Raw genomic sequence first — 70,370 nt, forward strand, 5'->3', positions numbered from 1 at the left:
ATAATAGTATTTATACATATCTTTTGACTACTTACATAAAGTGAGCATGAAAACAAAAGATCAAACGTTTTAATCTTTTTCATTTTGTTTAAGTAAAGTGTTGGACGTCTGCCGTGGCTCTTGTTGAGGTGTGATTCTCTTGACATTTCTCTCTCTGTGTCCATGATGTGTGGAAACTATGTTTTATAGAGCATAGAGAACACAAATGAAGAATACAGGCATTGAAGGTTAAATATGTGTTTCTGATCCAAAGCCTGTTTTTTCACTCTGAATGCTGTTTCTGATCTGATCTTCTTCATCTGAATGTTTGGTCGGCTGTTAAAAGTCCAGGCTTTTGAAGTCGTCCGTGCATCTATACTTGCTTTCACTATACCTGCTGCACATCAAGTGGGGGAGACAAGGGCAGGTGTGATGATGCCTTTTCCCTAGATAGGGCACCTGGAAAAGGGAAAAGGAGAGGGAGGGATAAGCTCACAATTAAAATCCTTCATCGGCTGACAAGAAGAGTTGATAATCTTAAAAATCTCGATTTTAAAAGTTTAAGAGTGAATTGACAGACTGTTGTGTTCTCCAGATGATCAGAGTGATGTGTGGCTCTGATTGGCCGGTTCACTCTGGAATAGATCAATAGCTTCTGCAGTTATCAGCAGCTTTTCTAAAGCTTCAGCCAACCTGCCAGCAGCTTGACATAATCTCAATTTCAACTAGGAGTGTGTGTGTGTGTGTGTGTGTGTGTGTGTGTGTGTGTGTGTGTGTGTGTGCACATGTGTGAGTGTGAATGAGAGAGAGAGAGAGAGAGAGAGAGAGAGAGAGAGAGAGAGAGAGAGAGAGAGAGAGAGAGAGAGAGAGAGAGAGAGAGAGAGTGTAATACAGAAAGATTAGTGACATTTCTCCCCACCTTGTGGCTAAATGGGTGGCATTCGTCCCCTTCGATGCCTCTTGGAACGCACATCCTCAGGCCCCTCAGCCACAGACTGACGGCGCAGCAAAGACCAAAACCACACTGCAGGTCCCTCTCACAGGCCTGCAGCACAGAGGGAGAGACGGGCGGTATGGACGACAGGGGACAATAAAAGAGACAGACATGCAGAGTACTTTTAAGGCCATGGGACTCAGTTTTATTTATGTTAATGGTGATACTCTTTTAATGTTTGAATGTATTTCATTTTTACTTATTGGAATAATAATGTATAATAATATCTGTACAGTCAACGGCACTTTATCCATTGCCTGTCATCTCTCTAATCCATTTACAAATGAATATCAATCAGAGAATTGAGATGATTATCTCTGTTCTTTTCCATTGGACTTGGAGCGGAGGAGGATGTGGTCTCCTGTCAGTCATCGCTAATCACATTTTACAAAATTATCTGGAAAACTGAATCGTGCCAGTTATCTGGCACGATTCTGTAGGTATTTTTTGTGTGCAGTATTTTCAGTTTGAATCCAAGAAAATCAAACCAAAAATCAGAAGTAAGGAGTATCAAATACAATATAATTTAAAACAAACTCTGTATTTGGATTTGAGAGCAGCACACTTCCAAAGCATTGACAGAATTAGCTCAGAAACAATTTGTCAATGAATCACAGTCATTTATCTACCAAAACTGTCAAATATGTCCGAGTCTACTAGTTAATCAAATATAAAATATAACCATTTGCTGCTTTCGCTCTTTATATTGTTCTAATTTCTGTGTTTTTAGGGTTTGTAGTGTTAATCGGACAAATAGATGATCACTTCAGGCTCAGGAAACGTGTGATCAGCATGTTGTTTTTGCATGTTACAGACTAAATGAATAATTAAGTATAAACAAAGAAATACAAATACAAATTAAGCTGTAATGAAGATAAGTGTTAGTTGATACTCTAGTAAGTAGTAACACTTGAATTTAAAATCAGTGTCTCAATACACTTTAAAAAAAAAATCACAGAGAAGATGATTAAAAAAAAGAAAAATGCCTTCTTTAACCAGACACGACTGAAAAGAGAAGCTTGAGTAATGAGTGACAGCGGAGACAGAAACCTCTCACTCACCCCTGTGATGATGGCTCCTCTGGAGCAGCTCAGGGACACCAGCAGGACGGACAGCAGCAGCGCCCTGAAGACCATGACAGCAACAAGAGATCTGGACTCTCTCGACACTGGACAGCAGTTTTTCGCGCTTCGTCCGTCACCTCGCAATGGATCCCCGGAGGTCTGCTCAGTCATGAAGGTTCCCAGAACTCCTCAGAGGGGGAGCCACGCTTTCTCCCTCTCTTTATCTGCCTCAGACCCCCGCCCGGCCCTCCCTCCCCCCCTCACCACGTCTGAGAGCTCCCCACGCCCTCCCAGCCTGTCTCCTCTGGAGCTTCGTCATCTTACTCCTTCGGACAATAGCGATGATGGAGGCGTAAGGAGGTCCTCTCTGCTTGTCCATCTTTGCCCGTCGGTGTCTGACCGAGCAGCTGCGCAAACAGAGGGTGACAGATTTTCCATGACTCGAGTGGTTCAAGCGAACATGGAGAATATGCTCAACAAGTGATGACATTCATATGAAATGAATTGAATTTGACGCCTCTTGGTGAGAAAAAGGGCACAGGTGTCGTGACATTCAGAGTTATTTCTCAGTCTGAAGCAGCCGGGACAAGACAAATCAGCATCAAAGCCATGGAACGAGTTTACTGAAATTACCACAAGATGACTCATAAATGAGCTTGACGTGTGGATTGAAATTCATATTCCTTGTTTTATTATGTGTCACAATGCCCTCTATTTTTACAGCGTTCATACTGAAATAATTATGCATATCATGTTAAAAACATGTCATCTTTATTAGATAAGCTCCACTGCAATCAGTGGTGTTTGCAGTATCGTGACGATTCTTTGTTTGGTATTATTTTAAATGTCTATTTTGAGGTGAATTAACATTTCTATATCTTTTTCTAAGATTATTCCTTTCCAGGTCTGATACGGTCTTTAATTACTTCACTATTTGCAATTGCTTGATTTGAAAACACGTGACACACATTTCTAAAATTTTGAGCAAATTTGGAGAGACTCCGTTGTACCTCAATGACAACGCTTATTAACTCTGGTAGCACTTGGTGAATAATGTGTGCCAAATTACTTCTGGTTCTGGTTTAATTAGAACCCTCACTAGAGCAGGCAAATATCAAATAATCTAGTCTTGTATTGACGGGATACGCGATGCATTAGTATGTGTGATGCACTACCATGGATGTGTATATGTGACAAGGAAAACATACATCACATATATGAGACCGTGTGGAATATTTTGCATGCATAATCGTGGCCTACGTGTGTTCTCCGACAGTGACGAGTTGTCAGCGGAGGCGTGTGGGCTCGGATTTAAGCAGTGAGGAGAGAAATGTGAGGGAGCCACGGGGAAGGGAAACATGGAGGAGTCACGGGAGAGGAGAGAAAGGATACTCCCTGGGTTAGTCAGCAGCGCATTAACCTGCTGCTGCACAGGTGATGGATACCCCCGATGCAGCAGCCACATAATTACATTCATCCATTTCTGCCTTGTCAGCAAGAGCACTGAAGCCTCAACGCCCCGGGACAGGCAGCAGAAAACATGCAGGGAGGCGAGTTCAGGTGGTGGCTCCCAGATAACTGTGGAAATAAATACCAAATCAATCAATGAAATGCTGTGAGAAGCATTGGCCCCGTTACAGCATTAATGCTATGTGTTGTGTTGAATAAAGTGTATGTAAAAGGAATGTTTAACATGCGGAGTATTGTTTGCACCAATGTGATGTTGGTTCATTTTTTAAAGATGGTATCAGTTCCCAGTAATTTGATCTGTGTCAAACGAGGACTTCTAGAAAAGAGCGGTTTAATGACTAATGATCATGACTGTGATTGACGCGAATGACGCGACCTCTGCCAGGGGTGCGGGTGGAAGGCAGGACTCAAATGCAGACTTGCAGGAAAACAAAAGACTTTAATAGTCAAGGGGCAAAAACGCACACAGGAACCGTGGCAAAAATACAGGCAGGGACCAAGAAACATCCAGGAAGATTGACAAGAAACATCCACGACGAAAGACAATGACGCGACAAGTGACACAAGAGACACACGGCTTAAATACACAAGGGAGGTGCAGGTGATTGGACACAGGTGGAAACTATTAGACGATCACAGGGGATGACGGGACAAGGCAGGAAGTGAAGTTACCCGGGGACACGAGTGGCAGAAAACTACAAAATACAACAGGAAGTGAACCACACCGTGACATATTAATATATTTTCACTGTGGCTGATGTGAGAAACGCGTAAATGATGACAGTGAATGAGGAACTAATGCACTCATAAAATACAGGAATGATATTTGCATATATTTACAATATATTAAGCTTCTTTTAAGGTATTTGTTAATTTGCTATCCATCTAAGAAATGCATCAATATGGCACCAGGATAAGAAAGCATTGAGAAAATTAGACAGTTAAACAAATTATTTATTTGATAAATGTCATACGGGTTGATAATAATTCATTTGAGAATTGTATTATTCATTACTTTATTTTTTGATTTACTACGAAGTGGACCTAATGACGTCACTGTCATGGTCAAAGGGGCGGGATCCCCTCGGTGCCGCTGGCTGCAGGAGGGACGCCGAGTGCGAAAAGTGGTCGATGGTAGGGTCCTTTTTCAGAACGACACAAGTCGACTCCTCCCCGTGCAAAGTCCATGTAAATGAGCCTCTTCATCACCATGGGTGTGCCGTAAATGTTATTTTCTAACTTTTTACAGCGACCTGCAAGTAGCATTATCGATCACGACCGGAAGCTGTCGTTGTGAAAAAGGAGCGTCCCACTCCTCGCTCCAATAAGTGGGGACTTCTTATTGTCTGGCAACTGTCTCTAGCGGACCGTGGAAGCTAAAGTTAAGAGTGGTGCCGAGACGTAAATAAACTCAAAATAATCCCCTCTTCATCATTGCATTTTTATCTACTTGTTGGATGTAAACTAACTCCAATCAGGTGTCCCAATTGATGACCCTGTCAGAGCTCCTACTTCTCCCACACCAGCCACCAAGAGGAGAAAGGGAGAAGACATGAAGTCCAGCGTTTGTGGGTGTAATCTTGGGCTTCTGGAAACACTGATCAACGTCTTTAACAATATCCTTACATTTTATTAACCAAACAACTCATTGAAGAAATATAACAACAAATAATCATCAATTGGTATTAGGTGACCCCTATATTATATTAACGAATATTTTTCTCGAAGAGCCGGACTTTCCTTCTCCATTAGAACCAGGAGAGAATAACAAACCCAATGACGCAAACAGAAGAGGAACCGACAGGGGACTTGAGCGGTGATTTATCCGCGTGGTCCTAACGCTAGCCGGTGCATCTTACATTTGTTTAACGTTAGTTCTTCAAATATGACTTGCGTATTTTAAAAGCAAAGGTTGAGTGGGCCTTCATGTAGCCCGTGCGACCTGCATGTTACCTCCGCGTCTACAAGTTGTCTGTTTCTACTCTCACGTCCTCGGTCCGTCTGGTATCGCGCTTCGCCTCGTTTGGTCCTCGCAGCGACCCGTAGTGCACCCAAAGATCAGCTGACCACCATTCGTGAGTTTTGAGGAAGTGAGCTACAAAAATAAACCGTATTTAATACACGATACGTGACTTTTGCAGTTATTCGGGATTGATGATAATGGAGTCGACCCTCGAGCAGCATCTGGATGACACGTAAGTTGAAACCTGACGGTGATATTTGGACCGTTCGGATGCTGAAGATGGCTAAAAGCTCCTTGTTTGTGTTGTTGGCAGCATGAAGAACCCGGCGGTGGTCGGAGTGCTCTGCACGGATCAACAAGGACACAACCTGGGCAGTAAGAAAACACAGCTTGTTCTATCCTATCCTTTATATTCATATAAAAATGTTTGTTGAATGAATATTTAGAACATATAGTTTTATTAAGGCCAATTACGTTTGCCGGCGTAGAATGCAACAAAAATAATCCAATCGCTGTATAAATTAGTAGTAAACTTGATATTTTAGCCTCCTGGAACCAAAAAGGCAGTTTCGAGGCGTCATGTTTTGCTCTGTGAAGTTGTTATGAGCCTTTTCCTGCTGTAAACTGACATTCTTTTGACCCTTTTATCCACCTGGTTGCCAAAACAAAGTTGTGGTCCCTGTATGCTAAACAAGAACATTCCACGTATAAACATACGTTTAATGAGATAAATGGTCATTCAAAATGCTAAGAAACAGTGCTGCTAATAAATAATGATGTGTGGTTATTTGTGACTAACAATACAGAGCAAAGTCAGGTATAGAATATGATTTTCTCTTTGCCAACTGAACTGTAGACACAATATCATTGATTTAAATGAAGTATCAGTTTAGGAAGCCTTCCATCTGGGATTTTTGTTTCTGGCCGATGTAATCATAATAAAAACGAGAAACCCGTGATATATTCAGAAGTTTAACCTTGCAATTAAACTCTGTCTTTTTTAAATCCCATAACGCGCAGGCCGTGGCTCCCTGTCTGATGAACACGGCGGTGTCGTGTCAGTTTTGGCCAAACAAGCTGCAGCGCTCATCAAAGACCCGACCGATAGTCCAACAGTGTGCTTGGAGTCCGAGTCGGGGTGAGCGTCTACACAACATCTCCTCCTCCTTTATCTCCCTATCAGTGAATTTAAGGGCGCTGACTACAGTGGTTTTCATTAACACACATGGAGATCAATAAAGCCCGGGGACGCAAACTGTTGAAAGAGGTCCAAACTCAAAGACTGAGGGACCATTGTTTGTCATTCAGGCCGAGCAACAAGTCTTGGCAAAGGAATTGAGCTTTCATTTGCGCGACTTTACTGCCACCTTCTGGACTTTGCACAACATCTTCTGGTTTAAGGGCCTTGACCAGTGACTAATACCAATATTTACCTTCTAAATGTTACCCTTCTTTTTATAAAATCACCAACAATATTAATACACGCTTGGGTAATTGGTATAAAGGTTGGAGTACTGAACGGTCCTACAATAAATGGCCAAACTGCGTTGTATTCATAATGCTGGAGTTGAATTACAGACGTGATAATTAATAAGTCAAAACTACACTGAATAGTATAAACAATAATTATTCTTCACCGGGTGATTGTTCTTCTCAGTAAATTGAATTTGTTTACTTGTTTTGTAGAAACATTCTGGTGAGGAGTCATGGCAACATCACCGTAGCAGTTCACAAGATCGCGTCTTGAAGACAACGAGACGGACTGTGGAGTTTTCTATGTAATGGAATGTACATGCATGGCACACAGGTGTAGTCACGCATCTTGTTCGAACTGCATTAAATGTCTGAACCAACATGCGTGCCAGTTTCCTGACACTTGCTGTGAAATAACCTTACTTTGACTTTGTACATATTTATAAATATATTCCAATCTGTCAGTAGTGCTTTAATAAAAATGCCTCAGCGGTGTTCCTGCTTTGTGTCTTTTTGTTACCTTTCTTGTCCTATAATCCACGCCGCTGATGCATAAAGAAAACCCCTTTTAATAAACCTCAACTCGACCTTCTCTGTGTTAAGTATTCATTCTTGTTCTGCTGGTTTATTGTAGTCAACTGATCCATGTTCTGTGGCAGCTGCACAACGTTAATCCCAGAACCAGGATTTGTTCTTCACCAGAACAAATCTGTGAAGAATGATTTTTAGGCAAATGCAAAGTAGGAGCATGTCGGTGACCCAGCAGGTGACTCCTCTCCGGGTGAAGGTACGCTTTGACAATCGGAGGAATTCTGGGATCGATCAGAACCCCGCGAGATGTTAACGTTACTTCTGAGTGGTGCAGACTGGGTGAGAGCAGGCGTCTCTCTCACTCCCCCTCCCTCTTCCTCTCTCTCCCCCCTCTGCTGATGTCCCCTGCTACGTCTCGGTCACGTGGCTCTGCTCGGTGAATACTTGGCTCGCGTTGCTCCTCGGCGGAGGGAGCGACGTTCAGGCTGCGATGTGAGGAGCAACTCCGAGAGACTCGCTGGTAAAAAAACAAAACAAAAAAAAAGGCAAAGTTATGGCCCGTTCATCCCCGGAGGAAAAGGCCCCGCAGCAATCTGTCTCTGCCAGAAAGTCCCTCACCGGTGATGCGCACATCCTTCTGGGACTCACAAACCCGCGGCGAGAAGACTCCAAATTACGCGTCAAATTGAACTAATTGAATATTGGTGCAGCAGCGCGTCGAGGACTGCAGGATATTTCAGGTATGGATTTATTGCACTCACAAGACAACGTTATTAACACAATTTAAGACTATAGTGTGTTTTTTTAACACCTGACCCCCCCCCCCCCCCTTGACAAAATAAAGCACAAGTTACCATCCAAACTTTTCTCCTCAGTTTGGAGAGTTGAGCTGGGCGAGGGCCACCATGCAACAGGCCTGTGAAGCGAAGATAACCAGCTCACAGCCACACACAGTAGGACCGATACCTGTTTTCTTTCTGCAATCATACGGGTTTGTGTGCGTGTGTGTGCCTGCGTGGACTAAGCCTAAAGCTTTCAGCTGAACACCCGCCGCTTACTTTGTAATCTCACAAGTCTTGAGTTCCTCACAAGTCCATGCAGAAACTGAAGGCTACAAGGCTTTGAGTCGGATAGTTAGAGGCTGCAGGGTGTGAAACTGTATCTTGATTGATGAAATAGGCAGGCAGACAACGTGGGATATAGGAAATAGGAGAGAGTTATGAGGACTAAATTTAACAGCTGGACTTATGCAAACCAACTATTTTTAGACTGCAATGCAGAGCAGTGAAGAAACTCCTGCACCTGGAGGGAAGCTTAGAGATTGGTGACAGGACGCTGAGGAGGAATATGTATTATTTTACCAGGTGTGGCTCTGTGATTCAGATTTTATACTTTTTTTTTGACAAACATATATTTTGTTCTTCCACATTACAGAAAAAAAAACCCAAACGGGGCAGAAAGTGCAGATGAAAGTACATAAAGGCCACCATTTCAAATGGAAATATCAGAGGCATGATTTGTTGTTGGGTGTTACCGACAGTCAGAAGAGACGAAAATAAAAATAGCAGTAGAGCGAGACTCATATGTACATGCACAGATAGATACTTATTATGCCTACAAATAGAATGCTTCCTTAACCGTAGGCTACTGGGTTACAACACAATCTTCTCCCTCGAGGAACTCCTTAACGGAGCTCCAAGCCTTTGTAGATATTATATTTCCCTTTATCTACATACGTACGTTTCTCTAAGGAGAGGTAGCGTCTCTATCCAATGTTGTTTGCTTGGCAAGCCGTTGCAGTTTAGGTTCAAGAAGACAAAATGCGACCACCTTCTTTTTGCTATTGTTAAAAGTAAAGTTGTAGTTTGATACAGACAGATTGTAATAATCTCTGTCCAGAAATCTTGAATGAGGGTTCATTGGCAGAAGCAGTGAGCCCAGCTACCTGTTTACCACATTTACCACATGTGTGTTGGGGTACATGTGATGCAATGTATGTTCTCATCACCCATTTATGCTGGCGAAGTTTCACCCTTGAGTTTATTGTTTTGACTTGACACAGTAGACACACGTCCCGCCACGTTTCTGCAGTGATTTCCTCATTAAGGGCTGAACACCATACTCGCCTTTTGTCATCTGGATTCTTTTGCTGCAGCTGTGAAAGTCTGATGAAACACTGAGATCCATAATGGCTTAGAGCTATCTTTTCTAAAGAATTTAGAGAGGTGAGATTTACAGATTTCCGTGTCTTCTTATCTGGAGATGCCTGTAAAATGCTATGCTAAACGTTTGCTTAATTTAAAACATTATTTGGGGTTTCATAATCATACAAATCTGAAATCTTTCCGATACTTCTGTCTGCCCAAAACCTAAAACCAGGGTCGTACCTGAAGTAAAGTGTCCCCCAAATATGTGAGTATTGGGATTGAGCAGTTTTTCCCCCAAGATAACTAACACATCTTGCCATATTGTCATAACGTGTTTTTAACAAAGGGGTTTGCAGTGTGTTTCTTCAAAGTAGTAAAGTTTGCTGAGTAGAGGTCGACATATAGGGGAATTTTGGAGGTTGTGGTTTTTTCCATCCTCATCCAGTGCAGCGAGTATTGAGTGTTCAACCCAGTATGAGGCAGCTCGTCGTAGTTTTAACCCACCTCTGTCATATGCTTTATAACAAGGTCATGCGCATCTTGACAGTCTATTGTTACAAATTGGATTGGAAGAAATTAGGAGGAGGAGCGCTTGGAAAGGATTGAAAAAGGTAAAGGAATTTAGGAAGAATATTTTACAGAATATTAATACGCCCAATTACGGATATTGGCAAAGATTTTCCTCTAGTAATAGATTCACCTACTGACTCAGTCACAGGGTTATGGTTAGTGAGTACTATGGATTCTATAGGCGCTATTTTAACAGAGAGGTATGTAAAGCTGTCCACAATATTCCTAAATGGTGTATTTAGTGGTGGAGTTAATCCCTCAGATTTTTCAAAAAATAGCTTTGTAGACTTTGATGCATTAACCTTATAACCCAATAAGTTACAATATGTTGAGTTACTGAATAAAGAAGTCTGTCAGAAAGAGCACTATATCATCAGCAAATACTCTTATTTTATTCATAGTATCATTCATTGTGATACCAGTTATCTCACTATTGCCTCTAGATTCCATTGCTAGAGGTTCAATGGCCAGGACAAAAATAAGAGGAGACGAGGGACATCTGGTGCCTCTACAAAGGGAAAGCTGTCTTCATAAGTTGGTCATTACTGAAGCACCTGAGTCATGATATAGAAGTGTGATAGGTATTCATTTGTATCATTGAGGTTAATTCTTTGTTCTTTGATATTTTTCTGGCTCCATCAATTTTAGGTAATGTTTATTATATATGCTGCTTGCATAGCAGATATTACCTGTATTCACTGGAGAGCAAAGTTTCTTGAATAAAAGTCATCTGTGTTATTAGCTGCTTTAGTCTCAACATTACTTGCACTTGTCCATACGGACACTAATACTCGCCATCAATTCAAGCGTAATACAACAGACTTTCGGAATTCACCATTGAGCAGGCCACCTCACCATTCAGCCAAAGTTCAGTAGTATATTTCCGACCCCCTGTTTTGTATTTGTGCAAAACCTTGTTGACTGTCATAATCATTTCCCCGATTAAAACCAAACCAAAGAGCATAACAACCTGATTACTGTGATCAAATCAAATTCTTCTGGCGCAAAATTGATTAGATTTGGCTGATAAAGGTGTCACCTCATATCTCTGTACCGCCCCTCCTCTCATCTGTAGGAGGCACGGCTGACTCCTGCTCGCTACGCTGTCAAATAGTTCTCTTTGACAAATAGCTTTTCTTCACAGCACGTCTTATCAGCATTGAGAACGATGTGTCTTCATTTCTCATTGAAAAAAAAGTGTGCTTCCCAGATAATTCATTTTGAAAGATACTGTGAAATGTTACAACAAGAAGAGGGATTGGCACCAAAGAGTATCTAAATTGTTGTGTCATTCATTTTGTATTTATGTGTATAATTGTATCTCATCGTGATCCACTCCTTGTTGCAGGTTTAAAACTAATCTTGTTGCAAACGTTGTTACAAGTGCCCCTCGACCAGCGTGAGGATGACACACGGAGAATCGGAGTCCTGAGTTTAATCTCCAACTCCAGAGGCTTCAGGCGTTCTACCAAATCTGCATTAACAGGTAACCCAACAAGCCAGTTAAGAATGACAATTATCATGTATCTTGCTGTCGCTGCTCCACTTAACAACCGACCATAGTTTACTGGGTACCTACAGGGTGTGTAGGACGTGATTGACGTTTTGGGGTTTTGCTGTTGTCGTAGCGCTTCCAGGTGAGACGCATAATGACGATTGCGTCCTGGTCATTGCACTGGTAGCTCCTGCTGGTGGTGGAGGCCGGGAGGCCGAGTGACCAGCAAGTTTTTACCTTCACTGACAGACGTGGTGTGACACAGCTGGGATTTTAGTAAGTAATCACTTAAACAAATTGTTAGCACAACTTTTTACCTTGCTTTATTTTCCTCCAAGAATTCAACCAGTTTAACGTGAGGACATTAATGAGCGATATATAGCTAATGGGGATCGATTTCTTACATGCAAATACAACATTTTGTTAGGGGAGAGGACGTTGCTGCAGCCCACAAATCCATGTTTCAATACTTCAGTGAGGATGGATAAGAAAGTGCTGCTGTTCTTCCCATCTAACTGAAAAGAGAAATACGCGCACTTCCCCAAATTGTTTACCAATTCTTAAGCTTACCTTTACAGCTTTTGTTGCTTTGGTGTATCACCTCTTGTAGAGCCATTGAGCTCGTCTCCGTATGCACAAGGAGGATTTAAAACAAGTTCCTGCAGATAACTTCATTCCACTGATCAATAGTTGGGTGTAACACACCAAGATTGCAGCAGCATTGCACCAGCAAGCCTGCAAACAATGCAGGATTTCAAACACCTCGTGTGAGAAAGGAAATGTTCCCAACACAGTCGTTAGACTTCAAGGATGCAAATGCACAAATGCAAAGTCAGTAAAACATAATGCGACTTTTGTTTTCAAGAACTCCACAGGGCCCCTTTAAAACCTTTTCAATTCGATCAGTCTTCATCCACCCACTTGGACTTATAAGCTTCCAGCGCAAAGGCTGTGTATGTCATATCGGGACAGATTTAGAACATTAGGACATTATTCACCATTAACCTTACGCAAAATCTTATATTACACAAGGAGAGGAATATAAAACTAGGAGAAAGAATCTCATGGTGAATGTGTGCAGTAACATTCAGTAACATTAGTTGCTGTTTCCTACATTATCAACTGCTTATGTCACGTTGATCAAAAAGCATTCTACTGGTCTTACCCCCTAAAAGGCCCAGTCATTGGTCAGATGCAAAACGGTTGAACTGGTTAACATACAGTACCAGTCAAAGTGTGGACACACCTTCCTATTCACCTGAATAAGAAGACTGGTCCTGTAATACGTCAAGCATGTTTTAAAGACAATACTGTTTGATTCATTTTGTAAATTTGTCTCGACGAGATGAACTGATAACAATTTAATCCGAACGTTGATGCGTTAAATCTTGTTGTTTTCTTTTCTGTATCAAAATGAAATGGACAATCAACAAATTAATATACTTTACGTCAGGAAACAGACGATTCTCCATGTGATTCTCTGTGAAAGACGACCGAACGCATTGGCATCACACCTGCAAAGCTCTGAAATTGAAGCAGATATCAATGAGATTAACATTTCCTAATTCATAATGCTATTAACAATTAGCCCACTGTTATATTGACAACATTGTAAAGAATTTTGACCATCTTCTTTGTAAAGAATGACACATGGACTGAGTGCTCTGACATGTTCATTTATACTAATATTTACTTTTTATAGATGAATTAAGGACTTTGATCAAGGCAAATACAGTGCCATCTGTATGAATTATTTCAAGAGATGCAAGAGATGCACTTTTCTTGCCATTGATAAGGATGGTTTGATAAATGTACCGAGGCTACGGAGAAAAACTATAATACCCCACTACAAAGCTCTGATCCCCAATCCCACATGGCTCCAGCCCTGAGACGCCCGGCACATTCACGAACCTGCACTCAACCAAACTCTGATGAAAACCTCTGCACAGCACATGGGGGAGAAATACTTTCCTCGCAAGTACACTGGCCCAATTCATTCCCCCTTTAATCCGCTCTGTGCTCTCCGCTTAATGTGGTCTCTGCTTCTTGTACATGTCTTAGTCGGACTGAGTTAGTGATGCAGGCTACAAAGAACTGGTGACAAACACAGGTTTGCTGCACCCTCGTCTTCTAGCATATGAGCCTAAGAAGCCATGTCACTTGATTTCTTCAGGTTTCATCCAGTGTTCATTATTGGATCTGATATACTTCAATCAAAATGATTTATTATTCATTACTTTACTTGATCCTTATGAGTTGCATTTATATCTACAACTCCAGCCACAACATACATACTGATGGTGCCGTGTTATAATGTAGACAAGTCGTGCAGCCTGCAAGACTGAAGATAACGCTTTCTCAAAGCATTGGTCCACGTGTGTAGGAATTCAATTCTCACCCTGGACTGGACATAAAGCCAGTTGATTGACGGACGCCCTTCAAGGAATTGCAAAAGCTGAAAGGAAAATAACAAGGAAAAATAAAGGGATACAAAAAACAAATTACCCTATATGAAAAAAAGTGATTAAAAATATAAACAAAAATTGAGTAATTTATATGCAATATATATGTATAACAAAAATGTACAAAAACAAAGGAACAAATAAATGTGAAGATAAATAAATACCTTCAAGGTCCAAGAAAGGCTGAAAGTAAATCAATGTTGGACTTTGCCTGTTAAAGTGCTGAGATAAACTGCAGTACAATTGGCTCCTTACACGGACAGCTCGTTCCTCATCATAATTGATTATCCCCCCATTTGACGTCCCTCTGCCAAATTCCGGCACTTAAAGGATCAAACCCCAAATACAGCTACAAAATGTCACGAATTACATCACGAACAAATGAAAATTTAGCTTGTGATGCCAAAGCCATGTTACTTGCTGTCAATAAGCCTTGTGATACGAATGTTTGAACATTTGGACTTAATGTAAACACTGCTGAGACATTGAGTCCAGTGCAGAATCTGTAATAAGACAAAAGAGGTGGAAAATTAACTATGTTTTGTTGCACTGTAACTTATTTGCGTCACAGCTCAATGACTTAACAAGTCAATACAGTACTACTGTCTACTGTCTGGTCCTTTCAGGATCCTTCAGGATCATAAGAGGTTCATGTCAAAGGTCTCATGAAAAGGGAAAAAATACTTTAATATTTTAGTCCACAGTTTCTGTTAAGTTAGTTGACGTAAAGGCACTTTAATAAAAAAAAATAAAACTAGAAATCATGGTTGTTTTTAAGAAGGATGCTGCTTGTTATGCTAGAATATGTAAAGACTGTGATGTGCTGAATGCTTCTGATTACGCAACCTATGGAATTATGTTATCAATGTTTTAATGACTTTTTTCTCTTCCAGTTAAACCAAGGCAGCCATGAACCTGTTCAGGAAGGACGCCTCGAAGAAGGAGAAGGCTAAAGAAATCAATTATGAGGATCCTCCAGATGGAGGTTGGGGCTGGATGGTGGTGCTGCATTGTTTCCTGGTATGTACACCTCCGCTGTTTATGATCTCTGTCACATCTCAAACATGCAAATATTTGCAAAAAATACTTTTGACCAACAAGCATCCACTTTTCCCAAAACGCTGTCGTCAAATCCAGGTATATTCTGTGACAATGATATGGTTTCTGGCCTTTGTCAACAAGTTCTTGACAGGATGGTGGCAGCAACAATACTTCTCACTCATATGTGTGTTTTACAGAGTACATTAGATAACAATTATTATATAAACATTATATAATAACGTTTGATGAAAATGTATGTATTTATCTCACGCACTCTTGGTTTGCACTGATCTCGTCTCCCTCCAATTTGTGTGTGTGTGTGTGTGTGTGTGTTGTGTGTCCTCCAGGTAAACGTCCTAGTGATGGGAACACTAAAGAGTTTTGGCATCTTCTTTGTGGCTTTCCAAGATGAGTTTGGAGGCTCATCAGAAAGCATCAGCTGGATCGGTTCCATCATGTCCAGCCTGCGTCTGTCGGGAGGTTCGTTTAACAATGATGTTTTATATTTTACACATAAACACCAGAGGATTGCAAAGTGAGTCTACATCTTTGTGCTTCTTCTCCAGCGCCCATTGCCTCTGTAGCCTGTGCCAAGCTAGGAACCAGGGTGACCTCCATCACTGGGGCGGTGCTTGTCAGTGGAGGGTTCATCATCAGTATTTTTGCCAACAATGTGGTGTACCTCTACTTGAGCATGGGAGTCATAGTTGGTATGTATAAATTTGGTGGTATGCCAAAATATCTATTTTTTCTCTTTTCCTAACATATTCCTGTTGAAGCATATGATAGTGATACTCTTCTTCATTCTTCTTAGGAATTGGTTTTGCACTACTTTACCAATCCTTCTCAGTCGTAACAGCGCTGTACTTCCGAAGGAGGTTAGCGACCGCGTATGCCATTGGGCGTTCTGGTATGGGTTTGACTTTTGCCCTCGCTCCCTTTACTCAGTGGCTCTTGGACCGGTACGCTTGGCAAGGTATGCAGTCAATTTCTGTTGATGACTGATGACTGTGTAATTTATGCAAGTATGTTACCAGAGGTATTTCCTTTTTGATGTAGTTGGCATTGAGGGTCCTGAGGTCTCTTTGTCGCCTACAGGTGCAATGCTGATTCTTGGCGGTCTCATGCTGAATCTGGTAGCCACTGGGATGCTCCTGCGACCAATCCATGTGAAGCCTCCAGTTTCAAACCCTAACTCTTGTCCTATCCAAAAGAGCCCTTCTGCCTCTCTTAAGAGCTATTCAGAGAAGGACTACACTAAGAGCTGCTTGAATGGCTCCTCTTGGGTATCCAATGGCATCTCCAAAGCAGACTCATTCCCATTCCCTCTTCTTACTCCTTCTCCTTCTCACGGGGAAACTGAGAACCTTGGGGGCCAATGTACTCAAAGACCCCCGGACCAGTCGGTGGATCCTGAACATACCAGACTTGTCCTCAATGGTGTCAATGGAGAGAAGCCTCACGACTCGGCTCAGTGTAAACCCACGTCTCCAGACGTCTCATCGGAGCACCACGGCAGCGTGAATGGGTCCACCCCCGTAGGAATTCCTGTGCATGCCAGCACTCCAAGCGAGGTGACCGTCATGCAAACCAAAGTACTGGATTTCTCCCTGCTAAAGGACCCATTCTTTTGTATCTACACTTGGTCCTTGGTCTTCAGCCAGTTGGCCTACTTCATCCCCTATTTCCACCTGTCTGCTCGAGCCAGAACCCTGGGCATTAATGCCATGGACGCTTCCTTCATCATCTCTGTGGCAGGTGAGGAGCCCATTCGACAACACGTTCTACCATGTTTTTGTGCCCACGCATGGACATATGCGCGCCCACGTGTCGGGGGAGACCTGCGGTGCACAAACATTTATTTTTGTTAATTCCAGGGGAAACACTGGAAACCAGTCTAATGTCTGCACAGTAAATGTATCTGCAGCAGCCAGCTAGCATAGCTTAGCATAGAGACTAAAACAGGCTGCAACCAGAAGCTCTAAACCTCAGTAATTCAAATGTTGGATCTCATCGACGGTTCGATGACGGTTTCTAGTATTTGAGTTGGAGATCAAGCACAAATTGACCTCTTACATATAGAAGCATTGTCATGCTTTTCTATTTTGATGCAGTTTAATTGTTTTAAAGTTGAATCTGGTGGATTTAATCCAAACTATTCTCATCACAAAAAGTGTTGATATTCCTTTTCTGGATTATACACCAGTCTGCATGGGGATGCTCTGTAGAAAACCTTACAGACTCCTGATTGACAGTGCGGACTGTGGATTGCTGTCAGTTGTCCGTGAATGTGGCTTCCAGCAGGGACTTTACAGTGATTTTGAAAAGGGAGATTCAAGTTACTTCTAGATTGGGTTGAAGAAGCAATGGAAAAAAAGTACTCTGTCAACTTTCAGCTATTAATTATTTGTGAGCTGCTCAGACTCTGCAGTCTTATGTAACGGATGTGCTTACATAAAAGCTGAACTTTGTTCCACTGGCTAGGTTGGGCGGCTTCAGCAGTATCCCATTGATGGGGCCACTCCATTATTTAAAGAAAGCAGAGTTAACATGTTGACCACCACATGTGCGAGTAATTCTCAATGATTGCTTTGTCAGACTTGGCTGCCGGGGTCCATGACTATGGGTCCTTGGACAAGCTGTGAATGCTATAAGTGTTAGATGCTGCTGGGCATGTGGCACAGTGAATGGTAGCTCCTGTCTATGATTGGGGGAATGAAGACATATAGTGTTAAAGCGTTTTCAGTTGTCGGAGGACCATTATTGGAATTATCAATGGCTCAGCTTTTGGATAGATGGTCCTAATTACCTGAAGGACTGTTTTGGTGTCCCAAGCTATTTACATGTATGTCATGCCTTACGATAAATAGCCTGTGACTATGCAGCTTTTCCTTTTGTCAGCATTGTAGAGACTGGATATACTGTAACTGCTGAAGGATTGAGCCAAAACTAATATCAGTATTAAATAACACAGCTGAAATGATACGGGATTCACGCAAATGAATCGACGAAACCAGTTGAAACTATCCCTAAACCAGTCCTGCATTGTTGTTGTTTTTTGACAAAAGGCAGTGGGAATGACCAATTATTTTGATTCCGACATGTTTGTTCTGTCACATTCTCCGGTCATGTGCGCTGAATGAGAGACAGAGCTGGAGAGACGGAGTGCCAGCCGCACCACAAAGCCATCGTCCAAGTGTCCCACCGTCCCTCTTTCCCCAAACTAGCGCTCGTCATAGAAGCCCATTGACTCGGCCGAGGGAGGGGAGTCCGCTGTCGTCCGGGTCAGTCTGTTCATCAACCCTCAGCCACCAACACTGAGGCTGTGACTGGAGTTGCCTAGCAACACCTTACAGGGTAAAGTTGTTGGCGTGATGACAAGAGGGGCTCACAATTCCGTTTGAGTCCGGTCCTAAAGTGGCTGATGCTTTGCCTCGGAGCACTGAGTCTGAATACGTAAAACAAAAAAAAGAGGAGGGAAGACAAGCCAACTTCCACCTCAGAGAAGCTGGGAAAACCAACATGTCTTTTATAACCGCTTTGCTTTAATTTAGTGACAAGTTTTCTTCCTCGGAGCAAAGGGAATCGCCTGTCTGTGCCTTGCAACCTCCCGACAGTCGGTTATCGCACAGAAGCAGGCAGAAAGTATACATCTTCTGTACCTGTCACCCCCCCCCCTCCCCTGACTAAGGGGAGAACTAATGATGTCCCTTATGCAGTTGGCTTAATGTGCTACTTGGAAAGGCCAAATTTAAACTGCATTGTACTGAATTTGAACAAGAACAGCTGCAGGCCTGAAACAACCTGCTGGGGCTAAAACACACAAACAAACTCACAACTTGTCTGTGTGCAAGCAGGGACACCCCGGGACACTAGAGGAGGACACATAAACATAGCACAGCTGCCTCATGTCATCTCTCTAACCTCGGAGAGAGGGAAAGGCTCTAGAGTGTATTTTATATATATACGGTATATGTAATCATTTCATTTCACCGACGAGGCATTCTGTTTGTTATTCATGTGAACATTAGTCAAAGCCTTGAAAGGTGAAGATGTAACTCTGCATCTCAAATTATATCCACTTTTTGATTTATGGAGATTTATTTAACCTTTACTGTATACACAAAACCCAGATAGATCCGTATTCTTGACACGGTAACTTATCCTAACTCATCCATATTCAGCGGAATTTGCCCCTCTTTCCGTGTCAGTGGCTGCAGGCTGTGCAGTTGTTGGTGCAGAGGCTGAGCAAAGGGCCGGTGACTGATCTGCATAGAACCAGTTTGTTTCATTGATCAATGGCTCAGCGCTGCCTCCTTGTAGCTATTCCTGCGCCGGTCAATACACCTCTGCAGTTTCCGCACTGCATATCGCGTTCCAGTTGACCTCAGCAGAGAGCAACACATATCTGCCCAGTCATCATACCCGACTGCAGCAAACAAATCAATCAGACGGGCCGGAGCGCGAGTAGTTTTCCTTGGTGTTGCAAGTGTAATACAGATATTTACAAATGCTTATCTTGTTTGTGGAAGTCGTCTGGTTTTAGAGGACAGCAACAACTGGCACTCAAAATGGATCGGATATTTGTTATTAATGCCGACCTTTGTGGTTTAGCTGCTGCGTGTCATTCTTCCCTGATGTTCTGTGTCTGTCCCACATATAAGCACACAAACAAACAAACACACACTTCCTACACACTGTTATCTCAGACCAAAACTGCATACTTTTAAAAGGACCTCATTTTATGGTAATCCATTTAATAGTTGTCAATATGTTACCAAAAACAAAATGTACCTGGTGGTGGCGCTACAGTAGGAGACAGGTAACCATTAATGTCTTTATAAAACGTCAACTGTTGAGATATTTTTGCCTGATTCACACTATCTGCATGGATACATTTCAGCCCTGTGTTTTTAAAAAAGAGATTTTTTACATTTTGGTCATCTGACTCATTTATACATCCAATTTAAAAAAGAAACTCTCAGAAAATTTGTCTTATGGTATTAAATTATTCCTAGTGCTTAACAATCAGTCTGCTTTATTCAGGCAGATTGGATCTATTTTGTAAATGTAAAACTTTGCTTCCTGATTATTGAAGATGTTTTGTTAAAGGGGATCAAGAGCTGTGATGCTTTGTTTTTTTGGATTCCATCAAAAACTCCATTACCAAAGAGCAGCTTCCACCTGAATATTTTATTGTATGAATTCCCCAGTCTGCCTCTCTTCTCTTACTCATTCCTTAAAGAAACAGTGAGGAATATCTTCCTTTACCTTCTTTAACCATAATTATCAGCTTTATCAATAATGCTTTTCAATGCGTTTTAAAAGCCAAAAAATAGGTAAGCTGATAAGTTTATACAGATGTCTCGTTTTCACTTATTTTTCTCTGCTTTTTTCTCTATTGTCCCAGATTCATCTTAATCTTGTAATGTTGCTTTGATGTTCCTAACCCTCCCCTTGTTTGCCTTGCTTGCAGGTATCACAGAGACCATCGCCCAGCTGGCCTCAGGCTGGGTGACGGACAGGAACCTGTTCCACAAATACCACTCCCACAAGGCCTACCTGATCCTCTGCGGCCTGGTCAACCTGCTCTCCCCACTGGCGACCTCTTACCTTCTGCTGATGGTTTACGCCGTCTTCTTTGCCGTCTTCTGCGGTGGATACATGGCCCTCCTCCTCCCCGTTCTAGTAAGGAGATCCCGCTATTGAAACCTCCATGCTGTGCATTTGTAAAAAGGGACCTGTGAAGGGAGCCTTCAAGTAGCTTTACTTAACAGGTTTCGTCTTATTTATAAGGAAGAACTGTAATATGGGGTCCCAGATTATGGATTGATGAATAGTTCATTATCAAACAAGACTAAATGCTCAGTTTTAAAGGCCAAGCCCAACAATGAGAGCAAAATTGAAGGTCTTGGGCACACAGACTGTGTGTGCGTCTCCTGCTGCAGACACTGGGTCACGTGGATTATATATCAAAAGGTGTGATGAAGTGCACTCCCTCGCTGGTCTTCTCACTCAGTGTGTGTTCCATGGAGCAAGTGAAAACTTAAGAAAAATACTTTATTCTCTGGGGAACATTAAAACCGCTACAAAATTGGACCAGTGGTGAACAGATGCAGCATGTTGAGTATAAATGGAGCCGCTCTTTAAAGCATTAACTGCTCGTGAATATTTTCCATATAAAGTGTTCTGAATTGGCAGAATTATCTTACTCTTAACCCACCTTTATTCAACTTCATTTAGACACCTGCTGTAAAACTGTTTTCCACACAGATAAGCTCATGGTTACTTTATGATAATGCTGACTCACTGCAGGGCAGATAGAAAGTGATTCTGAACAGATTTCAAATAAAAAACTGCTCATTGGAATATCCCAAAAGGTTGGCTTTAACAATTAAATAATAAATGCTACAATGTGCTTTCTCGCCAGCGCCAGTAGAGACCGAACAGTAATCACACACTCTACTCTGTTTGAATCACAGTAACTGTATTGTTGCTTATTGTGGCTTTGTTACATCATTGCGTCACACGAACAAACTGAAACAGACTGTTTCAATGTGACTAAATGGGTGGAACAACATTTTAAGTCGGCGAGTATCCAGTAACGACCGCTCACATCACACAGGACGACAAAAACTCATTCAAACAAGTCTGCTGATGTCTGTTTGAAAAATATGACAGTAAATTAAATTTCCTGGTAATGCTGGCATCTCACCTCGTCGGACCGGTGTTGCTGTGATGTTATCTCGGATGACCTTCGCCTAGTATTTTGCCGACAGACATCTGCATTTAAAGTCATTCAAGCATGAATTATTAGGTACTTATCTTTTGGCTTTTTATGCTGTAGGTTTTTGAAAGGTAATTTATGCATTTATGTATGAGGTATTTAATGTGGGACTGAAGTTGTACTAAAACTGTTACAACATGGTGGCGAGATGAAGAATATGTTTTTTTTGCATATAGCGTTCTGTACCCAAAAACACCTTTCTTTCCATGATTTGCCAGGTCGATCTCGTGGGGGCAGAGAAGCTCAACAACTCCATGGGCTTCTCCATGTTCTTTGTCGGCCTGGGTTGCCTGACAGGACCCCCTTTGGCAGGTGAGAGGATTAACGTCATGGAAAACCTTTAGTCACTCACTCATCATTTTTCTGTGTATATCGCCATGGCGTTACTGTCCTGAAGTGAACACAGTACACGTGTGTGTGCGTTTGTGTGCTTCAGTCCATTAAAGTGTCAAACTGTAGGTGAGTGAATGGAGGTTGTTGAGGCTCATATTTCCATGCGGTGCCTTCAAGTCTTCCTTCCTGTCTGTGCGTATCCGGTCCTTACGGAGGGTGAACACTGAACACACTGCCTATAGGTCCCTCTATGCCAACTGGGACTTTTGGCTGGCAAAAAAAAAAGTTTTAAAAAAGGGGCTGCGTCACGTCGTCTTGCCTTGAAGCAAGTTAAGTAGAATAACGGGGGATTTATGGCGTGTTTGAGTCCCTCTCTGTAACTGAAGGCAGTTTGTCTTTGTCAAGTCTTAGAGGGACGGTTCCAATCAGCAACCTGTTTGTTGTTACAGTTTTTGTGCCGACAACAGGTTGTGAAATACGCCTACATGTGGCACTCACATAGAAGACTGAAACTTGGTTGGAGCTTGCACAACATACTCGACTACATTTTTTTTGTGGGGGAGGGGGGGGACTCCCTTAGGTAACGTTTGGCTCAGGTTCAACAGGCTGCTTCCCTTGAACCCGTTGACACGGACCCAGTAAACCGGGTTGGGCCGTCCCTTCGAAGCAGCATATGGATTTCGGCCTTGATGTGACTAATGACCCCCTTTCGGCTTGTATGGAAATAGCATGTGGCTCTGTTTACCATCCCTGCTGCTCCACTAAGAAACAAACATGAGGCAAACGATGGTCCTTTCCCCTATGAAAACATTGTTGTCATATTCAGTTCTTCCGGATTGCTAACTGTGCAATAATTCATGTCAATAGCTAAATGTTAGTCGTAGCTGCTTTTTTTTTTTTACTAAAAACACATTTTGTGCCATAATACAACTTTTTATTACATACATTTCTTAGGGTACATTCGTTTTTAGTATACTTTTTTTGGTTAAAACTACTGTAACATTTCGAATATATGACATTTTTGACAATATGGAATATAATTTTTTACATTTTTTCACAGACAAATGTGAAAAACTTATTTCCACTGTTTCTGCACAACATATAGCACACAAATGTAAGAATTAGAATTGTCTATTTGTATGTCATTTTAGACCAACTCATTGTTTTTATATTGATTTCTTATTTGAAAAATAAGATTCAGCATTAATCCCCAGATCAACCCTTTCAACAGGCTTCCTAAGCTTGCGTCTACATGATATATTATTAAAGGTATTGCTTCAAATGAAACCTGTAGTGTATATTCATTACCGAGACATATATGTGTTACTATTTCGGTGTTCTGCAGGCTTCTTGTACGACTACACTCAGACGTACGACTGCTCATTCTACTTGGCCGGGCTCTGCTATCTGCTCTCCTCCGTCTCTCTGTTCCTGGAGCCGCTGGCTCAGCGCTGGAAGGCCAAGAACAAAGTGACCCGGACCAAGACCGCAGAAAGCAGCTGTAAGACCAACGGCTGCTTCGCCCCTGACCGCCTGCAGAACGGCGCTGTGTAGGAATGAAACCCGGGGAAAGGCCTTCGATCCTGAACCAGCATGCTCGCGACTTGCCGTCAGCGCGACTGCATGCCTTGGACCTTGGACTCGGGCTTTAGAGCGCGGACCCAAGTGACCCTTAATTTCAGCAGGAGTGAATCACGGGCCGAGGAAACCCCCGGCAACGTCTCTGAGAACATGCAGGACGGCGGCAACTGTGTGTTTATGTTGAACTGTTAAAGAGCCAAAACTGTAGTGTTCTGCTGAATATTTACTACTTATCAGAGGAAGATGCATCCGAAACTAAGAATATAGTTCATCCAACAGATTCGAATGCTTGCTGCTTTGCAATCATAACAACTCAAACTAAATATGTTTTTCAATTCAACACCAAAACTGCATTCACTTTGCAGAATCCTTTTATTTAGGTTTTATCACTGCAAACAAAGCTTACACAGTTGAGCTTGAAGTCCCTTTCCAGAATTCTCCTCCTGTTGTTTCTGTAATGGCATTTAATAGAAGCACATATCCGTGATGAATTGCCTCTCAATTGGTTTTTATGGAAGCCTTCACCTGTGTCTGTAAACCTGTACTCACTGGTATGCACTTTGGGCCAAGTCGTGATTTATGCTGCATGATAATTAAGGTACTGAGCAACTACTGAAAGTGAAAATGTTGCTTTTTTCACGTGGACGTCTAGTCTGTTAAATGCAGACAATTAAAGTCCTCAGCGACACCGATATGAAAGAGAAGCTTGATTTGTGCAGCTGGCCGAGTCGTGCCGGCTGTGCCTTTTAGCTTCTGACTCAGCGTTCTGCGTCGGGTTTGAGCACAGCGAGTAATGCATTGCTTCCAACCACTACATTTAACGTCCCCACTGATTGGACATCCACAACCTTCCCCTCTTTGTTGCCTGCGTGACATAATGTGCAAACTGCTCATCAAAGCCAAAAAGCAGCAAACGCTTCAAGTACAAAAGCCTCTGGCCACAACTCTACTCTTGCAGACACAGGGATGGATTGTTCCGCGTGTGCTACAGCATTTAGATGTTTATTGATATGCCGCCCATCGTTTTGATCCGTCAAATAAACCAGCATTGTTAGACATTCAAACCTCAACTTGTTGAGTGCTTTCCCCTGTAGATTGTTATGGAAGGGATGTTTGAAATGTTTTATTTTCCTTTTTGACCCTTTTATATGTATTCATACCTTCATCTACTATGATGTTTTAACACATTCTACAGGGTTTGCACCAGCGTTTCGCTTGCAAGCGAGCACGCTTTTCTTTTTTGAAATTATCTCAGCACTTCAGCAGCGACTATCTCAAATCTACCGACTAGAAACTGCCCTGTTTATTCCATGGCTCAGTAATGACTCCTTTTAACAACTTGTCATCTTGTCACACCCAGCTCACTGTCTGTGAACTTTTCTATGCAAGTACACAGAGAGATCTGTCATCGACAGCTCACTTGCACACCATTTGAACTCTTAACTGCAAAGATACACTGAGTGAAGAAGCCTGTTTCGATCACAGTAAGACTGCTGATGAGCTCCGCTGAAGAGCAGGTTTCTTTGTGTCATTGTATGCGATTGAGTGTAGTCTTTTCTACCTTGAATGTCTGTTCCTCTAAAGAGGTTTTGCTGTTGTTGCCCATTTAAACTGGAATGGTAGAAAACGGTTGCCAAGCCTCTACAGTGCCTGCAGGCAGCCAATTGTTGGTATTGCAATTCAAGATTATTTTGTGATTATGTTTGGGGGGGTTTGTTTTCGTGTCTTCAGTTCTTGTTGTTCACCACCGTTTGCCTTACATGGTACTATTATGTATCTTTACTAACTTTCCTGTGATGTCAGCCAAAGACACATTAGAAACCAACCTACAACTTGAAGCTTCATGTTAGTCGAAAATAGCTTGGACTGTCGATATAATTGAAATTACGATGTTCATCCATTGTTGTCATTTCGAGGTCTGAGGACAGACCAGAATCCAGTTCTGGACGTGCGTTTTTTTGTTACGCCGCCCTCTTGTGGCAAAGGACAGCCTCTACGCAAAGAATGCTGCCTCAATTAGTACCAAATTATTCCCCGTCGTCTCACTTTCACAATACTGAGCAGGGCTCTTTGTGTTGTTTCGACAGTCACGCACAAAAGCTCTTTCGGCTCACGAGTTTCATTCACAGCCAGTTTGCTTTTGAGGTGGAAGGCCACTGAATATTTTGTACCATAATAAATCTTTTATGAAATGTATGTGACGCTTTAAGTAGATTTGGGTTTGGGATTATTATACTTGTTTAGTTATCTGGATATTTGAGCGATATCTTGAAATAATTTGTGTGTCCCTTCTTAAACGCCGCTGATAATTAACTGTTGCAGCAAATGCATCTATGGGTGAAGCACTGTTATGTCAGAACTGTCTCGTGGACGTTTGAACTGATAGTTTAAAAAATATGCTTAACCAATCATAGATATCCAAGGTCATTCTTTGAGCTGTTTTTTTTAAGCCTTGTAATAGTTCGCAGTCAGCTGAAGAAAAGCCGTCATGTGACTGAAGTCAGCTTTTGTTTGATTCAGATAATAAATGAAGTGATGCCACACCAACGTCTGTCTCTCAGGAGGAAAACACCCACAAGTAGAAACATCTTTTACATATTTTATTGACACATTTCTCTAGACACACTGACGTGATTAAATCAAATTATTCAGACTGTGTTTTTACATTATTTTCCATCTTGGGTCAAACGGTAGAGTCAAGAAGTCCTTGTAATTATTTCACATGGTAAAAAAAAGAGTAAATACACTGTTAATCAAAGTAAACAGGTTACTTACAGTAGATGACATCGCATGGCGTGTTGGTTGGAAACAAACGGATGCATCGCCTGCTGTCCAGTGTGACTCTGTGAAGGAAACAAAGACGTGTTGTAATCGCGACAGCAGTTTAGAGTGAATAATTTTAAATGGATTGTTAGTGCTGGTAATCAACATAATATTCAACTGGGTGCTTACGCCTCAATGAACTGCAGCGCAATCAGCGTGGGTTTATTTATTTAAGCGTAAAATTGTATTTGGACACATGTGGCTTTTATAGATTAATGTTTGTCTAGTAGTCAAATCAATGCTCTTTTCCAAGCGCTTCATTACATGAGCAGATATTCTGACTAAGAGACGTGTGGAACTGAGGTGAAGGTTCGGTGCCCAAAATGATTGGTACCTCTGCAGAGCGCTAACGGCTCTTATCTGGAAATCAGGTGACTCGGTACAACTTATTCTCTCCAGCTGTCGGTCTATTGATTTCACCAAGTAGCCTTTAAACCTGATCCTCGTTATAAGGGGTCCTATCGGGTTTGCACGGCGCAGACACAAGCTCATTTTTGAACAAAGCGTATTGCTCCTCGATCTATTGATTTGCTAATGTGCAGGTCTCTGTGGTTCCGGTTTGACGCGCTATGACAAACAGCACATACAGCTGCTCACACGGCCCAATAGACTGGGAGAGCAAAAACAAAGCATACTGGTACCAGTGAGATGCCAGATTAAGTATTGGCCACAGATTCATTTAGTTTTCACAAGCGACATTTGGATTTCTAACTAATGGGGTGTGATGGATTCAAAAGGTCACTGGGCCTATTTTAAATCTTAAATTCATGTTCTTGACTATATTGACTGGAGGCTTTCATTTGTGACCTTCACTAATTAACAATTTATTTTGCCTAAATTCCCTTTCTTTCCTCATTAAAAATCCTGTAATTACATTTGCCTAATTGACGTAAATGCTTCAGGCTTAAGAAACAGATTTTCTTTTGTGTTGAAGGAGATATTAACCATTTTAGATCCTGAAGACTTGTCCTGTAGTATCCGGCTATTTTTGAAAGAGTGCCAAGATGAACATTTAAGTGATTGATATGGATTACATTTGGTATCAACTGCAGTAGCTTGTGAAATGTCAACCAACCAAGTTTCGATCTACTGATGGGAGCAGCACGTCGGCGTAAAATCACCCTGTTATCTCACAATTGAATTTCTGCCATCAGTGAAAGTAACCTCAGTAATATTACTGGTTAAAAAGGTTATTATGAAGTGTGTGGTGTTAACATGTTATACTTACCACTGCTGCCTAAGCCACCGATACAGACCCGGCAGACAGCACTCTCCCTCTCTCTCCGTTACTCACCCGCGTGTCGTTTCTATACAGCAGTCAGAGCGATACCGGCTCCGTCCCGGGTGTCTGGTGTGCGTGAGTGTGATTTGTCAGGTAGACCGTGAGAGGAAAGCAGGAGCTCCACGGTCCTCAAGATGGCAATGTTTCTCTAGTGAAGTCAGAGGTCCTTCTACGCGGCATTTGTTCACATTAGCATGACTGAAGTGCTTGGGAGGACGAGGGGATGGGATCTTTCTTTCCTGCGGTAAGTGGCCGTAAAATTATAAAAAGATGTTGGCAAAATAAACAAGTCTCCTGGAGGAACTTGGAGGAGAGCAGGGGTCCGCAGCGTGGATTCCTTCCAGAAGTTTCAAAAAAAGGGAAAACAATTTGGGCTGGTGGTACTTCATCTCCATGACGATGGAACACAGCTTCAGCTCCACAAACACGCTTCTTCGCTCGTCTCCTCGGAGACGGTTCAATCAGAGAAGACGGAGGCGGTGGTGGACAATATTCCTAGCTGAGGTCTGGGCCAATCCTCTTCCCCTGGGTAAGTCAAATCAAATCATAACCGGGCAAAGAGCAATCGAGACAAATCACCCCAGTGGTTCAGCACGCCCTTCCGCATTCGGAGAGCTTGAACTGCCGACGCTATGGAAATTTCAAAGAGGCGTCACACACAACCTCCTGAGTGGAGTGCGTGGCGGCCGGCAATGGGATCTCCTCAGCTCCTATTCGGCACCAGGTACAAAAGGCACACAAAGCTTTAGAGTAATGAGACGACAGGTTACTGTGCTGCCATTGGCTCCTGCCCTTGACTCAGCCAGTGTCTCACAGCGCAGGCTGGCTGTAAGCAACCGGCAGCGAAGGCTCCTCCATCCTGTCCAGGAAACGTTGACGGGGTAACAGAGATTCGTGTGGGGGGGGGAGAGTGATTTATGACGGGCAACTTAGGAGCTCAGAACAGGCCGGTAAGCAGACAGCGATCCTTGTGCAGCACAGGGGGGGGGGGGGGACGAGGTGGGAGGGGGTCTCTCTCCTCACTGGTGCTAAACAAACTGCAAGTCGTCTTCCACGTGTGCAGAAACAAAATCTCATGTGACAACTCCGTTGAAACACATTAAGGTATGGCAGCGTGTTTCTTCAATTCACTTCCATCGAAGAAACAGGTTTCCCTTCAAATGAACAATTTATTGATAATCGGTCACATTAAGTGCCCAAACGCACTTGCAGGTATGTGAACAGCTTCGCATGGGGCTCTATGGATTTTCCTCTCTCTCCCATGACATCAAAGTGTACATTGCTCATTTTTCCATTTAAAACAGAAGTCATCACAGGTGCAGTCGGGATACACAACTTAAAAGTTGCCTCATTAGTGAGGACTCACAAACCGCTGCTCTGCAGAGGGTTTCGTCTCCTCGAGAGTCCAACGTTGAAGTGGGCGTGATGTTCACACATAGAAATTTTCTGCCATATTAATGTTTTCAATACATATCAAACCATAATAAATCAGCGATTTTCTATTGCATGACAAACGCACAATGGCGAAACAGAATTGGATAAGTAGGCCTTGAGAGATGAGAGCATGCTGGCAATTAAAACCTCTAAAATAATTCCAACATGAACCTTTAAAGTGTTTCTAAAACTTTAAAATTCCTCAGACCTACTTACTGAACAAAGAGCAGGTTTTCACTTTGAACCAACATATTAATGATACTGACTATTAATAGTATTTGAGGACCTACTGATTTCAGAGCAATAAATGAAACAACACAAAACTCTAAGCTTTTTTTTATCCATTACTACTGTAGTTTTTCATAGATCACATTACACAACCATTTCTAAAAGGTAGGGATGCACAAAATAAAATATTAAGTAAAAAATATGAACAACATGTTAGTATTTGCTTTACTAGGCTGTGAGTGTTATGGGCTGTTCCCTGCGCAAAAATATCACATCTGCAAGTATTCAGCATTCCACAAAGTCCGTTCTTTGTGGAATGCTGAGTGGACACACACATAGTTCGTTGTCTGTCGTGCAATTTGATGATCCAATACTGAGAAACACTGAAAGATTTCCTCAAAACCAAACCTTTAACCTGAACGTAATTTGTGTTTCTTTCTTAACAGAATTCACAGCATTAGGGACTGAAACGTACCAGTCTATGTACCAGAGATACTTTGACTGGTGACCAAAATGTGACCAAAAACACGGCGCACAACTCTTGCAGCACAAAACACGCCCTTCACCGAGCTGCTGAATGTTGTGCACGAGAAAAGTTTTGCGACGCGCTTTGACCTTCAAAATGTTACTGGAGTTTTTTTCCCTCGTGACTGGCTTTGTACCAAAACATTCGCTCCACCGCCACTGAGAACCGTTGATTAAAAAGTGTCATGCTCAGTGGTAGAAATATTAATACACTGTAATTGAAATGTTTCTGAAGTTCTCCTCATGTAAATGCCTATACTGGGGTTACACACAAGAACACCCGTCCCATCTAAGGCAATGCAGTACAATAGCCAGGAAAAAACGTGACCTTTGACACGGAGTGAGGGAGGTGTGTCCCAGCTTGTGAAGCCATTGTTTGTGGTGTTATTGTAGTGGGTGATATTGTGTCTACTCAGTGCAAATCTAAATTATTTAGGGTTTTTTTTGTAGTAGAGTTGGATAGCTCAGTTTTTATAACGTCCAATCAACCCAAAAATGTTTTCTATACGCCTCATTTCGTCGTACGTTAAACTTATTCAACAAATGCTCCTCATATTTTACTGTATTAATACGTTTTGACTGAATTACTGCAGGTTTATGACTCTGAGCAATTAATTCAATTCACCCTTTCAAAAATAAGTTCAAATACACACATCCTTTTAGTTTAGTATGAGGGCAGGGTTTGTTATTTCAGTGGATTACATGGTAACATAGAAACACTCAAGGACCATACTAGTGTACGCCATAATGCAGAACACACAGCATGCAATAGTTACTGACATACAGCAGATGCTTTTTTTTTTCTTTTCTTTTTTTTTTTTTTTTACACCACTTGAACTTCTGTGTGTTCCTTTTTTTTCCTTTTCCTTTTTTTTTTTAAGATGCTCCACGCACCACAATCATGACCAAATAGTCCTCTTCACTTTTAGCCAGAGCTTTGGCAGAGGAATCCAGGAACTGCTGGGAGAAATCACAGGGGGGGAAAGCATGAAGCACCCCCGTGTTGTCCTTATCTCTGCTCCCTCCCACAGGCAGGCTGATGACTCCCGCGGCTTGTTTTTGGTTGAGGTAGGACACCAGGTTACGGAGCGGGCGCTGAGTGGAGGCTGCGGGGTCGGACGTAGACGAGTCCTCCGTGGCCCCAGGGACTGCCAGCAGGATGGCGTAGCCGCCGGGACCCGCCACCTTGATGCGCCGGGACACCTCGTCGAGCTTGGGCTGGTCCAGACGGAGACGTTGGGTGATCTTCAGCTCGCTCACCTGCCGCCCGGACGTGCCCTCGATGAGCAGGTCGCTGGCTACGTTGTGATCCCCCTCCAGCAGGTGCATGTTGGCTGGGAAATTGCTGTTCTTGAGCAGAAGCATACCGTGCCAGGCCAAGCCGAGTTTTGTGCCGTCGGCTTTGGACGTCTGGCCTCCCTTGGAATTGATCTCGGAACGTTCTCTTTTGGCCGGCCCCTTGCCGACGTCGCCGGCTTTGCGCTTGCGCTCTCCAACCGCTGACACGGTGCTGCTCGGCGCTCCCTTGTCGGAGAGTATCTGGCTTTTGAGTCTCCGTTCAGCCACACCTCTTTCCAGGCTGCTGTGACGTTCTTGTGCTGGAGAGGGTCTCTCGGCCCGCAGAGGGCGCTCCGAGTCGCTGAAGCGCCCTCCATCCCTGCTGCTGCCTCCGGGACTGCCATCTGGAGAAGCACGCCTACGCCTCACAGTCCTCTCCGTGCTGTCGGGGGAGTGGTCTAAGTGGCGTCCGTCCTCCATTATGCGCCGCTTGCGTGCAGGTTCTCGTCCCTGCAGCTCTCGTTCCAAAGACCAAGGCTCCCGCGCCCGCCGCTCACGTTCCAAGTGCTCCAGAGGCTCAAAAGGTGACGCACGTACCCGATCGCGAATAGCTGGATTGGGCCACTCAGCTCCAGGAAAGAGCTCTCTTTCCCTGAAGTGAAGTGGCGGTGGAGTCCGTTCCCTGACCCTCAGCGGTTCAGGTGTTGCGCGGTGGACAAACGATTCGGCCACCATGTCAAACGGTGGGATCGGGAGAGGCTGCAGGAACTGCTGCTGGTAACGATGCTCAGTGTCTGCAAAGTCCACTCTAAGTCTTCTCTCTGGACCTCCCAGCGGAAAGCCCCTCATGTGTGTGCACGCCGCCTGTGCGGCATCCAAACTCTCGTACTGAATGTAGGCCCAAGTGTCCCCCTTTCTGTAGTCAATGGTCCTTATGGTGCCAAAGCGGTCAAACTCTCTTGCTAGGGCAGCTACAGGTACCCAGGGTCCAAGGCCCCCCACCCACAGGCGTGTGGTGGGAGTAGCTTTCCCATAACCGATCTTTATGGGGTTGTGGCCTACTATTTTGCCCGACATACTAAGTTTAGCCCGGTGGGCCATGTCAAGATTCTCAAATTTCAGAAATCCATACGTGCTGGTTTGTCCTCGCGTGGGCCTTTTGATGTCCACCTCCGTGATGACCCCAAACCGGTCAAAGGCTCTCCTCAGGTCGGCCTCCGTGACCGTTATGTCCAGGTTGCCCAAAAACAACGTCCTGTTGGCTCTCTGGTCATCTTCCGGCGATATGAAATCCTCCTCGCGGAACGCCGCTCGCTCCGCGATGAAAGCCGGGCGCGCGCGGGCCTCGAACAGGGCGAACTCCCGCTCCCGCTCCAGCTCTCGGGGCAACGGCGGCGGCGGCGGAGGCGGGAGCCGTCCCAAGGCCAGCTGCTGCAGCCGGTAGTCTCTGTATCCGAGCCCGGTGGGCGAGAGGGGTCTCTGCAAGTGTCTGTGGGCCTGAGCCGCGGCGTACAGCTCCCGCTCCACCGGGGAGCGGCTCCTCCTGCGGTTGATGTACACCGCCTCGATTTTTAACGGCCGGTCGTAGAGCACCAAGCGGCCCCTCGCGTGCTTGGCGGCGCGGGCGTCCTCCGGCTTCCTGAAGTTCACGAAGGCTATCCGCTCGTCGTTGCTGCGGCTGATCTTAACGCTCACGTCGCCGAATTTTTTAAACTCGTGGAAGAGTCCGTCCTCGATGTCCTCGTCGCTCAGCTGGGTGCCGAGGTCGCTTATCTTGAGGGCTTTGTACTCACTCTCGGTGCCGGGCGGCTGCACCCGCTGCTCCCCCCGGGACGTGGTCCTCGGCGAGGCCAAGTCCAGCGTCAGGCTTAGGTTGTGGTTTTTGCCGATGGTGCTGGCGGCAGCGGACTGACAACTGTGGTTATTCGCAGTCCGACTGTGACCGTCAAAGTCTCGGTCTCTTTTTTCGCCGAGTAAACTCCTTCTCGTCGAGCCGCCGTCGCTTTTGGCCGAGCTGTTTCCATTATTACTCCCACTGGAAACGGAGAGAGCCCCCATTTTCTTGCTGGTCGGGTGGCATCCTCCCCTGTCTCGTATATCGTCCAAGGCCCGGGAGCGTTTTTTGATCGGCGACCGCTCTTTACCTTTCATTTCAGTCCACGCGGAGCCGAGCCTCGGGACAGCGGGGGGGTTTTATTGCTGTTTCCGCCGTAGTGTTCAGAGAATTATTGAAATGAAAAATCGGTTTTATTCACTGACCCTGCAGCAAAACAACAACAGTCGCCATTTTGTACAGATTAACGTGAAGGCCCGCCCCTGCCACCCGATTGGTTAAAAAACAGGGTGGAAAAGTTTTAAGCGCATGTCACTCACGCAGTGGGGCGTTTAAATGTGGACGTACATTTATGCGTTTTTTGCGTTTGTATTTATTGCGAATAGACACGAATCACCATCACTATCTGTAGCCGTGTCTCAGTACTAAACAATATATACACAACAAGCCAGTGTTTATTTATTTATTTATGATCGCAGGGCTTTGCGAATGTGTCATTTGATTTGTACGTGGAATTTTGTGAGCTGCCCCGGTTTTTTTCAATCCCCATTATAACTATTCAAATATATGTAAAATGTTTCTCCAGCTCTTGAAACACGCCGACCTCATACCACAAGGTGGCAGTGATTGAACAGTAACCCAACAGCACAGTGAAACCACGTATCCTTAAGAATGGCATTCGGCCTCCTGCGGGCAAATACCAGCTGCTCATCAACAAGTGATTCCTTGTAAGTAAGTAGGCGATACAGTTGCCAAGCAAGCATAATTGTTTTGTGGGTTAATTGGATATCCTTCAGGCATTTTAATATGTAACATCTCAATACCTGGTTACTTTTAGTTAAGACTTTCCTATTTTGAGATAAAAAAAGAACGTTAAAATAGATCAGGGATTGTCCTGTTTTTGTCCTTGAGTTATTTTCGCATGTACAGAGTCAAAGGAATGTTTCAATCATGATGGAATACAATGACACTTTGCTGAGTTTACCACTATTTTTGGATAGGAAGAAAATATGTTGTGCACACTTAACAATGAAACAACTAAGTATGGCCACTCTTTTTGTTTAATGCTTCAATTGACCCATTGTTAAATTAAGTTCAACATCTTGAGGCAGCTATATGTTGAACTCGCTGGCCTCCACGAGAGTCTGACTGTGTTACAGAGACAGCCGCACTGTCCAACCACATTCTTTGGCTTTGTGGAAACCGTTAAATGAAGTCCTATTACTTCAAAAACAAGGATCTCAATCACAATAGCTGCACTTCAAGGCCAAGAGAAATCTGGTTGAGATCAAAGCTCAGAGCAGTGGCCAGCAGGCAGCTCTGCAGACTTTTAATGAGCATTAAATCAGAATTTTGTGCATTAATGAGGCTAAGGATATAGTCATTTTCAAATTCAAGTGACAGTTTTCACCCGATGACCCTCACACATAACGAGTTATTAAGTAATCCCAGAGTTGTGCATTCTTATACCAACATTTTTTTATATGAGGCCTTTTCTGCCTGATGTATTGATCCAACACGGGTCAAAGTGCATACCCCTGTAACTTAAATTAATCAAAACTTATAAGATGAAGTAACTCTCATTTGGTCTTGTTTTTGACCAAACCCTATTCGGCAAATATACATATTGCTGTCTATTATTTCACAACCAGCCTGACATTGTTCAAGAGTTAACACATCAGATTGGCTAAGCCACTGAGTTTACTCTTCTGCTTTGGCAGATTTATTTAACCGTATAAAATAAATACTCAAAATGAGCGCTGATCCACCATCTGCTATTCCTTCAGCTTTTAAAGATGGCCATCTCCTCAATCCCTTATCCCTACTGACAGGTCTCCTTATCTTCTCCACTTAATCTGGGATTTAATCAGGGGACTATGTAACTGCAGTAAGGGCTGCGTCTCCCAGGGCCTGGCTGGAATTTGAAGCTGTGGGTGCGGAAAGTGTTTCTGATGGGTTTGTGCATTCTTTTATTGGAACCACATGTTAGTGGCTCACACAAAACCCCGGCACGGACTCGGGGAACGGCTGGTAAACCGCCCCATCGGGGCGCTCACGTGGAGCAGGCAAAAGGGAAGGAGAGCCAGGATAGTCTCCGGTAAGCCGCCTGCTTTTCTGGGGAGCAAGTGGAGCTTGGAACGGCTTTGTCCACCAGTGGAACCGTCTTTTACCTCAACTGAAGTTGCGTTCTTCATCTCTCACAGATTTAAATGTTTGCACATCTGACATTGATATGTTAGTATATAGTCATTTTCCAGTGACGGGATGCAGATTTCAGATTATCCTGAAACGCACTTTGAAGATTGCATTCAGAATACATTCTGGACTCTGCAAGACACAGATTTATATTTGTCATATACATTTTTACCCAATGTATATGACAAATGGCTTCAGTGGGCCATGGTAACCCCAATTTATTCTATTAAACTGAAAGTCATTACTCAGTTGGTCGGGGCTACCACTGATGCCAGATGTGAATGATAAATGGCTCAACGTGAAGCCATCCTTCTGAGGGAGGCTTACTTTATCATGAATGGTGGAGTGCGGTCACTGAGTTAACTTTACATTAATGAACCTGCCACTCGCCTCTGATCCATGAGGTGCCACCTGAAGGGCTCTTGAAGTGAGGCCAAAGTGTGCTGCACATGTACGGTCTCTCTGTGCACTTTCCAAATACAGAAAACGCTCTCTTCCCGCATAGCAGAAATCCTCATGTTGTGGCAGCCATAGCCTGTAAAGCATATTGTGCCTCACGACAACATTCCCAGTTAAATATGATGACACAGTTTTGTTTTGATTTTTAACAGTCATATCGAGGCAAAAAGAATTCCGACTGAGTTTGATCTTGTTACTTTTTCTTAATCGCTTTCTCCCAAAAAGTTTTCTCCTGAAAAAAGCAATATGTAGGTGGAGGCCTTTATTACTGGTCACACTATAAAGCACAACAGAGAAAAAAGAACAATGATTACAATGATACTTACAATTTTTACATGCTTAAATAATTTTCTTCTTTGTTCCCAACAATGTGACATCAAACTAAAACTGGAAACAATAAAGTTCCTATTAATACTGGGCTTTTATTCAAGAGGCTCAAATTGCCCTCAATGTTCCTGAAATTCATACTCCAAGATCTTCTGAATTGTGGAAGTCTCTAAGTTTACATAAATGTCAGGAGGAATTATTTGAGTCACATGTTGGACTGTTTATGGTTCAGGAATGTAATATGCTTTTGGCTCAGTGCAGAACAGGGTGCTGGCACTGTAGTGGTCATGTAGGCCAGGAGAGGATGCTGCCCGGCTCTTTGGCTTTCATACGCAGCGCCACAAGGCCCGTCGGCTTGTAGTCAGTCTCGGGCCCCTCGATGGAAGGAGGCCCGAGGCCTCCCGGAAAGCTGTGGAGTGAGTAGAGGCCATTGATGCCTGGATGGTGAGGCGGGTGGTGGTGGTGGGGGTGGCTGGGGGATGAAGGCATGCCCATGAAGCCCTGCAGATTGCTGTGGGGGTGGGGGTATGGACTCATGCACGACGAGGGAATGGAGTCCGCTCCCAGGACGCAGCCAGGACCTGAACCACCGCCTCCCCCCGGAGCCGCCCCAGGCCACAGGTTGCCCTGCATCTGACGTGAAGGGTTCAAGATAGAACACATTATGCATTCGCAGGAATAAAAATGGAAACACTTCATGCTTCGCTGTCGGCAACCAAATCAAGGTACAACATCTGCAAATGTATAATTGAGACAATTGAGATTTCTACAACATGTAAGTCATGTAAGATCTGTGGTGGCCTACCTGGTAGGCATCATGGCGAGGGAGAAGAGAGATGTCATATGTAGCCGCAAAGTGGTTGCGGACTTCCTGGATCTTTCCGTAGCGTTCCCGTTTCCTCCACTTGGCCCTACGATTCTGGAACCAGACCTTTCAAATACAAAAATATTGGGTAACAGGAACTTTTCAGGAGAGACCATAGCTCTTGCTCACAGGCTGTCTTCTGCGTACAGTTATGAAACCAAGAGGGGTAATATATACGATTCGGCCGCCTGCACACACACCTGAACCCGAGCCTCGGTGAGCTCGGTCCTCAGGGCCAGCTGCTCCCGGGCGTACACGTCGGGGTAGTGTGTCTTCTGAAAGACTTTCTCCAGCTCCTCCAGCTGGAAGGTGCTGAAGGTGGTACGATTGCGTCGTTTCTTGTTCTTGCCTGACAGGTCGATGGAGTCTGCAATCAAGTCCCCCTGCAGGCCGGCACCTGGCTCTTTAAGCTTGCCACAACAGTCTGTGCCAATGCCAGGATAGCCCATGGTCTTTGGAGCTCCTTTCTCTCTGACTGAGACAGAAAGGGGGAGGGAGGATGTATGCATTAACACACTGTTATATTGTGACTTCATCAAAATGGATTAATTGTTTCTCATTTTTAGATTGATATTCGGCTGAGTTTACGGTACCACACATTTTTTAGGGTGGTTTCTGGATGAGTTTGTAATCATCATCAACTTCTATAGCTTTGTTTAACCATTTGATGACAACGATTGCGTTTGGATAAAGGTTAGATCACATATATGTTTTTTAGGGTTCTGTAAGGTTGAAACCTTGTCTGGGACCCCGAAAAACATCACAAACACACCAACGGGCTTCTACAGGGTAACACGTCTCTGCATGTGAGGCACCAGGCAAACAGTCCCATTGTGGCTCTAAAGTGAAAACGTGAAATATTAAGACCAACGGCGTATAATTCGGCACACTATTATAAAATGAAATAAATAAAAGATCACATCAAACATTTTGATGAAAAACCCATTAATCTCTTGTCTTGTTATTTTTATGCAGGCTTCTCAATTTAATTCCCAAACTCAAACTATGAGAAGAAGCTGAACTGTGACACTGAGAAAAATAACACACAACACAAATTCAGCCAAACAGCATTTTCGATTAAATTATCTCAGGCAACGTAACTCTTGGTGAGTTGGTTTGAATTGAACCCACAATGCAGAAAGTAAAAAAGCATGATTGGATTTGTCACATTTGGAAAGTAAATAAATTCACACAACCAAATAAATGTTTTCTATTCTATGGAAACGTATTGCAATGGTCACGTCAAAATATTAACATTAAGCGTAAGAAATCCTGGATTAAATGACCAATATGTATCTGCTAAAGCACATTCGAGGGGAATCTGAAAGCATTATTTTCCTTCTTGCCAACCGGCCGTGCAGACGGCTGTTCTCTCCTGCAGTGTTTTGATGTTGTTGTCCATGTTCATTATGTTTAACCCACAGCTCCAAAACAAAATCACCGTGGGTCTGACTGCGGGCGCTCACTCGCCGGGGCCGCAGGGGCCGCAGGGGCTTTACTTTGTTAGTCTCCTAATTCAATATGCGCCGGACAGAGAGCACTTTTCATGGCAGCATTCATTTCCGTGTGTCCATTAGATCCAACCTCACGCCGCAGCTCATGATGAAAATATTCCCCGTTAAGATGTGAAACTGGGGCCGCAGACATTGTCGCTTTCACTCCGGAAAAGGCAAATAGAGGATATATTCAAAATGTGTAGGTATCACAATATCATGCTGTGGGTTTAGGGATCAATTCTACACTAAAACAGTCACAGTAATGTTAGCTATACTTTTCCTTTTGCTCTAACTTTCCAATTTGGGAAAAACGGAAGTTAAGTATTTTAAATTTAATCTGGTTTCTTTAACAGATATAATATTTACTGGGTTTAATATAATTTGCTATAGCAAATTCATAAAAAAAGAAAACATTTTTTTAAAAGCTATCAAAGTTAGCTTCTAACAAAGATTTAAGGTTCAAGGATTAAAGTTTATGTTGCTGCGTTCACAAATGAATCAGCCAAGAAATGTTTTATTCCCTTATGCATTTTGTTTAAAATATATCGTCGGAGAAACACCAAGGAAATAAATTATGAATCCTATTAATCAATATTTACTAACACTAAATATTTTAGATTGGTAGATCCGATTTATTAAAAGTAATGTGGACTTTCTTGTCATTTTCTGAGAGGGGTTGAGGGCGCGGCGGTAATTATTTTTTTTAAAACACTAATTGAAAATTAAGTAATTCGTTCATCAGATTTAGCTCATTCTGTGTTCCACCTGCATGAGTTAACTGCAGAAAAATACACTACGCTAAATGAAAACTGTAAAATGAGAGACGGCTGAAGGTTTTAAATGTGTGTTGACTTGTCACATCATCAATAAACTTCCGTCCCACTGCAGACGAAACAGGAAGACGTCTGCCCTTGAAGTTGATATACACAAATAAAGAGTAGTATTGGTAGATACGAACACGCAGTGTGTGTGTGTGTGTGTGTGTGTGTGTGCGTGTGTGTGTGTGTGTGTGTGTGTGTGTGTGTGTGTGTGTGTGTCTGCGTCTGCGTGCCTGCGACCGCAACAGAAAACTGCCATTTTTTAATTCAAAGGCAATTTCTAAGTAAAGTACAAATTCAACTTCCAAACAGGGCAGCTGGAATCCTTATCATAACTAATGGTGGAAAAAAAGTCTTCAGGTCTTTGGCAGTCACATGAATCAATCTGTTGTATATTATTCTGGACACAGATATCCCTAAGACCTTATCAGCGCTCATATCCTCTGTTGCTTTGCACAAAGTCATTAATAAATAAAGTGAAAGACCACAAACCGTTTCAGGCGTCGGTTCAACATCTGCAGGATTTAGCCTGATTTTTTTCTTACAAGCTGTGCAAGGACTAAAATACTGAAATATTAAAGGGAATATACTCCTGACTATAGTAGCCTGATGACAAACCAATTTCATGTTTGATTTGCATAATAACAATCAATGAATACTTCTGTGTAATTGTTAGTTGTAATCCCACTAAACAAACCTGCAAACGGCAAATATAGAAGAAAAAAAACTGAATCCGAAAAACGCATTGAACCAATTTGTACAAATTAAATGATATCTAAATAGAACAACGATAAATATCTCCACAATTAGTTCCTTCCGTACTAGAAAATACTACTAATATAGTAAATAATAAATAATACTTACTTTTTTTCTTTTACATTATTTTTAATACAAACAACAATTCAAACAAAAATAATATCAGTTATTAAAATGAATTGTATTGTAAAGCTATTGTGTTTGATTCATTCAAAGCCGTTGCTCCTACTTTTTTTCTTCTGTTTTTTTGTAACACGCACATTTTGTCGCACTCACCTTCCGAGTTGTTCTCATAAAACGCTGTCTTTCCGTTGATCGCTGCCCCCTTTTGACTCTGGTTTAAACTCTCTAAGAACTTGCTGTGTTTGGACGGAGATGCGGGTCCGTTTGCCGACGCTGCGCCGTGCGTAAAGTCCGCAGCAGCGTCCCCAAACCTTCCCATGGCGGCCGCGTACAGGTCCCCGCGCAGGCTGAGACGGTGGGGGACGGGAGGAGCAAGATGCGGCGGCTTCTGCAGCTCATCGCAGAGGAGAAAGGAGCCAGAGCTGCTGTGCTCTACTCTCGGCGAGTTGTCTGGCGTCCTCCTGGTGGTCTGCGAAGCGAAAGGCAAACAACTCTCTGTCTCCATCTTACGCGTCCAGCAGGTACCAGAGACATCAGCGAATGGGCGCTGATGCAGTGGGCGCCTGAGTGGGACGATTTTTTTCTCTCCTCTTGTGTTCATGTCAAGTGGGTGGGATTTAACAGATCAGAAACAAAGACCCGTGAAACCAGCGCGGGAGTGATTGTGTGCGTGTGTGCGTGTGAGTGTGTGCGTGTGTGCGTGTGTATGTAGGAGAGAGAGAGAGAGAGAGAGAGAGAGAGAGAGAGAGAGAGAGAGAGAGAGAGAGAGAGAAAGAGAGCCGTATTTATTGCGGGATCCAGCAGTCTGATATAATCCGCCAAAAATTCAATCACGTGCGGTTTCTGTCGCCCCAATTAACCCTTTAATTCCTATTTTATAGTGTCACGGGCCTCATCCCCAAATCGAGCAGACGGGAGAAACATACACACATTTTTCATACACACACCGCTTTTTCAAGACGGTCATTTCGTGTTATTTTATTTTTCATCTCCGTTTCGTTTTTGTTTTACATTCGGCTACAAGTGGACTTGGTGTATTATTCTTTGTCAGACTGACTTTTTTCCTAATGCATGAATCCAATTTTACATTAATTCAGTGATTATATATGTATAGTTACATTTTTCCCTGTTAGATTTATGTGCGTTATTGTACTTAATAACGCACCAATGAACATACGCGTCTTTCTGTCGCTAACCCAGAAAAAGAACGAAATCCTTGGAACAAATGACCAAATTCACGGGTTTCGGCCAATTAGAAAGGATCCATGTAAAGATTGATGCGTGTAAAAAGCATGTGTATTCAGTCTAACAGTCTGTCACCGGTAATGAATTTGATTTGGACAGCAAATCCACACGCAAACAATCATAAACATGACACAAATTAACACATTATGCAAATCCCTTGAGGTGATTTATTTAATTGTCTACTCAGCGCAATATACGTTTCTTGTCTTCGCCCTCTTTGTTTTTGAACAGATTCCGCGGCTTTTATTGGAGGAATAAAATCCCATGAGCTAACTCGACATATTTTCCGAGGTTGTTTATTGGCCTAATTTAAAAGGACGAACAAACACGTTAGCGTCAAATATTAAATGAAACGAAACCATTATTCGATTGGCAATCTTATCCAGGATAATACAATAACGCATAATGACAATGTTAGGTGGAAATATACGTTATCATCATTAGGTGTGAATGCGATCAGATTTAACTCAGAATACGTATTTTGTTACCGGTGTCTCCGCTGACACGGTGGTTTGTTTTGCCGTGTCCGTATCGTTCAGCCATAAAGTGTGGTGCCGATTTCCTGTGGCTTAATTGAATAATACTGAAAGTCTTTTAGAAATAATGGAACCAGTAAAACAAGAGTCCTGAAGGTCATAACATTCCCTTGCATGCAGGGAAATACAGTTTTAATTAATGCAATGACTCATTTTTACTTGACTTAACTTGCCAGTTGTCTTGATGAGAGTCAATATAAAAATAATAACGTCTAAATGAAACATTGAAAAAAGCTTTTTCCAGCATGTATTATTTTAACCATCAGAAGACTCAGCAATAAGATAAAAGGCTCTTGATACTGTTATCTCAGATCTGGACAAACCTCTCTAAACAAAGTGCACTTACCAGGTTCAGACAGTCGCGTTGGTTTTGGGGACATCTCGCCATCTCTTCGGATACCTGATGCTGCACGCTGCCCAGCTGATGGACAAGTGTGTAAACACCGGATCCATTTGGGCTGAAAAGCTTCCTAAGCCCCATTTGATTCTGTTTTTTCTCAAATATTTCAGCGTCCGGATCCTGTATAGGAACGAAAGCCGTGCCACAAGTAATATTGTGTTAAAGTTGCTTCAATGGAGCTCCAATTTTTGCTTGAATTGTTATCTTCACAAATTCTAACTTCGGAATTTCAATGACAAAGAAAGAAACAACGACCAACCGCTTAAACTCCCCAAAAAACGAATGAACAGTCATTAGTAACACATGTTACAATTCTAACTATACTGTTATTAGCTTATGTGCCAATATTTGACACTTCTTATCTTTAGCAGCCTCATAAAAGTGAAGTGATGACAAAATGAAAATTCCAGCCTTCATCTGGACTCAAATTGTAAGACTTGGATGCTTGCATGAAAAGTAGAGCGCCTTCAAGTTTAAATTGATTGGTGACATAAGGCCTAATGACATTAAAATGTAACATGACTTAGATTAACATGTTTAAGTCAGTAGAGCGCATGAGGCTAAAAAAGACCACGCTGTCATGTTAATCACAACAACAATACCGGCTTTCACCCACATTCAGTGTATTCATCCCGGTTAACTTCAGCTACTCGCCAGCAAGTATAAAACTGTCTGGCTGACCACCATAAAAACAGCATAATTCTGTTAGAGTGGAGTACGTTTTTAAGATGTATACACAGCGAGGACACGGATATGTTTCTCAAATCTCGTGACAAGCATGTCCTCTGTAGCCCGAGGCAGCAACACATGGACCCAGCTGAATAAATGCACTCCAGAAATATGGGCAAGAGGAAGAAGGTCTACGCTATGATCTCAGGGCAGCCGCAGGTAACAGTGTGTCAAGAGAGCATAAAGAATTATGGATATGCTATTTACTGAGGAATAAAAGCCTCTTGACGTCTGTGTGCTGTGGTTTGTTTAGTCATACATGAGGGTTGGGGATCCATTGTCCTTGCACACATCTCAGACATTTTATTTAACATATCGGGAAAAAGCGGAGAGAAACAGCCTATAACTTGTCCATACCGTGACCGCTTCACTAACTGACCCCCACCCCCCCCCCCACGGCCCCATGGTCCTAAACCCTTGTCCTCCAAGCCTGTCCTGGGCATGACCCTGCACAGGAAATCAGTTCAGCCTGTTGGGAGTTCCAGGTCCCCCCCCAGCTGCCCCGCGGCCCTGGGCACAGACAGCGTGGATAAAGGTGACCCTGCACTCTCACCGCGCACCCAGCGGCCTTTGGGCAAGAGAGCCACTTCCGTCCCTCCCTGCACAGCATCCTCCCTCCCGGCCGGCCTTTCAGTCCACGGGACCTGTCACCCCCCCGCGTTACACCTTACGTCCTCTATGTGCACAGCACACAATTTAAATGTACAACCGGCTTGCATTTGAAACAGACAAATCAAAGGTATCGGGCACTAATCTTTTTTATCTAAAATTCTTCTCTACAAAGTTTAGATGATCCTCTGGTGAACAATATCTGTCATGTGTGCAGAGAGTAAACAAAGACGTGACCTTTTCCAGAGACAATCTGTGTGAACGTCAAACAGCACGTACAAATTATCAAGAACAACCTAACAACAATATAGACAGCCATGCTGGAATGAAGTACAACTGCTTCATTCAAGCTGGCTGTCTTTGTTTGGCCATCTCCGCCTGGGGCCTTTCCTCTCACGTACAGGGTGGTGATTCAACCTGAGGTTTGCATTAGAATAGGAGAAGGATGGCTAATTTGATTAGCCGCCATGAATGCACAGAGATGATCCCATGTGCAGAGCCCGGGCTCCTCTCAGAGGCCCTCCTCACAATCTCCAGTCTATGTCCAGAAGCTGAAGAGCCAGCTGAGGATGTGATTGACAGCTGCCGACCCTTGGGTCAGCCCGGCTGACGAGGTGCATTCTGGGAAGCTTAAGTAGGGTCCGCTGTTGCGATGGGGGTTGAGGTTTCGAAAGGGGAAGTGGTGTTGCTGTCCTCTGTCTGACCTCATGTGAGGCGTCGTGGAGCCCACTGAGAGTTAGCAGCAAGTTGAGGTACCACATCCTCAACACACATGAGAGGAGCCAGACTGTCAGAAAGAAAGACCAACATTTCTCAGAATATATGTTTTTTATGTTTTGATTAGAATTTTGGAGAAAATTGGAGAAAAGTGCATCGTTCATTCCAGCCTTTTTAGGAAGACCGTGACATTTTAAGCTTAAGTTCCTCAATTAAGTTCCTTGTGACCTTCAAATCAAAGGACCAAAGTGCTGCACCCTTTATGACATTTTATTTCTGTTTGTATTATTTGTACATAGTTATTGGTTGATTTATCCCAAATTATTTTCTTCTTGCTGTAATTTTAGAAATTGGGATCACATTTTTTAAATCTAACAGAACCAACTTAAAAGGTTGACAAAACCCTCAGACCCACCAATTTGTTGGTCCCCATTTTTTATACTGTTTTGCCAGACAATGTCTAGCAATATATATATATATCTATTTGATATAAATATAGATATATATTATATATAATATAGATATATATAATTCTAGACATTGTCTGGCAAAAGTTTAGTACAAACCGAAAAAGAAACCATTTCGATGGCCAGTGCGTGGTTGTCAGGGCAACGCGCTGGAGGACGCAGGGGAGGCAGCTCCGCTCAATCACGCTGATGGACGTTTAATATCACGGAGAGCGGAATGAGAAGGCGCGCCTGCAACAGTAGCCGAACCAGAGAAAGGAAAGGTTATTAAAGCTCTGTCTGTCGTGATCAATGCCTCTCTGGCCCGTAATGAAGGACAGACCGGTACAGCCGCGCTCCTTCTCACAATCTCCAGGAATCCGCAAACATGCACCTCAACAAAACCATCTGGAAGTATCAGCTCAGGCCGCAATGCAGCAGACGCACGATACATATCGCGCGCAGGAGACCTTTAAAGCTCACAATAGTTAGGATTTGCTTCTGCAAACAACCTGCATGCAGCTAAATATGTGTAAATATAAATGAATCGGTCAAACTAATGAAATAGTGCTTTCAAAATCGAACTTCATCTCACTTGGGGTAACCGGATATTTTGAAGTAATTAATTAGCAAGTGATCGATAGAATATCAGGTTAGAATAGAATAGCATTTGATTATAAAAGGCTAACAAATTATATTTCCATAAAGAAAAAAACTAAATTTGGATTTGACGGTGGAGTTCCGGCCTGATGAAGTAGCCTCACAGATTTAATTTTAAGATATTGCGGGGAAAGTGGGCGTTTGATTTAAGACGCATGCAGGTCAAGTTGAAGGATCATAAATCGTGTTGATGCTGTTTTTGTCGTTTTTATAGCAACCTTCGTCACTGATGGTGACCCACTTTGCATTAGATGTACATATATCTTATCTGTTTATATCGTTCATGATTGCTTTCATATTTCGTCTCATTTTATTCTCATATCGCAGCAATCATCAAGACAAATTCCTGTATGAGTAACACAAATGGCTCCCGATTGTGATTAAAGTGGTCGAGCAGCGGTAAAGAGCGCAAAGTGGAAGTCATGGGATTTTCATTATCCAGAGCTGGAGAACAGGAACATCCTCAGGTCTTCCTGCCACAAAGACGCCTTGGGTTTCCGGTGAGTGTATTAAAAGTGTTCACGCTGTTAAGACGTGAAACACCTGCGCTCATCCTTGAGAAAAGAAGAAAGAAAGTAGAAAATATGATGTCGAGACATTGAAGTAAATATCCACTCAAAAATATGAATAGAAAAAATAATGAAATTAATGAAATGTCGTTTTTACTCATTGAGTAAAAATGCTGAATTTTGGGCATTTAACTAATTTATATTTTTTCTCACAAATATAAATTGAAATTATAATGACGCGGGAATACGTAAACAACAAAGAAACGCCGCTAAAAAGATCGCCCTTGTTTTCATTCTGGCGATGAATATTTAACCAAATTGATGAGTTTCTTTCATCATCTTATGAACAATGGCACAATATTTGTGAGCTTTTGCTTCCAATAGAAGAATAGAATATAGCATACAGCCTTTTAGTGTGTTGATTCGGGCTTTATTTTCCAGAGTTAAATTAAGAGCTTTTATCATGCTGACTGAACGAAACGCGTCCCTTTTTGGGATTTATGGAATGCCGGATTGAACATTCCAATATTACACGTTTTTTAGGCCGTATTTCCATTTGATAAATTATGAATTAAAGCAGGTAAATTAACGAAAGATCAACGACATTGTTTAAATGTATCGTTGATCTAAATAGTGGGGTTCCCAACCAAAAAAGATTATTCTACTACTTCTGACAACTGATTTGTTGTCGTCTTGTCATAATAGATACAGCATGAAACAAAATAAATCATCATGCAAGTTTTAGGATAAAGAATTGAGATGATATATCCGCTTTTAAATGTTCAGTTGCTGCCTTCAGTGAAATACATTAGTGAATTGCAAAACGATCATTGTTACGCTCTTGTGTTCACAACAAGCTTGGACCATATTATACAGCAACAATATATAACAACCCATTCTCATTTTTTATATTTTACGGAACCTTAAACCTATGGATTAGGATTGGAGCAGTTTTACTGTTTCGACGGAGAAATTGACTTTTGCTGAGATTTTTCCGACCGTCTCATTAAGGTGGCTGCCTGTAATCCTTAAATCACGCGTGTGACAGTGTGTTGATGGCCCTGACATTGTGACGGACACACACACACACACACACACACACACACACACACACACACACACACACACACACTGATCTGCGATCTGGAGGCTCCAGACAGGACCTGCGGCTTTGGCAGCGCGGCCTCCGTCTCCATCGTATCAAACGAGGAGACTCCTGACGCACACACGCGCTCCGGTGGGAAGAAACCTGTCAGCTACATTCTGGATGAATACTTGTGGAAGTCTGCGGAATATCAACACGGTATTGTGTGCTTGACAAGGAATCCGTCATATTGTGCGAGATCAGCGGTGGTGGTCGCGCACAATAATAGAGCCTTAACCACATTGTATCCACCATTTTTCGCTCTGTTCTGTGTCAGTTTGTTAAACTTCGCTTTGATCTGTAATGTTTTTTTTTTTTTTTTTACAATTGAGGGTTGGTGAAAGACACAGTCAGCATTCTTCTCACTGTTAATTCTATGTTGATAAATGTTTAATGACAATATTTCAATATGCATGTCTGCCCTGCGGAAACACACAATATTAATTTGCATTTTTAAATATTAAACTTTTTCCCCACATCATTTTCACAAACGGCGATCAAATAATTATGAGCGGTTGGTGAGAGTCTGGATCCCATCTTGTATCTGCAGAATGCCAAACGCTTTGTTCCTGTCCAATCAGACACAGCTGTACAAGCCGAACTCCACAGGGATGGCTGGGGTCATCGTCACAGCGGATGCTAGGGCCCATCCTGCTACTGGTGCCCCGAGGGCCCGGGCACGGAGCACGACCCCCCCCCAAAAAGCCACCCGGACACTTGCCATTGTGTGTAGGCGTGGTGGCAAGTGTTTTGTGTCTGCCGCGAATCGTCCTCCACGTTCGAATGTGTTTGTCATCAGGAAGGACATAACTGCAGTCACCATTTTTATATGCAAGGGTACAGCACATATATTGACGTATTACTTGCGCAACATCTAAAAGATTGCAAAAGACAGAGAACATATTTTTCAATGAGCACAAGGAATGTTCTGCGGTAACGCGTGTGAAAGGCCCTACGCGGCTTAAAGTGGCCCCGCTTTTTCATTATCAGGAGATCTCAGGCGAAAGATGAGGTCTGTAAATTAAAGGAACTCTGACGCATCTGAACGAGGCGGTCACAAGTCTGCAAGGGGGAAGAAAAGTCCAGCATAGCGAATTAGACTGAGTGGAGTTCCACCAAGAAAGGACATGTGAGAATTCTGCCTGTTTAGAAAGAGAAAAAGCCAGCGACCTTGGGGGCTGAAGTGGCTGGATAGAAAATAAACTGTTGGAATTACTCTGCACATCGAGGAATGGAAAGCAGCTGCAAAAATCTGAAGTTACTCAGTTGATTTCTCTGTGATTTGGAAAAGCTTTCAGCAGACACATCACGCCAACCTCTAGGCCCAGAGAGCAAACAGCACCAGCTGTAATGTTTTCAACATGTTTTTTCTTTTGTAAAAAGATAAATTGTCGCGCTAGAGTCTTAGAGTTAGACTGAAACTGAGTTTTTGCTTCGACGTGTAGGTAAAGAAGCCTTGTAGCAGCAAAGAGATGAAACTCGTGACAATGCTAACGAAGTTTAGGGGCTTTAGGTAGTGATAATGAAAGCTGCAGTCGACCAGTGGGGTTCGGGCGCTCAGCAAACGGCCCGCTGGAGATTAAGTCTGCACCAAGTTTTTCAGAAAATCTAATTTATAGCCACTTTGCAGCAGCTGGATTTGCACTTCCGACCAGGGGATACCATTACCAAACACCAGCGAGACGGCTGATGGATATGCAGGAGTTGGGACACTCTCGCTCTTGTGCCTCGTTAAGAATAAAAAAATTGGTACCAATATGCCAATTCTCACACAGCAGAACATCTGCACACTAAATTAAAAGATCACATTCTGGGCTGAACGTTGACCAGGGATAACGGGATGGTTTGTATCTCCCCGCATTCACCTTTCCCAAATACTCCTAGGTCAGTGGACTGTGCATGTGTGGCATTAAAAGGGAAATGGCACTAATTTTTAGAATTGAATATAAGACATGGACTTGCAGTGGTATTTTGGAACTGAATAAACAAGAGACTTGCAAGGTCAGACAGCTACATGAATTTTAATGCCAGTTAGTGGCTCTAAGTGTCTGGAGCACCGAACCTAAATTAGAGACTGACTTTGAGGTTGGTAATAAACCAGAAAACGCATCTTTTGAATCAACAATTCATTAACTTTTCTGTCTCTTTCTGTTTCAGGGAGCTGAAAATTGTTTCTGTCCAAGGGAAAAAATATTAAACGTTTCCTCTAATACAGAAAGAAATTCTCCCAAGAATTATAAAATCATTTTCGACATTTGAAATTCTGTGCTGTAACGATTTCAAGACCCGTCATGAAAAGTCCAGTCAGCTGCATTTGTTCAATAAGAGCCACAAATCACTGACTTGGCGAGGGAGAGTACTGTTGTAACAACCTGAATGGAAAAAGAGCCAAAGCTTTGCACTTACACTAGATCTTTCTCTGCCTGATAGTGTGCGCTATCTTCTTCAATCGGGAGCTTTGGCACTCTCCCCTTCTAAACTTTGAACTGTCTTAGAATACAGTAAATGTTTGGTAATCAGATAGCGCCGGCTGCGACAAGACCGTTGACGTTCCCAGCCTCAGATTTCAAATCATTTGATTCCCCGTCAACACAAAGACAAACAAAAGCAAACTGTTGTTGTTGAGATGAATCGTCCTCGGCAGCTTAAATCAATCAATTATGGAGGCTTTTTGTCGGATAACCTGGTTGGTGTCGCGCGGAAAACAAACCAGCTTCCCCGCGTTGGGGCGAATGCCGGGAGAGTGGAAGTGACCACTGCGCTCTGGGTTTGGAAACCTGACAGTGAACTCTGAGAGGCCAGCCACCCCCCAGACAGCCTCCCCTGCAGCATCGAGTCTCCATTATGCAGCCGCAGCCTGGGGACCAATCACCCCGGCTGCCCTCCGCGTCTCTCGCTTTCCCTTTTTTTCGCCTTCCCTTTCACTATCTGTCTCCCTTCCTCTCTCTCTCTCTCTCTCTCTCTCTCTCTCTCTCTACAGGCTCTTTTTACCCGCTTCTTTCAAGAGCTCCCTGTGTCACCAGATTGATTAAAACAAACACTGACCCTATTTTGGTATCTAATCCAATTGTGCTCTTTTTCTTCTCACCGGCCCTGGAGCACGCAGAGTATTAGGTGTCCTGGGAGCCACAGGCCCCCCCCCTGTGTGACTGATCTTAGATTTCAAACACTCAGGAACATCACATATGGTGGGCAAAGAGTAAATATTGAACTCTATCTTTGCACTCGTGTGCAAACAGGATTCAGCACACGATTATGAGACTTGAATTCCAGCGGTGGGAATGACGTTTAAAATGTTTGTATTTGTGTTTCTCCGTGCGGGCCCTCCTTTGCGTCCTGGCCCGCGTGCTCGCTGTGGTTTGAGTTAACAGTGAGGGAATGAAAGGGTGAGGTTTCAGAGAGCCGACGCTGCTGGGGAGAGTGCTGACTGGGGGGTTGTTGAGAGAAGACTGCTGTTTATTGTTTTATTAACAAGAGCATGTTGCCCTCACCAGGCTTCACCTTTGACCCCCAAGACTAAAGAGCAGCGGCCTTTGTGTATCAAACAGGCAACTGTGCTCATTGAAGTCTGTGTGTTTTGACAGACTGTTATTTTCTTGTAAAGCCAATATAAATCTTTGTTGCTTTCAGCACAGTTTTTTTTTTCCTTAGTGCAGTTTTTTGTTATTTTATTAAGAACTAAGTATATATTTCCTGCACACCAGCAATATAACGTCTATTGCCAGTGTTTGTTTGATCTGGCTCGCTAACTTCAGCGCTGGAATAACAGTTGATATCAGATATCATTATTATTGCCATTATTTTTTCTCGATTGTGTGGTTATGTCAGTCCACTCGCTGTGTAATGACAGATACATTCCGGTAGAACATTGATTGAAGACTCACAACAAACTTCACAGGAAGTTGACATGCGTATTACGTGTGTAAAGATGATTCTGGTTTCGGAGAAACACAATCTTTGAAGTGAAATTTGCAGCTTGTGTTTTGTCCCAAATGAGCAGCAAACAGTCTGACATTTGCAATGTGGACTTTCAAGCTCATCACCTTCTGAGGAGAAACGACATTAATGATACCACCTAGTGGAGATGAACAGTCATGTCAACCAGAACTCAATGTCCTGCACTTGCATCCGCTGTTGTGATGATTAATGGGCAGTTATTACAAGTGTTATTACTGTGTCTTAACTGCGTACTTATACAAGTGAAAAAATCAAGCCTAAATTACCTGTGGGTGTAACGATTGGGCAATTTAGGTTGTAATCAGATATGCAACTTAAGTGTACATTTTAATGAGTTGCACTTTAACCTCTGAATGCTTTCTCCAGGGTGTCACATCTATATTCTGTAAACGCGTAGAACAAGGTTTGGTAATTAATAATAGTCCTGCAGTCTGAATATGCTAAATAACAAAATAAGTGTCCTCTTCAAGTTGGCACATATTTGGAGAGCAGAGTGCAACAACTTCATGCAGGCAGACAAATGACCCGTCAAGCAGGCACCTTCAGTGTATATAAACCAGCTTTGATCACGTCCAGAAACACTTTTGTGCGCCTCGTGAATTATGGCCAATTACCTTTACCCTCTTATAATAATCATTTGTTTTCCCTTCTGTCACGAGCGAGACCTTGGAGTTGCTATTACCTAGAACTTCAGTAGGCGACTACAGGTTGAAATATATGGTAATAATCATTCCCACTAATGACCTTGGAGCTCGGGGGAAAGGCAGTTTTTATAGAGCCCAGAACTGTACATCAAACCCAGTGACTAGCCGGGTTTTATGACCAGGTCATTTCACCCTTTTACTCTGTTGTTTATGGTTTTAATGGCAGACGGTTGCCAGCCTTCGTGGCTGCAATAGCTGATTTTAACTCAGGCAACATGCTGCTGACCCCAAAGTTAAGCATCTTTACAGCAAGAATGACACTCCTCCTTAATCATTTGCACCGTGCTGTCAAACAAGCAGTTGTGCAAAGCATGTGAGTAGACAGTTAATGGCCCTTGCATTTATTATCTTTTCCTTTAACCTGGAGGCTTTGCTATTGATGTGTATTAAAAGAACACACTGCAAAAAGAGACATCAAGCGGTTGCCCGCCTACATTAAAATCAATAGTGAAACGGGGTGTGATGAAAACAAGGGATTAAATGAGAGCGGTTTAAGGGGAGGGAGAGCAGAGACTGAGACAGCCAGCGGCAATAATCAATGGCGGCCACAGAACGATGGTGCAGATGAGGTCGTTTGTCTCCACTAGAGGAGGGAGAGACAGAAGAGGAGGTCTGCTGGTAGAGCGAGGAGCTGCCAGACTCTATGATGACGTCGGAACAACAACAGAGTTCATCACAGTGACTGCCGGCCTTGTTACTGATGAAGACGTGAATGTGAGTGAATTATGCTGAAGAGCATGACAGGCTTTGCTTTCAGCTGTAAACTCCACAACTGGCATTCAATAAAACAACTAATGTAAAACTCCACATTTATTGAGTCTCGCTGTACTTTATTCACATGTATGCTCATTATGCTGTCTGTCACCTTACAAGAGTAATATCTTGTGATTTTAATGCCTCAAATCTATTCTTTTCCGTTTGAGAGGACGTTTATTTCGTAATTTATTGAGCTTCTGAATACACTCAGCCTCACTGAGGAGAAAAGCCTTTTCTCTGGTTGCTAGAGCAAACACAGGCCTGCAGCGTGCTGCCTGTCAGCAGAATAATCCACAACAGACGGAGCGATGGGCTCCGCAAAGCAGGGCAGTTATGACCAACCATCTATTTTGATCTAACTATGACTATTTTTCTGATGATGCCTTGGATTTATTGCAAGAGCAAATTTACAACTTTGTTTTTTTTATTCACTACGTGTTTTTCTTTGTCCACAGTTTCAGAAGAGACCCTTACTCCTCCATCTTGTGCCTCGCTGATAGTTTGTAATGGTTGAACGTGTGTCTCGCTTGCCACTCCCCGCTGCAGCCCAGACGGCAGTGAAGTCCTCCCTCCGCAGCAGCAGAGGCCTCAGCAGCGTCACTCGACAGACGGAGTGGAAATGTAGGGGAGGGAAGGAATGTTTCCACGCTAATCGTTCTGATACTTCAGTCTGTGCAAAATCAATCAATGTTTGTCATTCGCTGATCTTTGTAGAACAGCAGGCTGAATTCGAGCTGCAAGCAGCGTTGGTCGGGCCCCTCGCACATGAACGCACATGCACGCACATGCACGCACATGCATGCGCGTTTATAGAGAGTATTTGCCAGACTTTGGTTAATGCTGACGTGCATTTCTTCGACCATCAGAAGCTGCTCGCACAGATTTAAACAGTATTTCCGGTGTGTACCAGCAGAGTCGCCAGGTCACTGTGTGGTCTTAAGGGTTGAATGTTTTCAATGAATGTAAGTCTGTAAAGATCGGAAAAAAACAAGGGTGGGTGTTTCTGAATATGGTTTTGTTACATTCCAGACTGTCAAATTAAATACAGATTTCAAAACCCACTGCTTGTGCAGGCAGCTCTGGAAATCACTGTTGAGTGATTCAAAGCGGGAAGAGTCCAGGAGAAATGGAACAGTTCCTGTACTATTGATGAGCGATTTGAAAAACTATTGTCATCCAATTTTTGGTCTTCAAATAACTTTCTTCTGCACGTGTTCAAATCAGAGGAATCCGCTTTTCTGCCGGTGGGCCCATGAACCCTTTTGATGGTTTCCTGTAGTAGTTAAAGCCATCAGTGAAAATAAGCATTTGGATCCTCAAACACTTACTCTAATTAAGCCCGTCGATATTGGGAAAGATTTGTATCGTTTGTATATTTCTGCAGTTTGATGTTTTACAGCGAGTCATGTAAAATGGCCGCCACACGACGTCCTCGTCGTTCAATGACGCTGCACGCTCATGAGGAGTCTGTTAAAGTACAGTGCCGGTAAATAGTCAAAATAAAAAAATAATCCTTGCACTGTACTTGGCCTGAGAGGACCAAGTAGGTTGGTGCTCTGGCCCTAATAATAATAATAATACTTAACATTAAAAGAACAATAGGTCATCCGCTCCGACTACATTTCATTTGATATCAGTGTGCACAGTTGTTCTTTGGGCACTGAGTCGTGTCATGTCACACTGCAGGTATATTATATTCACATAATATCGTGCTGCTACAATTCTAACCAGTAGAGGGCACAACAATATCACAGACGCTTGTCCAGAAGCGTAACTATCATCAGATACATCTTTAAATTCAAATCCAATTCAATGATGATCCATGGATTCCACCGTTTCCAAGATTCCGATCTATGAATGGATGAATGTATGAAATACTTTGTGATGATCGGGGTCCAAACAGACATGTGAAACAGCCTGTTTCCTCCAATTCTGTCATGTTACATGAAACTGCATCCATTTTGTATTAGTCTGCAATAAGACAAGTGGACCTCTTTTTTTAAATTTCGCAAGACACTTTTTAAAATGAGCAACCTTAAGAGATGGACGTTAAAAATGATGCTTTCTGAATTATTATGCATTATTTTGACGCACCTCTTTGAATTCCAGAGAGAAAGAGATCACATCTAATAACATGCTTTATCTATAGTTCCTTACTTTCCCTGTACAGGCGAGCTGAGGTTAAGCACTGAAGTTCTGGCTGACTGAGGTGCAGTAGGCCGAGGCGCATGAGTCACGCTGTGCTATGTTTTTGAGCAGTGGCCTTTAAATCTCATTGGTCCATTAGGTGTTCTCTCATGAATAAATAAGCCTCAGTGCAGAAGTTATCTGTACGCATGGAAGCAGGTTGAGAAGAACTGCAGTAAACATCCATCGCGGTGTCAGCACAGCACTGGCAGTCACGGGAACAATTCAGATCTTTCCCGGGGAGTGCGGATTTCTGACAAGAACGCAGCCGACAGGGTGCCAGCATTTTGTTCACAGTCATTTATGTCGTTACATAAAATCTGTTGTATGCTCTCATCTGAGCACCGCTCAGTCGCTGCAGATTAGTCATCGAGAGGTGGCGGAGAAGGGTCCGCAGTCTGGGATGGACTTTTCACAGGTCACATTTCACACGTATGACAGCCTCTATATTTAGCCGTATTGCGCAACACACTATTATCTTAACTACAGATGATTCCCCCAGATGGTATTGTTCAGTTTCAGTTTACACCTCCCATCTATTTGTTTATATCCTGGCTCATGTCCATTAATACCAACACGGTGTAATGAGTTTGCATTATGCATTAGATAAGAGTGAATGCACGTAGATCTGTGGACTTGCAGGAAGTCAATGCTGTTCCTTTTCCATATTTGTTTTACTGTACAGCCTGAAACGTCATGTTCCGAACATCAACCATGTATACTGAAGAGCAGGAGGACCAGCGTGCACACTATGTCACCAAAAGGAATAACTTAATAACTCTGAGCCTTACATTATGCTACGACCTTTAAATGTCACGATAAAGCTGTGGCACAATAAAACAAGAGTTCAGTTGTTTCATTTCACAATTCATTGATTTTGCAAAGCAATCAGCCGATATGGCCGTGATATCATAATTTCTCTAAAACACACCTGTGAAACCCACTTCTGAGTGAGTGCACCATGCTGTAGGTTTTTGAAGGCATTAAGGCACAAAAAAACATTCTAGTTAATTCCAGTTAACAAACAATACTGGGTTAGTTTCAAGAGACCAAGAGCATTCAGTGTCTGGGGATCATAGTGAGTTAAAATCAGAAAGAGATCCTATTGTGTTTTTTATGTACATATGAGCTGGTAGCAATCAGACAAAACATTTTCTGATGATAAAATAAAACTACTTATAGATTCACTCTCCTTCTGGAATAGGTTTTTCCACCCAACAGTTTTACAGTCCATTCTTAAAGGAGGAGACCATACTAATTATCATGCACCAGAATCCCGGCCTCAAACTAGGATGCTATTGAACACGGTATATTTTGTCAAAGATAATGCATCACCACATACATTTGATGTTTTTATTTTTTGAACGGCTGCCATCGATTGTACCGCTGCACATTCATCACAGTTGTCAATACTCCTGATTGTCGTGTTGGCTTCAGGGCCTTTGTCCATGTATCTTCATCTAAGAGAAGCTCTGCCAGAGCCTCTTGTCAACTGAGCAGGATGGGAAATCAACTGGAAATCGCAGAGGGGGAGGGGGTGACTATTAATGAGTCCGTAAACATTAAACATTATAAACTGCAAAAACCAGTGAAACAAAACTGGAAACACACTTTGTTCGGTTCATCCGCGTCATAAGAGGCAGCAGATAGTCAGTCAGGGGAATAACCAAAACTCTTCCCCTCCTCGTTTGTCCATCTTTTTTCAATGGCAGTATTCTCACACCCAGGCGGGAGTTGGCAAAGGTGTCGGTGCATCGACGGACTTGGGATGGCACCATTCGTGGCGGACGAGGGGGGAGCAGAGAGAGGAGGTTGAATTGTGGTTGCCGAAGTGGCTCAGCTGCATGGAAACACCCCCGAGACGCGGATCCTTTTATACCCGCCGGCTTTCGTCAGCATGTTTATTTTGTGACCTGGCAACCCGTCTCTCCTGAGGTCTGAGATAAGGGTCTCTGCTGACAATATTATCCAATGTAAAAAAATACATTTACAATATCCTTTCAAGCTGAAAAATAACATCGCATCGAGTAATATGCAGAGGAAACATGTTATCTCTTGTTCCAAAGCCAGATTTCACACAATATATCATGGTGAAATAGATTGTATTCTTGCATATCATTCTCTATGTTCAATCGGTACTGTTGAATGTGTCTTTAGCAGTCTACACAGAACTAAACTATAAATAGAAGACTCAGTAAATCACAGGCCAGTCTGATGGCTCAATTCCGCTCTATTCTGTGCTCTGGTTTAACACGGTGCAGATAGTAAAGCTGGATATATATATAGCATCTGCTGGATATTAGAGCGTCACTGCAGCTTCTTCCGCAAGCCTTCTGTGCTAAAAAAAATATAAATAAACGCACCCAGCTCAAGGTCAAGAGATGGAAGGCTGTGTCTGATGATGCACTGGAGCCCCTCCAACGGAATATTGTGTCTCCTGTTGCATGAATGAAAAGTATTATACACTGTGTTTGCATGAGGCGAAAACCAACCTTGCTAAATTGTGTTTTGGGGGGGCAATTATTTTACTTCAGTGGCTGAATCACAGCCACGTAGTGCAGAACGCCAGTAGGTGCAAAAAGAGGAGGAGGCGAGAGAAAAAAAAGAGAAAGGAAATGCTCACAGGGTGAGTAACCCTCATATGATCAGTGGTTGCCATGGCAACTGATCCCAGCAGTCAGCCCTTGGAAAGGGAGTCACATGAGTGAATTGAAGGAGACAGGAGGCATAGTGGGTATACGTGTTCTCAGCCAATGCGGCGTCTGTGCGTGTTCTAGCATGTGTAGGTGTTCATGTGTATGTATTAAGTGTCTTCTAGCAGACGGATGTCCTCTATATTTTCCCAGTTGTTGCAGGTCACATGAGTGGAACATGATATGCGGTAGGAACAGCAATAGCCGACTAACTTCACTGTGATAATCCGACGCTGACACGTCCGCTCAGTGCAAAAACGATAGGAAGTTATCAGTGGAAAAATCAACTGTCACTCCTGACACCCTTTAGTACGCTGACATTGCATCTCTAAATAATCACCCAAAGAGTATCTTTGTTTGACTCACACCTGAAAGCCTCATTTTCACGTTCAAAACGTATTCTGGTGACCCTGAGCTGAAACAACAGCTGTACTACACCTGCACTGCTAACCCATTTTAATCACAGCCCCCCCCCCGACACTTCATATCAAACGCAACCAGCATTGACAAAACCCAGTTTTGTCTAAAAAACAATTGCATGCATGAGGTCAAAAACCTAAAAAAGGAGGAAAAAAGTAAGCAAACTACTCGGTTCATCAGTGTCTGTGGTGAAAACAAGCAAACATGGCAAAAATGTCAAGTTTGCTTCAGTTGACCAGAAAGAAAAACGACAATGTCACATATTAACACAATAAATGATTACAAACCAATTAACGTGAAGCATTGACTCTGTAATTGAGGTAAACTGTGTCAGGATATATCCATCCATCCATCTATCTATCTCAATGTGAAGATTAACTGAGAAGTCTATACTTCTACAATTAACAATAATTATAATTAAAAATAATAATCATTCTCATCACTCCAAAAGCTCTTTTGCGCAAGCAGGATACCGTATCAAATCAGTTTGTTTGATGTACATGATTTGATGATACACGTGATTGTCTTATTATCGTCCTGGGAACACTGCAGATGTTTTTTTCCCCCCTTTCTGGATCAACTGCTGACGTGCGCACGAGTCGGTGAGTCAAACCTGCGTCAGACGTCGTCGTGACTTGCCATGCTAATTTCTCCCTACTATGGGGAGCTCATTTATCCCACAACAGCAATAAGCACGTGGAAGCCAAAGGGGTGGGCAGCTAATCTGCAGAGCTGCAGACCCGCTTCTGTTACCGGGTTGCAATAAAATCCTTAACCGGCGCAAGTTAGTGTTGTTAAAGCAACCGAACTTGCGGCAGGCGTGGAGCTCCTGCGTCAGACTGAATTTACGCACCGTGCGCCCCGTTGGACTGCAAGCGGATCGGTGCGCGCTCGGAGATGTTGTGTGCAGACACAGCGGCCGACTGAAGGCATCGTGCGCCACCTTCGGATCCATCCTGTCACGCTGACTCGGACGTTACAAGCCGCTCTGCGCATCACGCACACGGTGAGATTAAACGTCATCTTATCCGTTTTCACCGGTTGATTGCATCTAGATACGTGAGCTTTAATGTGTCAACTAAACCGCGTTTGACTAACTGGCGATGGCTGCCCGCCCACCCACGAGACGAACGTTTTACTGGACAGAGATGATCCTCATCACCTGACAGATGGGGATTGAGGATGAACGTCGGTCATTAATCTTCCGCGTTTGACGCCGCCGCGCCACGGGTGTCCAAATTTCACTCGTGCGTGACGCATTCTGCGCGCCTGCCCACCACCTGCGGACTTTCACTGGTGTTGTTTGCGTTTCTGCATCGCTTTTCTTACGTGATTCGTTTGACCTTGACGAGGCATCCGGTCCCTGAGCTGGATGTGAGGCTGTGTGTTGGTGAAGGATGCCTGGAAGGCGTCATGAAGGTGCTGGTTTGAACCTTTCAGGATCCTTGTGTTGTTCAGGTTCAAGTCTCAGTGGGGGGAGTTAATTCATTATTACTAAGTGGCATTTGTACAAACCCTAAAATGACTTTTCTGCCTGTAATGGCCGCCAGATTGACCGTCCAATAGTTCCCACAGAGGCGACCAATCACGCTGAAGGGATGGGATTTCAATTTTGCAGGAAGAGCCATTGCTTAGCAACCAGAAGAGATAAAAGTCGAGTGGATCGTTGCATGAGAAACAGAGAACCTGTTCTGTCATCAACACCAAACAGTCAACAGAGAATTATAAAATATGTTACAAGAAGAGTGGATTCACACATCTGCCTGATTTGACTGCACATGTTGCCCTCAGAGGTTGAGGTCCAACACTCCCATTGTTTTGACGTTTGAATATCTTTTAGTATCTGCAGCATCTTTTCCTTTGCATTATTGTTTTCTTGGTTTATCCATCATGCATTTTCTCCTCCGTATCCTTAAAAAATAAAAACCTCTCTAATGTTACTATACTGTTTCCCTCAGTTCTGTATGTGCAATCCGTGTCAGCACATTATGTGAAACTCTGAAAGTTGCTGGTGTATTTCTGCATCAACATTGCAACAAGATTAAAAAGTCAGAACTAGAAACTATAACCGCCCATTTGCAGGTAGGGCCACCATCTCCCTGACCAATGGCCAGTTTTTCCATTCTTAGAAAAAGCGGAGGAAATCCTTGCGTGAGCGGACTGTCAGAGCTCCACAATCCCCCAAACTCAGCATCTCGCCCAAAAAATGTTGTTTGCAAACATCATCGCTTCACACCAAATCCAGAGTGTTCAGCGATGACTCAGCATTGTGTAGACTACTGTGGGAAAGGTCACTACTGTTCGGAGATCTGTCGAGCGCCGCTCCTCGGCGGCGTGTCGTGACTGCAGCGGCTCAGCGCCACTGTGGAGGAATGCGTGTTGCTGCCGTGGTCGGCTGGAGGGCTCAGAGTCCAGGCCCTAGTCCTCCATTGTTCACAGGGTTTCCCAGTGTGCTTTATAGCACGGGTGGAAATAAAGACCAATTCCGGTAACATCGTTAAAGAGCAAAGAGGCTTTTCCACCCAGAAAATACAATTTATTTAAAGGAAACTGAAGTCTGGTCTTGGGACTGTAAATGTGAAAAAAGCCCCAGAAGGAGGATACGTTTCCCTGGAATTAGCTTAGGAGATACTTTAATCCACGTTACAGACCTGACTCTCTACGCATTTTGTTAGAGCATTGTGGATAAAGAAGAAAATGTTAGTGTAATAATTGATTCTGCTTTTTAAACTGTCGTTCTTGAATCTGACAAGGTGCATAGTGTAATGCTTAAGCTGCTGGAGTACTCTTTCTATCCCTGGACGTGTTGTCTCTGGATCTGGGGGGTTAACCAACTTGTCTCATACTCATTCCGACACACCGGCCCTTAAGCCGTGTTGTTATATGCACACAGGATTATTAGCTGACTGGATTTGCAGGAGGCCTCTGAAAAGCTTACACATTCCCGAGAACTTTGAGAGAAACTTTCCAGACAGCTTGTTTCTTTTCAGGAGCACTGGAGTCTTGGATTCTTCTCCACAGCCTCTGGCATCTTAAAACAATCTAACAACAAGACTGTAAGGCTGTGTGATGAGACAGAACTTAATATACCAGGAAACATGTGCTTAAAGGCTTTAGTTTTATAGCTCTACATTGTTCTGAGACCAGCTCTCCCACAGACAGACCTTTCATGCTGTTCATGCTGCTCACATGACTCAAAAAGCTAATTCAAAAAATATTAGACAACTTTGAAATTTAATGTCTAAATAAATACCACCTTTAAACTGTATGACTTAAGTTTGATTATTATAACATTTCCAACATTTCCTGTTTGTCTCCAATATTTCTCCTCACAGATTGAAGGAAAAAAGCACAACTTTATTTTCCCGCTCCTCCGAATCTTCTTCCAGTCAGACACCTCTTTCCTTGCCTCCTCCTCTACCTTCAAGCCGAAGGCGCTTCGGGGTTGCAGCCATGCCAAAGAACACCAAGGTGACCCAGAGGGAGCACAGCAATGAGCCTGTCACCGAGTCGGTGGCCGACCTGCTGTCCCTGGAGCACCCCATGGACTACAAGAGCAGCCAGATGAGTATGGGTCTGAGTCCCGGCTCTACTGCTCCAGTAAAGGCCCTGATACCCTCCCCTGACCCGGACGCAGAGGACGGTCGACCGGCCTGGAACAACAAGCTGGAGTACATCCTTGCCCAGGTGGGCTTCTCCGTGGGCCTGGGTAATGTCTGGAGGTTTCCTTACCTGTGCCAGAAAAACGGAGGAGGTAGGTGGACGTGTGTGAACTTGGTGCATATCGCCGCTCTTAATCGCGGAAACAGGCGCTCCAATGTGCAAAGTACTGAAACACGTCTGGGTTTGGATGTTTGTTCCGATGAGGAACATGTGTCGCTCCCCCACAGGGTGCTGCGTAATTACTAACAAAGAAATGCTGTGTTGAATCAATGCCGTATGCCGTTGTTTATTTCTTCAGGTAAAATCCTCGATAAAATGAGTCCAGATGGGAGTTGTTCCCTTAGTAGGATGTAACAATATAGATTTTTATACTTTAGTTTAAAGAGGTTTGTTTCTTGTCCATAGTGTAAAATCGGGGCCCAGAAATGCCCCTTAAACCAGCTTTTTTGGGGGCTTTTTACTGAATGTTTACGCCTGGCTTGAATGTACTTTAGTACTGATGTCGGTAAACCAACAGTTGTTCAGTTTTAACTGCATTTAAAAGGTTATACTGCTACAAATTGCCACAACATCTCAACACCGCAAGGACAGACCTTCAACATTATTCGGAGCCATTAACCATCTGCCCGTCTTTGACAAATTACACCCTGTCAACAAAACTGCCAACTAATCGCCCGAGTGAGAGAGGCAACCTCTTCAGCGGGTTTTAGACTCGTAATGTCAGCAGCTAAACGACGAGATGTTTTCCACCATCAACACAAGGTCACATTGGGGGGTTCCTGCCAAACGGCGCACGATACTCCTGTTGCGTCTTTAGTTGCGTTTCTTGCAGGTTTTCAGCCTTTCTCTTTGGTATTATCATTTACTGGTTTTGTGGTGAGATGGTGAGGAGGTAAAGGCCAAGGTGGAGGAAGTGGAGGAGTAGATTCGGATTTCCTCGGCTTTCAGACAGTGTTGGTTCTACCTCGAGTAGGAGGTGTGTGTTTTAAAGATGGTATTCGAGATGCATGACCTAACAAAGCTGAAGCGTATTGACCGGAGTGCGTGCAACAATGAGTGTGCGTCTGCTGCTGGATTTTGACCCTGTGGGAGGTGTTGTACTATCTTGGCTTGTTCCAGAGATGAGGACAAGCTGTCTCCATCTCTTGTCAATCCTTTATCATTACCAGTCAATTCTAGTCCATTGAAGGTTTATATTATTTTCCTTTATCACAAACCTCCATCACAAAATATATAGTTTTATATTTCACAAAAAAATAAAACCGTCAAACTAAGAAACAGACGTATGATCCTCGTCATCCAACCGGGTTTGTGTCAGTGGAGCAATGAAGACATTTATCCTCACCTACTGATGCGCACTTTGAGGAATTAGCGTGTAGCATCTTGCTCGTGTTTCCTGGTGGAATTTAATAACGTAATTGTCCATTTTTGTCTTTTCCGCAGAAGGAGAAGGTCTGAAAACATAAAATGTTTTTTCAGGACAACTTATGTTCTTTATGAAGATGTGATGAAGACCACTATGATGAAGCATTACAACATCAAGTCCAATGTTAAAGGGTCTATTTGAACAGAGTAATAAATAAATGCGCTCAGAAAACTTGAGGATTTTGACCAGTCGATGGTTTTGTCTCAGACTTTTTATATCTTTCCTTGTTCCACAATGAACCAATCAAGGAGGTAATCAAACAAAAACAAGGAAACAGAAATAAAGTTAAATTGCACAGATTACCACAGCTAAACATATACACATTTGCTATGGAAAGTAAGAAATTAAACAAGTCATAGAACCAATCATTCTGAAAGCATGTGCAGCTGCTCCACCGCAGGTTATAATCCACCTCAGATCTTTATCCCCGAGCCTGAAGTTAACTTGTAATTCACGGTATTCTTGAATGAAATGAAGATTGTACAATGAATACTTTCATTGAGAATATATTTTAGCCGTCGGAATCTAGAGAACCACAACGTGCAGCTAAAATAACAACAGCACGATCCTCAAGATAACCGTAGTGAGCTGGTCCTGATGCTTTGATGACGTTTGATTTCCTGAGTCCTGCTCAGAATAGACATCAGTGAAAGTAGGCAGCAACACAGAAGCCAGTTCCCCTCTGTGACACAACACTGCCTCTTTGTTTGATTTGCCTGCTGCTCGCTCTAAAAGCCACTCACCAGATGATCAGTATTTTTGATCGAGTCCAGCGTCATTTGTTTTCAGCTTGGCAACAGGCTGCTCCTCCTAAGCTGTCCGTCATAATGAGCCCGTCCTCTCCGGCTGTGGACGGTTTGTCTCCATGGCGCCCCTTCATGTCCTGACGTAAGCAGGACAGACTGGACGTGACTTGTTCTGTTTGAGTGCCATTATTCCTCCTGCAATAAAAGATGAAACGTGTGCGAGAGGAGGCAGGAAGAGACGCATGGACAATGAGGAGAATGGACTCCTCTGTTTTACAATGAGCTTTTGTCTTTCACTATACATGGCTTTTAAACACTGTGATCCCCCAATGAGTCCATCTGTCCCTCCTCTGTCTCAGGTGCATACCTGGTGCCCTACTTTATTCTGCTCCTCCTCATCGGCATCCCCCTCTTCTTCCTGGAGCTGGCAGTGGGTCAGAGGATCAGGCGTGGGAGCATCGGGGTGTGGAACTATGTCTACCCACAGCTCGGAGGCATCGGGGTTTCCAGTCTGATGGTGAGCGCAAAAGAGCCCATCAAACGGTTCAATACTGGTTGCACTTTACAACATGCCTCAACAGAGCTTCATTTAAAACCATTTAATCAGGTGGGGAAAATGTCCAGTGGGGAATTTGATTTAGCAGAAGTAAAGATGGAGAAGTTTCTGGTGTATTGTGATGCTTTTTCCACCACGACAAGTGAAATCTATATAAATATATTACAGGTCATTTAGCTGACGCTTTTATCCAAAGCGACTTACATTGCATTTTTAACCCATGGCTTTTTACATTATTGCCCGGGGAGCAATTAGCGGTTAGGTGTCTTGCTCAGGGACACTTCAATATGAGACAGGGAGCAGCCGGGGCTCAAACCGCCAACTTTGTGGCTCCCAGCGCACCCTCTCTACTCCATTCACCACGTCAATATATAGGTGAAACCCTGAAACACCAGCGTCTTGTTATTGAATAAGTGTTCTGTCTGAAATGGTAACTTGCTCATCTTCCCTACTTGAGTCAGATGGGTCGTGTGCAGAAACCAAAAACGTGCTGCAGCACTCCCTCTGCCTCCGTCTATCGCTTCCTCCCGACGTTTTACATCGAGTAGCATGCAAAGACCAGCGTAGATCACCGTCATAATCTGTCCCAATCATCTGCAGGAGTAGTAACCCATCACACTCCCATCGCGTCGGCGTCATCGGCCCCAGACAGTCCGTGATTGAATGCGTCAGTGTTTCTTTGTTATTCCGTCCCTTTGATTACGATTTTTATCAGTCCAGTGCCAAGGAGGGGAGGGAGGGGCCTGTCCTGGCGCAGTTGGGCGTGTGGCAGCCTGGATGTGGCAGAGGGAGATTCAGCAGCTATAAATACCTTCTCATTGAGGACCACAGCGATTGCTGCTGAGAGCAAACAGCTCAATAATTCATCCACTTAAGCTGTGTGCTCGGCGTGTGTGCTCTAACTCGAGAGGAGACGTTCACCTCGACAAGCTGCGTGTTTTCTGTCCACCGCGCTGTTTGTGCGTTTGTTTTTGTGAGGCAGTTATGGTTTTTCAGGAGTGATAAATATTGCCTTTTTCTCTCATTTCTTGCTCCAGGTTTGCGGTTTCGTGGGCCTCTACTATAACGTGATTATCGGCTGGAGCATCTTCTATTTCTTCCAGTCTTTCCAGTATCCACTGCCTTGGGCTGAATGCCCCATCCGCATAAATGGAACCCAAGCCAGTGAGTGCAAAACGCAAGGCAGGGCGCACAACACAGCTGCAGCTATGACAGAGACTACAACACGAGTGCTAATACTGAAGAGCTTTCCATTGTGAAGCCTTTGACAAAAGTTACAGGACAAAATACTGCCTGCAAGACAAAACCAGAACAGAAGGCGCACACGGAGCTGCCGGCGCTACGCAGGGCGGTGCCTTGAGCTGCAGAACCTGTGTCTTTGCATTCAAACAGCTTGCCTCGCTGTGTCTCTGCAGTGAAGCAGCAGTGCCTCTGCAGGCGAACAGAGAAGCGTTTCTGCCGTCTCTATAGGCGGGAGGTCCCTGCACGTCATCTTACAGAGCCGCCCCATTGGGCGGGCCCGTCACACGGTGTGACCCGGATGGTCAGCGCCACAAATGGCTGGCAGCCTGTGGTTCTGCCAAAGTAAAGGGCATCAGCTTAACAGTAGAGGGCAGGATGTCGACTGTGCTTATGATAATAAATGCTCCGGGGATGCTGTGCAGCGTCTTACAGGATTCAGTTGAGCTACGCACAGTAAAGCACAGTTAGTCAGTACGGTTAAGAAGCACTTGTCATTTACGTGAGCGGACAGTTACAGGCCTTTGTTACTTTGTAGATCAAAGAGAGTTATTGACTAGTGGCACTACGAAGTCGGTCATATTTTGCATTTCCTGTGGTTGTGCACGGACGTGAAGATGAAGATGCACACTCACTCGTGCAAGCCATGTATAGTCCTTCAAATGATATCACAATATTTCACCATATGGCGGTAATACTTCAAGGGACACAGCAATTTGTGAGAAAGGCAGATTGTGAGGTACTGAAAATGGATGTGAACAAGAATTAGTTTACATTCAAAACACACCACAACATGTTCTCCACAGTAGCAGGTCGATTTTTGTCAATTATCGATACTGAAAAGGGCAACAAATAATTGATGATATAAATTCTTCCCCAACATGAATGGACTTATTTCAAGAGTTTTCTAGAAATCAGGGTCAGTATGAAATAACAAGGCCTAGTGGTTTATGTTGTATCAATTGGGCTTTGACTTAACAACAGACACACATTACTCTATAATTACTGTTATACAAGAAGACAATTATGCTTATGAGTTATGCATACAGCAATTGGCTAAAAGTCAACATAAATACAATTCTTACACATGAATGCATCAGTGATGAAGAACCAATAACAACAACAATCCATTAGGAACTTTTGTGCCTGCTGTGCACCGTACTATTTATATTCTTCAGCTGACAGTCATATTAAAAGAAATCATGACAGAGCTATTTTTAATGAAGCAAAATACACTCTACTTCTTTATTACATTACATCCCAATTTGTTTAGTGTTTTTCAGTCCAGGTAAAGTCTGAAGAGGTGTGTCTTTAGTTTGCGGCTCCCTGCCACCATCAACACCAGCAAATAATTAAAATAACGTTTTCCGTACCTCTTATGATGAAATTGGACGTTCATGTGTATTTGCCGGATCTCCACTGTCGCAGCAATGTTTATGTGACTGTGTTGTAGTCGTGGAGCCCGAGTGTGAGAAGAGCTCGGCCACCACTTACTTCTGGTACCGGCAGACCCTCAACATCACCAGCAGCATCGACGACACGGGCGGCCTGAACTGGAAGATGGTCCTTTCCCTGCTGGTGGCTTGGATCTTGGTCTGCCTGGCTGTCATCAAGGGCATCCAGTCCTCTGGGAAGGTACGAGGTCTCACAGAAGAAGCAGAGGTTGCAACATATAAAGGATGCATTGTTTTAACAACTTAACAATGCATTTAAAAAGCCCTCTATCATCAGTGAGTCTTTTATTCTCTTTGCCAACGCTCGTCAGTGAAAGGTGAGATTCTAAAGCCTTGTGAAAGCACTCGCCTATTTTGGGATCTCATCTATGTCATGGAAGAGAGACAAAGGCAACATTAATAAGCTTAAACTGAACCAAGCAAAGACCTTCTCAGAATGAAGATGGAATATGTATATTTTTACATCCTGTAATCTCCAAAGAGTGAGTCGTACACCACAGTGCAACATTAAGGATCAAGTCTTTTGTAAAAAAAACTAAATGTCGTAATTCAATGAGCGTTGTCAGATTACTGCAATGATTCACCAAAATGATGTAGGAAGGATTTTTTACCCGTCTCTACCAACCTAAAGGCGTCTCTCAACATTTGCTCAGATTTAACAGATTCATCCATCCATCCATCCATCCATCTTCAACCGCTTATCCGGGGTCGGGTCGCGGGGGCAACAGCTCCAGCAGGGGACCCCAAACTTCCCTTTCCCGGGCCACATCTACCAGCTCTGACTGGGGGATCCCAAGGCGTTCCCAGGCCAGTGCAGAGATATAATCTCTCCACCTAGTCCTGGGTCTTCCCCGGGGCCTCTTCCCAGCTGGCCGTGCCTGAAACACCTCCCTAGGGAGGCGCCCAGGGGGCATCCTCACCAGATGCCCAAACCACCTCAACTGGCTCCTTTCGACGCAAAGGAGCAGCGGCTCTACTCCGAGCTCCTCGCGAATGGCTGAGCTTCTCACCCTATCCCTAAGGGAGACGCCAGCCACTCTCCTGAGGAAACCCATTTCGGCCGCTTGTACCCGTGACCTAGTTCTTTCGGTCATGACCCATCCTTCATGACCATAGGTGAGGGTAGGAACGAAGATTGACCGGTAGATCGAGAGCTTTGCCTTCCGGCTCAGCTCTCTTTTCGTCACAACGGTGCGGTAAAGCGAGTGCAATACCGCCCCCGCTGCTCCGATTCTCCGGCCAAACTCACACTCCATCTTCCCCTCACTCGTGAACAAGACCCCAAGGTACTTGAACTCCTTCACTTGGGGTAAGGACACATTCCCTACCTGGAGTAGGCAATCCATCGGTTTCCTGCTGAGAACCATGGCCTCAGATTTAGAGGTGCTAATCCTCATCCCGACCGCTTCACACTCGACTGCGAAACGCTCCAGTGAGAGTTGGAGGTCACAGACGGAAGATGCCATCAGGACCACATCATCTGCAAAAAGCAGCGATGAGATCCGCAGCCCCCCGAACTGTAGACCCTCCTCCCCCCGACTACGCCTCGATATCCTGTCCATGAAGACCACAAACAAGATTGGTGACAAGGCGCAGCCCTGGCGAAGGCCAACCCCAACCGGAAACGCCTTCGACTTACTGCCGAGCACCCGAACACAGCTCTCGCTTTGGGCGTACAAGGATTGGATGGCCCCAAGCAAGGACCCCCTCACCCCGTACTCCCGCAGCACCTCCCACAGTATCTCTCGGGGGACCCGGTCATACGCCTTCTCCAAGTCCACAAAACACATGTAGACTGGTTGAGCATACTCCCAAGCCCCCTCTATGATCCTGGAAAGAGTGAAGAGCTGGTCCGTTGTTCCACGACCAGGACGAAAACCGCATTGTTCCTCTTCAATCCTTGGTTCGACTATCGGCCGAACCCTCCTTTCCAGCACCTTAGAGTAGACTTTACCCGGGAGGCTGAGTAGTGTGATACCCCTGTAATTGGCACACACTCTCTGGTCCCCCTTTTTAAAGAGGGGTACCACCACCCCGATCTGCCACTCTTTTGGCACTGTCCCAGACTTCCACGCAATGTTGAAGAGGCGTGTCATCCAAGACAACCCCCCAACACCCATTGCCTTTAGCATCTCTGGACGGATCTCATCAATCCCCGGGGCTTTGCCACTGCGGAGTTGTTTGACTACCTCAGTGACTTCCACCAGGCTAATTGACGATGATCCCTCCTCCGCCTCCAGCTCCGCCTCCACCACAGAGGGCGTAGTAGTTGGATTCAGGAGTTCCTCAAAGTGTTCCTTCCACCGCCCGATAACCTCCTCAGTCGCGGTCAACAGGGTGCCATCCTTACTGTACACAGCTTGGATGGTTCCCCGTTTCCCCCTCCTGAGGTGCCGGATGGTCTTCCAAAAACACTTTGGTGCCGACCGAAAGTCCTTCTCCATAGTTACCCCGAACTCCTCCCATACTCGCTGCTTTGCCTCCATCACGGCAGAGGCTGCTGCCCTTCGAGCCTGTCGGTACACTGCAACTGCCTCTGGAGTCCCACCGGATATCATAACCCGGAAGGCCTCCTTCTTCAGTCGGACGGCTTCCCTGACCACCGGTGTCCACCACGGAGTTCGAGGGTTACCGCCCCTTGATGCACCTAAGACCTTGAGGCCACAACTCACCGCCGCGGCTTCAGCAATGGAGGTTTTGAACATAGACCACTCTGGTTCAATGTCCCCTACCTCCACAGGAATGTGAGAGAAGCTCCGCCGGAGGTGTGAGTTGAAAATCTTTTGGACCGGGGCCTCCTCCAGACGTTCCCAGTTCACCCTCACTACACGCTTGGGTTTACCGGGTCTGTCCCGAGTCTTCCCCCATCCTCTGACCCAGCTCACAACCAGATGGTGATCAGTTGACAGCTCTGCCCCTCTCTTTACCCGAGTGTCCAGAACATGCGGCCTCAGATCAGACGATACGATTACAAAATCGATCATTGATCTTTGGCCTAGGGTGCTCTGGTACCACGTACAC

The 70,370-nt window shown here is 43.7% G+C and overlaps 6 protein-coding genes across 10 annotated transcripts in view; 3 read left to right on the forward strand and 3 right to left on the reverse strand.

Annotated features, from left to right (window-relative positions):
• The window catches only part of prok1 (prokineticin 1), a 2,740-nt gene extending 505 nt beyond the window's left edge, over nucleotides 1–2,235 (reverse strand). Inside the window, exons 1-3 of the mRNA XM_040193874.2 lie at nucleotides 2,035–2,235; nucleotides 899–1,024; nucleotides 1–438 (exon numbers count right to left, since the gene is read on the reverse strand). The exon at nucleotides 1–438 is cut by the window's left edge and continues 505 nt beyond it. Coding sequence (XP_040049808.1) covers nucleotides 319–438; nucleotides 899–1,024; nucleotides 2,035–2,208 — 420 coding nt within the window. The 5' untranslated portion in view covers nucleotides 2,209–2,235 and the 3' untranslated portion in view covers nucleotides 1–318. The remainder of the gene's footprint in view (nucleotides 439–898; nucleotides 1,025–2,034) is intronic.
• A 3,306-nt stretch (nucleotides 2,236–5,541) lies between these two features.
• Nucleotides 5,542–7,438, forward strand: lamtor5 (late endosomal/lysosomal adaptor, MAPK and MTOR activator 5). The gene is made up of 4 exons (XM_040192624.2): nucleotides 5,542–5,702; nucleotides 5,784–5,845; nucleotides 6,491–6,608; nucleotides 7,157–7,438. The coding sequence occupies exons 1-4, from the start codon at nucleotides 5,662–5,664 to the stop codon at nucleotides 7,215–7,217; spliced, it is 282 nt and encodes a 93-aa protein (XP_040048558.1). The 5' UTR covers nucleotides 5,542–5,661; the 3' UTR covers nucleotides 7,218–7,438.
• A 353-nt stretch (nucleotides 7,439–7,791) lies between these two features.
• On the forward strand, nucleotides 7,792–26,433 carry slc16a4 (solute carrier family 16 member 4). Of its 5 annotated transcripts, none has more exons than XM_078092782.1 (12): nucleotides 7,792–8,214; nucleotides 8,350–8,427; nucleotides 11,540–11,677; nucleotides 11,820–11,962; nucleotides 15,042–15,168; nucleotides 15,537–15,669; nucleotides 15,756–15,899; nucleotides 16,004–16,165; nucleotides 16,288–16,947; nucleotides 20,666–20,877; nucleotides 22,195–22,288; nucleotides 23,655–26,433. In XM_078092782.1, exons 5-12 carry the CDS (start codon nucleotides 15,058–15,060, stop codon nucleotides 23,861–23,863), a joined length of 1,725 nt encoding a protein of 574 aa, XP_077948908.1. In that variant the 5' UTR covers nucleotides 7,792–8,214; nucleotides 8,350–8,427; nucleotides 11,540–11,677; nucleotides 11,820–11,962; nucleotides 15,042–15,057; the 3' UTR covers nucleotides 23,864–26,433. The 5 variants fall into 5 exon arrangements, with proteins under 5 accessions (XP_077948908.1, XP_040048554.1, XP_040048555.1 ...); XM_078092786.1 differs by having other exon boundaries at nucleotides 7,898–8,214; nucleotides 8,350–8,465; XM_040192620.2 differs by lacking the exon at nucleotides 11,820–11,962 and having other exon boundaries at nucleotides 7,869–8,214.
• A 2,711-nt stretch (nucleotides 26,434–29,144) lies between these two features.
• Nucleotides 29,145–36,374, reverse strand: rbm15 (RNA binding motif protein 15). The gene has a single exon (XM_040192618.2). It carries the CDS (start codon nucleotides 33,609–33,611, stop codon nucleotides 31,059–31,061), a length of 2,553 nt encoding a protein of 850 aa, XP_040048552.2. The 5' UTR covers nucleotides 33,612–36,374; the 3' UTR covers nucleotides 29,145–31,058.
• A 41-nt stretch (nucleotides 36,375–36,415) lies between these two features.
• On the reverse strand, nucleotides 36,416–41,210 carry alx3 (ALX homeobox 3). Its single transcript, XM_040194521.2, has 4 exons — nucleotides 40,707–41,210; nucleotides 37,561–37,835; nucleotides 37,301–37,426; nucleotides 36,416–37,128 (listed from the first exon to the last, which is right to left on the reverse strand). Exons 1-4 carry the CDS (start codon nucleotides 41,152–41,154, stop codon nucleotides 36,781–36,783), a joined length of 1,197 nt encoding a protein of 398 aa, XP_040050455.2. The 5' UTR covers nucleotides 41,155–41,210; the 3' UTR covers nucleotides 36,416–36,780.
• Nucleotides 41,211–58,861: 17,651 nt separating this feature from the next.
• Nucleotides 58,862–70,370, forward strand: part of slc6a17 (solute carrier family 6 member 17) — a 20,191-nt gene continuing 8,682 nt past the window's right edge. Inside the window, exons 1-5 of the mRNA XM_040193233.2 lie at nucleotides 58,862–59,271; nucleotides 61,601–62,019; nucleotides 64,460–64,617; nucleotides 65,694–65,820; nucleotides 67,349–67,530. Coding sequence (XP_040049167.1) covers nucleotides 61,719–62,019; nucleotides 64,460–64,617; nucleotides 65,694–65,820; nucleotides 67,349–67,530 — 768 coding nt within the window. The 5' untranslated portion in view covers nucleotides 58,862–59,271; nucleotides 61,601–61,718. The remainder of the gene's footprint in view (nucleotides 59,272–61,600; nucleotides 62,020–64,459; nucleotides 64,618–65,693; nucleotides 65,821–67,348; nucleotides 67,531–70,370) is intronic.

The sequence above is a fragment of the Gasterosteus aculeatus genome, chromosome 2, assembly GCF_964276395.1.
Source record: "Gasterosteus aculeatus chromosome 2, fGasAcu3.hap1.1, whole genome shotgun sequence".
NCBI lineage: Eukaryota > Metazoa > Chordata > Actinopteri > Perciformes > Gasterosteidae > Gasterosteus > Gasterosteus aculeatus.

Coding starts and splice junctions, on each gene's coding strand:
- lamtor5 (XM_040192624.2), top strand. CDS start 5,662: ATGATAATGGAGTCGACCCTCGAGCAGCATCTGGATGACAC. Junction 5,703..5,783: donor GAGCAGCATCTGGATGACAC/GTAAGTTGAAAC, acceptor TGTTGTTGGCAG/CATGAAGAACCCGGCGGTGG. Junction 5,846..6,490: donor ACAAGGACACAACCTGGGCA/GTAAGAAAACAC, acceptor CATAACGCGCAG/GCCGTGGCTCCCTGTCTGAT.
- slc16a4 (XM_078092782.1), top strand. CDS start 15,058: ATGAACCTGTTCAGGAAGGACGCCTCGAAGAAGGAGAAGGCTAAAGAA. Junction 15,169..15,536: donor TGGTGCTGCATTGTTTCCTG/GTATGTACACCT, acceptor TGTGTCCTCCAG/GTAAACGTCCTAGTGATGGG. Junction 20,878..22,194: donor CCCTCCTCCTCCCCGTTCTA/GTAAGGAGATCC, acceptor ATGATTTGCCAG/GTCGATCTCGTGGGGGCAGA.
- rbm15 (XM_040192618.2), bottom strand. CDS start 33,611: ATGAAAGGTAAAGAGCGGTCGCCGATCAAAAAACGCTCCCGGGCCTTG.
- alx3 (XM_040194521.2), bottom strand. CDS start 41,154: ATGAACACAAGAGGAGAGAAAAAAATCGTCCCACTCAGGCGCCCACTG. Junction 37,836..40,706: donor TTATGAGAACAACTCGGAAG/GTGAGTGCGACA, acceptor TTTCTGTCTCAG/TCAGAGAGAAAGGAGCTCCA. Junction 37,129..37,300: donor CTCGCCATGATGCCTACCAG/GTAGGCCACCAC, acceptor CCTTCACGTCAG/ATGCAGGGCAACCTGTGGCC.